General features: G+C 42.6%; 4 protein-coding genes and 2 long non-coding RNA genes across 6 annotated transcripts; 5 read left to right on the forward strand and 1 right to left on the reverse strand.

Annotated features, from left to right (window-relative positions):
- Positions 1-14,476: 14,476 nt before the first annotated feature.
- LOC146754318 (zinc finger CCCH domain-containing protein 11A-like) lies at positions 14,477-16,010 on the reverse strand (the record flags this gene model as incomplete). The annotated part of the gene is made up of 3 exons (XM_085527519.1): positions 14,477-14,952; positions 15,266-15,544; positions 15,842-16,010. Coding segments are annotated over 3 exons (534 nt in total), but the record flags the coding sequence as incomplete, so codon positions are not given.
- Positions 16,011-21,128: 5,118 nt separating this feature from the next.
- LOC146754319 (uncharacterized) lies at positions 21,129-23,120 on the forward strand. The gene is made up of 3 exons (XR_014939059.1): positions 21,129-21,144; positions 22,728-22,814; positions 22,937-23,120. It is a non-coding gene; the product is annotated as an uncharacterized LOC146754319 (long non-coding RNA).
- A 3,830-nt stretch (positions 23,121-26,950) lies between these two features.
- Positions 26,951-31,008, forward strand: LOC146754320 (uncharacterized). The gene is made up of 5 exons (XR_014938894.1): positions 26,951-27,144; positions 27,797-27,908; positions 28,361-28,432; positions 28,894-29,040; positions 30,846-31,008. It is a non-coding gene; the product is annotated as an uncharacterized LOC146754320 (long non-coding RNA).
- A 517-nt stretch (positions 31,009-31,525) lies between these two features.
- On the forward strand, positions 31,526-39,934 carry LOC146754321 (kinesin-like protein KIF20B). Its single transcript, XM_085527520.1, has 8 exons — positions 31,526-31,618; positions 32,165-32,432; positions 32,927-32,988; positions 33,215-33,286; positions 34,506-34,701; positions 37,139-38,342; positions 38,783-38,921; positions 39,651-39,934. Exons 1-8 carry the CDS (start codon positions 31,526-31,528, stop codon positions 39,804-39,806), a joined length of 2,190 nt encoding a protein of 729 aa, XP_085383646.1. The 3' UTR covers positions 39,807-39,934.
- Positions 39,935-40,160: 226 nt separating this feature from the next.
- LOC146754322 (kinesin-like protein KIF20B) lies at positions 40,161-47,146 on the forward strand. The gene is made up of 8 exons (XM_085527521.1): positions 40,161-40,331; positions 41,282-41,446; positions 42,081-42,200; positions 43,709-43,909; positions 44,348-44,428; positions 45,157-45,283; positions 45,829-45,971; positions 46,986-47,146. The coding sequence occupies exons 1-8, from the start codon at positions 40,161-40,163 to the stop codon at positions 47,064-47,066; spliced, it is 1,089 nt and encodes a 362-aa protein (XP_085383647.1). The 3' UTR covers positions 47,067-47,146.
- A 6,042-nt stretch (positions 47,147-53,188) lies between these two features.
- Positions 53,189-55,182, forward strand: LOC146754323 (uncharacterized). The gene is made up of 2 exons (XM_085527714.1): positions 53,189-53,622; positions 54,147-55,182. Exons 1-2 carry the CDS (start codon positions 53,340-53,342, stop codon positions 54,290-54,292), a joined length of 429 nt encoding a protein of 142 aa, XP_085383840.1. The 5' UTR covers positions 53,189-53,339; the 3' UTR covers positions 54,293-55,182.
- The last annotated feature ends 5,766 nt before the right edge of the window (positions 55,183-60,948 follow it).

Raw genomic sequence — 60,948 nt, forward strand, 5'->3', positions numbered from 1 at the left:
GGGTTTGTGTCTATGTTGGGTTTGGGGTAGGGTTGGTTTTTGGTTTGGGGTTTGGGTTTGTGTCTATGTTGGGTTTGGGTTCTTTAGGGTTGTTTTTAGGTTTGGGGTTTGGGTTTAGGTCTCTGTTGGTTTTGGGTTCTTTAAGGTTTTTATGTTTGGGGTTTGGATTTTGTTTTCGTGGGTTTGGGTTTGGGTTCTTGAGGGTTGTTTTTAGGTTTGGGGTTTGGGTTTGTGTCTCTGTTGGGTTTGGGTTCTTGAGCGTTGGTTTAGGTTTGGGGTTTGGGTTTGTGTCTCTGTTGGGTTTGGGTTCTTTAGGGTTGGTTTTAGGTTTGGGGTTTGGATTTGTGTCTATGTTGGGTTTGTTTTAGGCTTAGGCGTTCGATTAGGGTTAGGGTTTGGTCTAGTGTTTGGGATAGCGTTTGGGTCAGGTTTAGGGTTGTGAATCATGAGAGCAGCTGTTTTATGTTTTGCGGATAGCCTCTTGCACAACTTGGGCAGATACAGCCTGAAGGACAAAGGGCTGGCATTAATGTCAGCTCAGGAACAGAACTGGGAGGTGGCCACAGAGTTTGCTGTCAAGGGAAGATTAGAAAGTAGAAATGTGCTGGTGTTGAAGATAAGATGGCAGAACAGATGCCTCAGGTGGATGTAACATCAGCGGGAACCGCCCTGGGCAGCCTCCTTTAAAGGGCTGGGCATTTACAGCAAGAATGGCTATTAGCATTCATCCCACCACCATCAGAAATGTTAATTAATGCTTGGAATTTCTGCCCATGTTCTTGGAATGAATGACCACAGAAAGGCTATGCCTATCAATGGAATGTATGACCACAGATAGGCTATGTCTATCAATGGAATGAATGACCATGGATAGGCTATGCCTACCAGTGGGTAGTCACTGCTTGTCTGGGTGTGTGGGTTGATGCAGCGATCCCCATGCACCCAGCCCCGCAATAAAGGGAATAGAACCCATTGGCGTGTCACATTCCTGTGTTGGTTTTCTCAGCTTCACCATGGCCATGGCTTTAGGGTCATTTATGGGTCATTTGGGGTCATTTGGGGTCTTTTGAGGTCATTTGGGGGGATTTGGGGTCACAGATCAGCTTCCAAAGCCCCTTATTTTAAAGGAGATGCCACGATCCAAAGAGAGGAGTTGTTGAGCTTCTTTTACCTCAACTGGTTAGCTGTATAGGAAGAAACAATAATTAACATGTGTTACATATACACACTCCTATATACGTATATATACATGAAATCACTGACGGCACTCCCCCAGCATCAAATTCCCTTGTGGTACACACTGGACGTCCCTGTGTTTCTCCAGCACCCACCGAGTGTACCCAGCTCCCTGGGGAAAAGCAGTTCCACGGAGAGGTTTGCCCTTTCCAGAGGCTGGAAAGACCCAGACTGCTTCTCCCAACATGTTCTTTACATGCACTACAGGGACCTCATCTCCCTCTGCAGTATGCAAGGGGATGGATTGGCTAGGACCATCACGATTGACAGATCCTCTAGTATTGACCAACCAAGTGGCTTCTGCCCAATGCTTCTCCCAGTGCTGAAATGTTCCACCACCCATTGGTTTCAACATAGCTTTCAACAACCCATGGTATCATTCAATCTTACCAGAGGCTGGTGCATGGTAGGGGATACGATAAACCCACTCAATGCCATGATCTTTGGCCCAAGTATTTATAAGGGAATATTTAAAAGGAGACCCATTATGAGATTCAATTATTTCTGGGGTGCCATGTCAACACAGGACTTGTTTCTCAAGACCCAGTATGGTGTTTTGGGCGGTAGCATGGGGTACTGCGTATGTTTCAAGCCACCCAGTGGTTGCCTCCACCATGGCAAGCACATAACACCATTGTGAGATTGTGGCAAGGTGATATAACCAACCTGCCACGCCTCCCCATATTTGTCCTTCTGCCATCACCCTTCCCCCCAGAGAGGTTTCATCCTTTTGCTTAAACATGGCACACATGTGTCACTCACGAATAACCTGTGCAATAGCGTCCATAATTAAGTCCACCCCTCGGTCTCCACCACACTTATATGTCATGTCGCTTCCTTGATGGCCTGAGGTCTCATTGGCCCATCAGGAAAGAAACAATTCAACCTTGTTCTGCCAGTCCAAATCTATTTGAATCCTCAAATCTTGCTGCTTGATCTACCTGATGTGAAGGATGAGAGAAGGGCCCCACAGTGAGGGAGAGAAAGAAACTCACAGAAACTGGGACGGGGGGCGGGAGGGAAGAGTAGTCTGGTAAAAGAAGAATGGGGAGTGCAGACACTGGGTGTGGAATAACAAGGGGGATGAAGGCCATAAAGATAAGGATGAAACAGCCTGAGCACAGTGAGGTGACTGGATGTCCACAGGGCAAAGTGGAACCAGTTTGGGGGGGGGGCCCTCCTGCAGGGTTGAATGTGTGCTAATGGGGTCTGAGGAATGTCATGAATATGTATCCCAATTCCTGCCAACTACTGATGATGTATTAGTTCAGCCTACATCTGTAGCACGCTTTCTCCTGATGGTGTGCAAGTGAGGTGGAACTATCCCCCTTGCACCAGGGTGTGTGCGCATCACTCATGAAACACACCTGCTTTATAACTACTTGGTGGTTATGGAGTTTGATTCCGCAAGTCAGCTGCACTGTCAGGTGAGTTGTCAGTTCTCAGCTCAGGTGAGCCCAGTGAACTGAGAGCATTGATGTAGGTGAGAACTGCTGAGCTGCAGGCTGAGGTCACTCTGTGAGCTCTGCACTGAACCAGCATCTGCTGGGAAGGGAAACTGATGAGCTGTGCATGTGCCTTTTCACTGTCCTGCTTGGCTGGTGACACTCGGTTTTGTGCAAGCCAGTGAGGGCTCCACAGGGTGATTCAAGCCAAATACATTTACAGTTGAGTGACAAACAATGTGCATTTGGACTTCCAGAATTCTGCCTTAACAACACTTTCAAACCAAGGCATCTAGCATTTCAAGATGACTACTGCTCAATGCACCGGGCATGGAATTCTTCTTCCAAGCTGTGCCCGATACCATCAGTCCTGCTGAGGTTTCCTGTGCAGAGTTGTCTGTTTCCTAATTACTGTGCCTACTCTGCAAGGAGTAAAACCATGCTAACCGTATGGTCAGAAAAAGAAGCTGGAAGGAAGAAAAGAACTCCAAGTAACTGTTTCTGCCATTCACCTCTTGTAACTCAGTGCTGGGGTTGCTGACACAATACAAATGAATGCTGGTGACAGATTAGGGCATTCCTAGAGAAGAATCACACTGCCTTGTGTTTGGTATTTCTGTTTGCCTCACTAGTTTTCAGCACAACTTGATATCTCTGTTTAAAATAAAACTGTATCCCAACATACCAGATTCTGTGCTCATCTGATAGAATCCATCAGGAGCACCAGAAAACAGGCCCTTACTGGATATATTTAGGTGACTAAACAAGAGGGACACACACTGGCATCCCAAAAGGAAGGTCTTCCACACCAAAGAAAATACAAAACCTTTCTGGTATCTTCCTTCAGAAAGTAAAGAAGTTACGAACTGGGTCGTTTCAGACCATGCAGGCTTCAGCATCTGGGAAGCCTCTGTTATTAGAGGAGGAAAGGGCTCATGCACCTGAATAAGAGCCATGACTTTCAGGACAGCAGACACTCCCGTTCTTCTCCATCCAAAGCTGTCATTTAGCTTTCACTGCGTCTATTTCATGCAGCCATTCATTAGTTCTGCACTGCAAAGAATGTAGATCAAGGGAACCAATCTAATGTCCTTAATTTCCTGATGAGAAATCTCTCTCAGTCTCTTGCAATAGCACTGATCACCTGGAGCAGAGGAAATTAAAGCGCACAGGAAAAAGTTCCTCCAATGGCAAAAGTTGAATCACAGCGTCACCTGCTGGAGACCGACATCTCGAGGGAAGCAGGATGGATGTTGCAGCCAAATGTGCTCCTCCACCACTGGTTTGCTGAGACGTACCCATGAGCACCACACATCTGTGCGGTCTGTCTGTCCATAGAGCTACAAAGGCAGAAGAAGTACATCTAAATGGTTTGTTGTGGTTGTGGGTTGTGACTGATATCAGTCCTTGGATCTGTTAGACTTCACAGTTGGGTTCAGAGTTTTCACAGCTCATCCTGGCTTTCTGGTGCTCCCTGCACAGTGACACCATCCCTCTGACCCCTTCTGTCACCCCTTTTAGTCCAACTGATTGTGATTTGCATGTAACTCCTCCACGGTGCTTCCAAATTCCTTACCAAGTGGGAAATGAGCCATGGGACCCATCTAATATCTGTAAACATGAAAACACGTGGAACTCCAGTCAACTCTGTTCCCCTAAGGATTAAATGTGAAGCAGCAAATGGTTTGACCTCGTATCACAGCAGACTCTGTACAGAGGATACTACTTGTGTTACAAAAGAGACTGAACAACATCAGCACAGGGCCTTATCAACACTGACTGCACAAAGAGACTGGGAAGTGAGGGCCCATGATACTCTGACAGTATATGGAGCTGTCTCTGGTTCCAGAGGAAACCCCGTTTCAGTCAGTGCTGCCTACGCTGTCCTGTGCAGATGCCCGAAGTCACGTGCAGCAAAAGCATTTACAGATCTCAACTTGAACCTTCAGATCTCCATTCAGGTGAGGTCCAGCAATGCTCATTTTCATCATAAACTGTACAGAAATATTACTTCAGAACCCAACTTTACAGCGTGATCATTTCAAATAGCTCCTCATTGGCAAGAGGAACAGCAATTGAGTCTGTGAGACATTTGGCAGAGCACAAAGCCAAAATCCCCGTGCTGCTTTGTCACACTTTGCCATCAATCTCAGCTCACCTCACACATACAGTGAACAAAAACCCGTTTCCTTCCCTACCTCAAAGTCTGCTAAACACGCTGATGAAAACATATTTCCTGAGATGCTCAGACACTGCTGCAACAGTGATCGCATGTGTGTGTAAAAGTGTGTTTTGATACACAGTGCAAAAACATCAAACATGATCTTGGGAAAGTTCAGCTCATGAGAAGTGGTTTCTTCTTGCTGTATTTCTCCATCTCTGCATTATGAATTTATCCTTTGCAAAGACAGCCAAGCTTCCATCCTTCGTACACCCTGAAAATATCCCCTTTGTATTTGTACTTCACATACAAAACACGCAACTTTGTCAGACTGTATTTGCAAACACTCACTCATCAGGTCCTGTAGAGGTCAAAGAATTATCACACCCTAGGCAGATTTTTAAGCTTTACACAGGTTTTCATGCAAAGCGGAGATTCATCGTGTGAGCTCAACCACCAAGACCAACACCAGTGCCTACAAACCCTTCAGAGAATGAAGGAAAGCAGTACAAGTAGAACTCCTGAACACCGCATTGATTTCCATGCCTTGGTGCCCCTGGAGAGATGGAAGGAAAGGCTTTCAGTCTCACATAGTATGATCTGTCATAAGTCATTCACTGAAACTTCAAGATCCAACAGAGACATTAAAGTATTTTCAATTGGGTTTGAGCATCTCTGTAGAAAAAAAAATAATAAAATAATCAGTTATGTACAGTGTTACACATAAAATACAACAGTGTTACACATACAGGTAATAAAAGGCTGAAACTTGCAAGCTGAGACTGGACATGACACTTTCCCTTCAAAATGATGGCTCTATTTTACAAGTGGCAAATCAGCCATTGCATTTGACTGCTGGGATTAGTACTGCATTAGTAACTGTTGTTTGGCTTTCATTGCTCTATCCAAAGTCTACACTAAACAGGCTGACTTTTCCCATTCTCAAAATCAATCAATACATACGTGAATCTGAAAACACATGAAGCAGAGCAAATTCCAGTCCCTCTACCTTCTCCTGGATGTGGGTTCTTCCAGCAGACTGAGGCTTCTGACCGTCCTTGCTTCCTTCTCCTCTTTGGAGTTTGCTCAGGTGCTCATCTGAGATCCAATCCTTAAGGGCAGTCAGGAGCCCATCAACTTCAGAATTCGGTGGTAGTTGTAATATAGTCGCATCATCAGCTATTTCAGCTTTCAACTTGATGATCTTCCAAGCCAAAACCTGAGCAGATGGGCATGCACCAGAGCACATCAGTTCTGCTCATTATCCACTGAATGATGCATGATATGTCAAACAAATAAGAAGTAGATACAGACACCCCATAAAATTCAAAAGATGGTCCTAGCAGCAAGCTTTATTTTCTCTGCCCACTTCCCCCTCATAGAATCTATTCTTTCTCCAACTAATTAACTCATGAAACAAATGAAATTAGAAAAGTTTCCTTATTTCAACAGGTATGCAGAGAATGTTCCATTGCTGAATGGCTTTTGAGTGAATTTCCCACCTTGCCCAACTCTTACTTGATCCCTTCCTGATGCTGCCCTCACTTCCTCCTGCATGAAAGGTGTCATCTGTTGTGCCACTTCACCAGTATCCTTACGCATCTCTGCCACTATAAACTGATATTTACACTACAACAAAACAGAACAAGGAATTCTGTTTTTCTTCTGACCTACAAAGGAATCTTGTCCAGATAAGAAAACACCTTACCTTCAGGATAGATGAAACAAGCCTCTGCTGTCCTTATCTATTGATTTGAGTACTTCTTCCCTAGAATCCCGTCATTTACCTGAAATAAAAGAAAAATACTCAAATATCTGTGTACAGAAAACTCGATTTTTTTGGTAAACAACACTCCGAAATCCTTTGACGGAGTTCCTGAGCAGCAGAGTGATTAAACCAACAACTGCTTTACCCTTTCTCTTCTTGTAAACAAGTGACAGAACAGTAGAGACCATGCTGCAAAAATGCCTCAAGAACTCAGGAACAGAGAGGGGGAAAGTAATTGACTGCATTCACACCCTTCCTGTCACAGAAAAACCAAGTCATCAGCTTTGCAGACATCCCGTTCAGACAACCAGCAGTGTTAACTCAGACTTGGAGAGTTACTGATCATAGGAAATAATTCCTCTCGACGGATTTCTTATGGATTCATTTGCTTCCTCAAGGTCATCCTGACATTCGGCAATTTCCTTCAGCAGCATTTCAAGCCTTTTCACTTCTGCATCCTTCTGCTGTAGAAATATCACATTCCAAACAGGATGAACCAGATCATTTTAGAAACAATTACAAGCCAAGTTGCATTTTAGTGTTAAAAGGATCTGATAAGCTTCAATTTCCGTGTTTCAAGTACATTAAAGAAATAAGCATTAAACCTGGTAAACACAGCATTGCTTCAGATAAGGACCACCAAGTGAAAGGGCAAGTAAAGCAATAAGCGTCCTTACATTACCGCACCTCTTTCAGATTATCCAGAGAGGCTTCTTGCTCCATCAGAGCTTCTTCTCTTCCATGGAGCTGCAAAAATCAAGGGGAAAATGTTGAAATAGCTCCAAAACCTGTTCAATTTTCACTTAATGCCAATTTGGCACTATAAAAAAAAAAAAAAAAAAAAAAAGGTTGTTGACTGCTATACCTTTGAAGTAGTATCACTCCATAAAATGATGTACTGTTTTCCTCTGAAATCTCTCTCTGAAATCAATTAATTCAAACACGGTTGGAGTTTTAGTAGCTGAAGCTGGATCCAGGTTTGGAAACAGCTGTGACTCCTTTCTCTCCCTGAGAAATGTAAGATCTGTGTCTCCCTTCCAGTGTTTGAAAAGACCTGAGGTGCAGTGAAAGGAGCCAGAGAGTGTTTCTTCTGCTGCGTTTTATTCCTCACAGAGTGAAAATAGTCACGTCTCAGAGGTGTGAGAATAATCCTATGAATTTTGTGACCAAAGCTTTTGTAAAGGCTTCTTTTTTACTCAGTGATGTTCCAAACACAGAGAAGTCTAAGTCTGTTACGCCCTTCAGACTTACAAGCCCAGCAAGCATACAAAAAACTTCTGCATAAGCGTTAAGAGCTTTATGTGTCAGCAAGCAAGCTTCCCATTCCTATTTGTGTACAGGTGCCTTATTACACTATTGACAGCTTTTCAGCCTAGAGGTCTGGCGTAGGTTTTGTGTTTCCAGAGAAAATAGTGTGTTGGTAATTTTATTAAGAGAGCCACGAGACAGATTTGGGAAGGGAGACGCATGATCCTCTCCCAAAAGGAAGGAGGCAGCAGTATTGCTGCCCATCAGTCCATACGGTATCAGCATCTGTTGGTTCCAAATGTCCTTTCCCCACAAAAAAGGCAACACAAAAATCAACTTGGTCTCTCCTTACCATCACCCTCTTCAGGTACGTATCCAGGCTTATTCTTATAACAGAAGAACATCGAAGGCAGCTTGAGAAAGCCAGCAAGAGCTCTCTGCTCTGGGATAGGTGCTGGTTCATCAGCAATTATAGCACCATCAGATGGAGGATTGTCTGATGGCACAGTCATCAACTCAGCTTTGGACAGAAATTGAGCCAAACGTGAAGACTAAATTACTTCAGAACAACAGCAACAGTAACCCCACAGTGCCCTTATTTCTGAGCTGAGCTGTCTGCAGCAATGTGTACTACTGAATCACTGAGTAACTGTGAGGGTTTGACATCCCAGAAAACATTAACCAGCAACTGAAGAGGACTGGTTTCAAATTATTTGGGGGAAGTCTGTGCTTCTTACCAACTAACCTCAGTCTATTACCATGGTAGCTGTTACTGAAACTTTTACTGTTCAAGAAGTCATCCTTTAGTTGCCATCCTTTAGTTGCATGCTCCTGAGACAACCAGAACACTGCTCTCAGTCTCTGAAATGTAACAGACAGGTGCATAACAAATATTATAGGTATTAGATATTTGAAACGCATGTAATTACACACCTGAACAACAGATACTAGCAGACTAGGTTGACATTGTGAGTTAGGATTCTGACAGGATCAACAGTTTTCATCACTTGCTTCATTTTGGACTAGGCATACAGAACAGCTAAAGAAAAAGACATTTTCGAGTAATTCTGAGCAGTCTTTGGAGCATCTACTTGCTCAAGTTTAAAGGAGAATCGCTGAAGAGAAGCTCTGGTATTAGTTTTGCTTGGATTCCGGCAGGCAGTGCATTAGGAGGCAGCATGATTGTTTCTCACCAAACAGATTATACAGTCCCATTGACCTTCCTGCCTTTTTAGCAAAGACAGATCCACATTTCTCTTGTGCAGTATTACGGCTGGCTTTGAAACTTGCAGCACATTCAGTAAGAGAGGGCCATTACTGTGTTTCCCACATAGCTGGATTTGGGCTTTGGCATGAAACAGTGCCACAGTGTAGCTGTAAGCAACACCACGGCATCTCTCCAAACAAGCTGTAGAGCAAGAATGACATTGTCAGCTATTGACAGATCTGAGGAGCATTCATCAATGATCTTCATTAGGCAGTGCTTTCTTTGAAGACAGGGTTTGTGCACTTCTTGTGCTTCTGCCAACACACCATCATTCACAAACTCATCTGCCTTTCTTTGCCAAAGCTAAGCGACAGTATTTAGATTAATGAGAATCAGCTGGAATGCAAGTAACAAAAAGCATTTGGGGTAATGCAAGCTAGGAACCAACCTCGGCAAGATTCCAGTGTGAACCACATTCTTCATAGCTTCAAATGCTAGGAAAGCATCATCAGTTTTGCCTTCAACTGCATCCAGCACTGCAAGTGCTATACGTGCCTCTTCTTCATAGGCTGCAACCTGAAAGACCTACAAGCAAAGTGAAAAACAAGTGATACCTAACGTACACACTGATACTTGGAACAGCAGGTGCATGCCAACAGCCAGGAAGGAATCAGGTAGGAGAAAGTTAACAACATCGCTCATTTTCCTCTAAGACAAGAAAATACTTCTGGAAGAAAGTCGGTGCTCAGGGAGGTCAGTGTCATCCAAGCAGATACAGTTCTACAACTAAGAGAAGTTCTCAACAAATACTGTTTCCCCCTTCACCAGATACATTCTGATACTACCAAATCTCATCGTTAGCACAACCCAAAAGAAACCCAACAACAACAACTACAAAATAAATAAACAAACACAACAAAAAGCCCAAGCAATGTAAATGTGGCTCATTTCCAGCTGGGACAGACCTGCTTTCTTCAGCTTGTCAGGTATGATGCAATGTGTTGGTTCTAGGAGAAAAGCAATGCTGATAACACACCAATGTTTATAGCTCCTGCTAAGCATGTTGTGAACAGACAAAGCTGTTCTCAGGAAAGGATCCAAGGAGCTGGGAAAGAACAGAATTAGGACAGCTGGTTTACGCTGGCCAAAGGGGTGTTCTGTACAGTATGGCATGGTGCTTAGCCATCTTCTGGGTCTAACCACAGCCAAAAGCTTGTATATTGTCATATAACACCCTCTACTCTACTCTTAGATCAATCCATCTGCACCTGAATGTCCACATGATGGAAATGCTTGTAGAGAGGATCAGTCAGTTCAGGAACATTTTTGTTCTCCCTGATGGTTTCCAAGCTAATCAGAAGTTTCTTTGCCCAATGTATTCCTTCTGGTCACAGAACAATTCAGACTAGCACCCTGTTGAAGAAAAGAAATAGAAGCTATCTCAACAAATCCAAATCAAGTGTTACCTTGTTTGGTTCTTACTGGTTTTTCCCCATGTGCCGGACTGTGTGCTCTGCTGATTCCCATTCCTGCCTGTTCATGCAGCAGGAACCAGTGTGCAGCAGTCTGGTATTTATAAGGCAGACTCTTCTAATGCAGTCTTCAAACAAGAATTTGCCAGCAGTTACTGTTAATTGTTTATTGCCTTCACCCAGGACTTGGAAAACCAAATCTAGAAGGAATTGCATTAGAAGACCATTAGTGGTCTAATGGAATAATCCATTAGTGGATTATTCCAGCTTGCAGTGCCCACATATTTGGGAAGCTTGCTTCATCACTTCATTCCTACCTTGGCAGTGAGTAGTTACAATTGCTTTATCTTTCTTGTGTAATCATAAATGTTTTAGAGCAAACAGCTGTGTCTTGTGTGCTTTCACAGTGCCAGTACGTGTGCTGGTGACCCACTTTGGAAGTCTGAAAGCAACTTTTAACTACAGCATAAGCTCTTAAAACTCAGAGGATCGAGGTGTACCAGCAATTTAATCTGGTGATATTATCCTCAGGATGATAGGAAAAAGACTGGACTAATGTGACACTGCCTGCTGTAAAACCAAGTTTCTGTAGAACTTCAAATACATTTATTAAAATCCCCTCTCCAAACCAGAAGCACATGATGTCTGTTCAGCCTTTTAATTTCACGTCTTGAAACAATCAAACCCAGCATGCCCCATAGTACCTCTGAGCATGTATTTCTGTGCTTCATGCTAATATGTTCCCAATGCAGCGTTTGCCCCCACACACCGTGTGCACACAGCCTCACCTGGCATAAACAGCTGTATGCGCACAGTGCTGCTGACTTCCCAGCACAGAATGCCCTACCACAAGGTCTAGCCTGGTTCCTTCCAAGCTGCTAAGAGCAGACATAAAACACGTGTTGTTTTAGTTTTGACCCTGTGTGTATAGTTATACAACTGAACACTTAGACAGCCAATAGGTAATGTAATGTAAATGTAAACACAGGGTATACAGATGCTTCATAGAAATGATTAATATGATAGAAGGATAAAGGGAAAATGCTCACCAACATTGAAGGTCCACAGTAAAGTCAAAAAAAAAAATAAAATCACCAGAGAAAGAAATCCTGCCTTAGAGCTGGTCAGCCCTTACATGAGATCTGGGAGAGTTGGAGCCAAGCTCCGCCCCTTCCAGTAGCACAGCTGAATTACCTTCACCTGTGCTCCTGCAGCTGACTCATTGCTTGCCTCAGGTGGTCAATCAGAAGTTCAGGCTGTGATCAGTAGTTTCCTATACACTTTGTTAAGGTCAAAATACACTTCAGAAAAGCTGGTAAATCAATTGCTCTGCCAGTTGTCCTCCAACTTTGCTGTCACTCTAATTTGGCTGTTAAGATCTGCAAGCTCCACCACAAATTACACACCAACTTTGCTTTCTTTCAGAGCTGGTTTTTGAGCACCTGCCATGTGTTCAAGGGATGGACTTGTGCAGGGACTCTCCAGAACTGGTTGGGAACGCAGCTGTCTCAAGCAAACACAAAACAGTCCAAAACTTACCTGAGAACATCTGGCACAACTCCAAACTTGAGTTTCTCACAATGGTGATGTGTTGGTGCGTCTGGGAGGAGGTGACCCAAATTTACAAGGTGGGCATCTCTGTCCTTTTTCCCAGCTGAAATGCGTTTGAGGATCCAGACTCAGCAAATATCTTCTCGTCTTGTTTGCATTATCACTTCTGTCTTCAGATTCGTTGTGCTGATTCCCTTAGTTGTCAGAGGGAGCGGGGTGTGACCAGGACTCAGCTGGGCTGTGATCAAACTGCATGTACAGCCTCAGAAACTGCTCAGGAAATGGTTAAAAGAGCCGCTTCTTCTTCCTTGAAACTTCTGGCCTGCTGCAGCTTTGATTCTTTAGGGAAGAACAGACATAGCTGTGATTGTCAGGGTCTGTGTGGTTTGATTCTGGTTCCTGGGACACGATGAAGTGCGTGGAGTGCAGGGTGATGGCACTCTAAGGACATTTCCATTTGGGTTGGATTTCCAGGTTGCTGTGTTCAGTTAGGGGAGTCGTGGCACTGAGGTCTGTGTGCAAGGTCTTGCAGGCAGGCTCAGACTATGCTGATGGCTGCAGTTGCTGTCACTGTGTGCTTGCAGCCAGCACCCTGCTGCCCAACTCATGCCACCCACGTGTTTCCCTGGCGTGTTGAAACAAGCAGGAAATCCTGAAACTTGGGAGTTTCAAAAGCAGCGTGATTTGTCTCCTCGGGCAAAGTCCTCAGCCAGAACTGCAGTAGAGACACCCCCTGGAGCCAGCAACTTGGGGTCGAAAGTACTGGATTGGAAGGGGTCAGTGCCAGGCACCCAGCTAACCTGTGGAGGTAACAATGTGCCTAGAACTAATTTGGCCCTGGACTTCCAGAGAGCCTACTTTGATTTTTTGCTGTTGCCTACTTGGAGGAATCTCACAGGCTAGAGTGCTCAAAGGTAAGGGGGCCATGAGAGCTGGGCAGCATTTAAATAGCGCTTCTTCGGAGCTCAGGATTGGTGCATCCCTAAGAGAAGGAAATAGGGAAGGGGGGTGTCCTGGAAATGGGTGATGCTGAGATGGTGAAGATGTTGAACACCTTCTTTACTTTGTTTTTCACTTCAGTGACTGCCCCTTGGGACTCCTGGGCCCTGGAGGGAAGAGAGAGAGCTTGAGAAATGGAGAGCTTCCCTCTGGGTGAGGAGGGGGTGATCTGAGAGCATCTGGTTGGGATCAGCGTGCACAATCCATAGACTCTGATGGGATGCATCCACATGTGTGGAGGGAGCTGGCAGAGGTGATTGTCAAACTCTTTATCATCTTTGACAGGTCTTGGAGAAGTGCCTGAAAGCTGGAGGAGAGCCTGTGACACTGCAGTCTTCAGAAAGGGCAAGGAGGAGGATCCGGTAAACTGCAGGGCAGTCAGTCTCACCTCTCCCTGGAAAGGTGGTGGAACAGCTTGGTCTGGATGCCATCTCCAGGCAACTGGAAGGGAAGAAGTTTACCAGCAGTAGACAGCTTGGATTCACCGGGGAAATGTCATGCTCAGCCAACCCTGCAGCCTTCTGTGATGGCATCACCAGCTGGGTAGATGTGGGGAGAGCAGTGGATGTCATCTACCTTGACTTCAGCAAGGCTTTTGATACTGTCTCACATGACATCCTGGTAACAAAGCTGAGAAAGTGTGGGATAGATGAGTGGATGGTAAGCTGGGCTGAGAACTGTCTGACTGGCCAAGCTCAGAGGGTTTTGATCACCAGCACAGCGTCCAGTTATAGACCTGTGTTCCCCAGGGTTTGTTGATGTGTCTGGTCTTGTTCAGTATCTTCACTGATGACCTTTATGAGGGGATAGTGTCCACGCTCAGTAAGTACACCTATGATACAAAGCTGGGAGGAATGGCTGACACACCTGAAGTCTGTGCTGCCATTCAGCAAGACCTGGACAGACTGGAGAGCTGGGCACTAATAAACAAGAAGTGGTTTAACAAAAGCAAGTGCAGAGTCTTGAATCTGGGAAGGAATAGCAGCAATTATCAGTACAAGGGCATGCAATGTTGTGTGGGCACATGGGTGTGCAAAGGAAGAACAGTGCTGGGATGGGCTGTGGTGGGCCAAAGATGCATAGTGGACCGAAGATGGTAGATGCTACTCTGGACCAAAAGTCATGCAGCAGCTCATGGAGTGTCACTGGACAAATCAGGCTGTGCGCTCTTTGTGAATCTCTAATTGTGATGGTTTATTGATTGACTGCAATCAAACTACAAGTACTGAGTTGGGCATCAACTGAAACACCGCGCACTGCAGCCGCTGCCTTGTGATGTTTCTCCTCTCAGTCTTTCAGCTGCAGCTTCTGCATCATCTCTGCAAGGCTGTTCATCGCTGCAGAGAACTGGAAAGAAACAAAGCAAGCGTAGAAGTAGGACAGAAACAATCTAGGGAGATCTCATGAAGAAACTCTGACCAGTAAACATCCAGAATGGCCCCGTGTGGCACAGCATGTTCCTTTCATTCAGGTCACTGACACTACTTCCCAGGACACACTGCCTATGCTCTGTCGTGGAAAGGCTGTTTCAAAGGTTGCAGTGCCCGACATGGCAAGCTTCTTTATCACAGCAAAACCTTCTGGCTGTTACCAACCACATCCTTCTCAAGCCAGAGGAAGGCGTCCAAGCTCCCCATGGCAGCTCTCACTGACAGTGTCATTTCCTCAAACATACAGCTGGCTGCTTTTCTATTCCATTGCTTCCCTCAGGATTTTACCATCTCTTTCATATCTGACAGATGGAGGCACTGAGACCAACAAGAGAATGTGTGTCTGTGTTCACCAAGGACTCACCTCTATATGTGCAGCTCTCTGAGAAGCCTTTTTCAATTCCCTTCTCCTTTCTTTTTGTCGTTGTCTTCTTTCTATAAAGCAAGAATACCAATGAATTCATTTTGTTAACAGCAAAACTGCAGAAACATGGGTGCTGTGAAAACAAATGGCAGTCCAATGACAAAGCAAATGGGACTAGGAAGCCTCTCAGACATTTCCAGGGGGACATACAGAAGACCACTGTGAAATTAACAGAAAGAGATGCATTTAGGTATTCTGGCACCTCACTGCCTTTGGACTTTGTAGCCTTCAACTCTTATCCCCTCTACAGAGCAGGAAAAAGCAAGCCCTAAGCAAACTCAATGTGTTGCACTTCACCAGGACGGTACCGCAGCACCTTCTTACCTCTTTGCTTGGAGCTCAGTGCTGGGGCAGGCCCAGGGTGGGCTGCGGGGTCCGGCACACTGTCTCTGTTCTGGCCTCTGGCTCTTTTGGTAGCAGGCAACTGCGCTGCAGTCTGTTTCTCTTTGTCCAAACCCTTGCGTTTACACCCAGCCAGGGTCTTGGAGACAGAGCTGGGACCTGCTGTTACAGGAAGCCCTCCAGCCTGAAGATGAGCTTTCTCTGAAAGCACTTCCTGCACCACTTTCGCATAGATGTTTCCATTTGGCTCCAGGCATACATCTGTTATAATCAAGAAAGGAGAAGCAGTAAGATTTAAAGAGTGACCAAGGCTAATTTCTGTAGCAAAATGGGCCACAATACTAGGAAATCTCATCTTGCGTGTTCACAGTAGCGGATCTTAGGATCTGAGCTGAAGGGTGGGTTTGCATTTCAAATCTGGACAGGGAAGGTAATTGTAAATCCCAGGGATGAAGACCTCAAGCAACACGCAGCAAAAGGAGTATGAAGAAAGAATGGACAGAAAGCCTAACTAGAAAGACATTGAATCAAACCCTGATGCCTGTTGTGCATCTGTACCTCTCCTGGGTGCCACGTCACAGGCTGCAGTCCTCCCCAGACTTTCCGCAAGGCTGCGCTTGGCTGGAAGACCACTTGTGTCAGCTTCTGGCAGAAAGGAACAAGAAATACTTGAAGAGCATCTCCTGGGAGGAAGATTTGAGCGCAGCCAACCACCAACTTCCACTCTTCAAGTGTAGTTCCTACCACTTGCCTTTTTGCTGCTACAGCATGGTGCCATTTCTGCAGTAAGCACAGATCTGCAGTGGACTTCCTTCACTCTTCCATCACACACGCACCCCTTCATGCAGCCCTATTTAGAAATACCCACATTCTGGAAAATACAGACAAAAAAGAAACAGGCAGAAAAGCGGCACTAATACTTTGTCACTGGTGGGAATCTCCACAGAAAGTGCTGTGCTAAAGGTGTGAGGTTAAGGGATCATCACTATCAAGATAAAAGTCACAGCATGGAAGATTTAGTGATGGCGTGCTGACTAGAAGGAAAAAACAACACTTACCTTGGAGCTTGTTCATTTTCCCTCCTATCATCGGATATCTTATCATCATCTACGTAGCTCTGAGGTTGGCCAAAGCCTGTTGCCAGGAGCTTTGCTAAACGCAACAGTGCTGTGGCTCAGAGGTATTACACCGGCACATAGCATAGGAGAACTCCATAACCCAAGTGTCATGGGAAGAAGAAAGGGGAACTGTTACAATTAATTACGTTCACTAAATTGATAATTGTAGGCTTCTTGTCACACACTACTGCCTACAGCAAAACAGCACAGATGTTGACAACTGTGATTTCTGCATACAAGCAACCACTCGAGGCTGAGCACTCTCTCCTGTCTCTTTGCCATTCCTAGAAAGACCCAGAAGAGCTCAGTGTTCTCTTGCTGTTAGTTTACATCCTCCAAGCACTTCCAAAGGCACGCTGCTCTGTAGAAAAAGCTGAGCTGCCCAGAAAGTTTGTGCAGGAAGAAGGCAGCAGTGACAGTGCACGTCATCCTGGGGGATCTGAATGCATTTGTGAAGAGAACAGGGAAAGAAGAGGGAAGAGAGCAAAACCAACAGGCACTAGCACTGCTGCCCACAGGGGGCGGGGCTTGAGGCAGGGCCTGTGCCAGAGGGGGGCCTGGCACAGTTAGGGCCAGCTCAGGGCCCAGAGCAGAGGGGGAGCAGGCAGAGGCAGGGCCTTGGGGCCCAGGATGGAGGAGGACCAGGCACAGCTGGGGCCAGCTCAGGGCCCAGAGCAGAGGGGGACCAGGCACAGCTGAGGCCACTGCAGGGCCCAGGTGAGAGGGGAACCCAGCACAGTCGGGGCTGCTTTGGGGCCCGGCACAGCCAGGGCCTATCCCCCTTTTTTGCACATATGAAATGCTCCCAGCTGTGCTGCACAGCAGAACATCTTTCAATGGAGATGAAAGCCTGTGAAATGAAAGAATCCTTTCTTATTTCTTTCACATTTGTGTTTGTTGACTGCAGTTCCAACCAGGTGGACTCGCAGTGTCTTGCAAGTGACACCTGGAAGCAGGTACAGACTGGAGACCCAGCACCCTCTGTTGTATTAGGCGAAATCGGACCCTCGGGATGTAACGTGATAGGCCCTCCCCTGCTGGGTCATGCATATGTATAAAAGATAAGGATGAAACTGGATACCTATATAAGGGACCCTCACATTCCAATAAACGCCATTTTACAGCTCACCATAATGGTGTAACAAACAGCTGTGACTTGGTCGGGGCCGTCGATACACATTCACAAAGGGACTTGACTTTCCAGGTTACCAGATCGAGGTAACAAATGGTGCCCCGTGTGAGGAAAAGTCCTGGAGGTGAGTGTGCGACGGCTAAAACCGCGCTGACGGACGCGGTATCCACGGTTCGAGCCCGTGGAAGCACTCTCGGTGGGGTGCAAAGGGGAATGCAGCGCTGCGCCTATCCTACGGCCGATAGTTCGTAGAAGACCAGGAAGACTTCAGGTCTCTGGGTAAATGTATTCCGTCATTAGAGTAGTATTGCAACTTTGTAAAACCTACTATGGTAGGAAAGCTACGCCTTCTAAGAAGGACATTGCAGTCGTCATTAATTGTCTTGAAAAGGAGAGGGAGCTTTCCTCTCCTCGGGTGATTTTGGATCACAATAAGTGGGACTCTTTAACTTTTTCGCTCTGTGAGCGCGCAATGAATGAGCAAAAAGATGCTGAGCTCAAAACGTGGGGGTTGGTGCTTGGGGCGCTGAAAGCGGCTCGGAAAGGGAAGACTCGGCTTGGGGCTGCTTTGGGAATTGGGTCGGGAGGCTTTTTCTCTTGCAGATGTGAGGATTTGAAAGACAAAGACAAGGTGGCGCGAGCCATCCCGACCGCACCCATCACTCCGGCTGAACAACGAGCAGATGGCCCCGTCCAGCAGCATTCCACACATTCCACATCCTTATCTCTTGACCCGGAGAAGCCTTCCTCTGAGGCCCCATATCGGTATCCAAAGCAACCGGTATCTTCTGCACTCCTTCGCCCATCCTTGGGGGTGGGGAAGGGGAGTGAGCAGGGGCGGGAGGATGGGTCCCTTCCTCGAGATGGGATGGGTTGTGGGTGTGGTTCCGCCCCGTGGGGCGGGGTGGATAGGACTAACCAAGATGGAAGCCAATCCTCATCAGCGGGGGCGGAGGCAGAGGCGTTCCTAATCATAATAACCCTTCCCCAAGAGGGTGGGCTACTGGTCCAGCTCTACCTGGGGGGAGGGAGAGGGGAGAACAAGAGCGACCAAGTCTCGGATTGGTCAAAGATAAGGGAGGCATTCCTTTTTATCGTTAATTGGGGGCCCGGTCAGGGGGCCCCGGGCTCGAGTGGAGCCTCTGAAGCAGAAACAAGTCCAGCTGACGAGCGAGCCACTGCAGCCCGAGTTGGAGTCGGTTAAACTCCTGCTGACAACTTGGAGGAGAGGAAGAATGCTTAGGATAAACTGTATTGATTATTGTCACTGTCTTTGTGATTGTTAAAGGTTTATGGTATATGAAAGTATAAATGCAAATGGTGTATGGAACTGTTAATGTTATAGGGATGTGTAAACATGAATGCTATATGGAAGTGGAATTATTAATGTTACATGGAAGTGTAATTGAGGGTTCGAGTAGTGGAATTGTGAAAAAAAAAAAAAAAAAAAAAAAAAACAAACAAAAAAAAAAAAAAAAAAAAAAAAAAAACAAAAACGGGAAAAAGGTTACAGAAGAACAGTGAGTTAAAATATTGAATGTGACCTGCTCTAGCCAGAGAAGTTTAAGTGCCAGCAAGAGAATGCAAACCCCCGCGCTGCCCCCCCCCCTCACTGCTTACCCCCCGCCCCTCGGCTCCGCCGCTTGTGAAAGTAAACAAATCGTTACTTCCGAATGGGGACAAAAGCAAGACATTAGAAGTATCTCTTGCTAGTCGGAGCAAGAATGCCTTCATTTTCTCCCAATAATATACATATTGAGGGAACTAGGGTAGGGTTCTTGGACAAATTTGTTGATGGAGCTTGAAATTGTATGGAGGGGGAATTGTGGTGGTGGAGTTGGATGGAACGGTGGCAGCTTTACTAGAGCAGGTCCTGAAGATCCCAGGATGAGTTTTGCCCGTAGTGGGCTGAATGCAATGTGCTCACAGCAGTGCAAAGATATTTGTTTTCTGACAGTTTCAGGTGCATCTCACTCTGTACTGCATCAAGAATTATTACCCATTGATGATTTTTGTAACTATAGTAGGAGTAGGTCAACAAGAAAAAGCTTACCAATTAAAAGAAAAAAGAAGAGAGCTAAGGGTGAAGCAAGTAACATTAGAAATAAGCTGTAAATAACTTTTCTGAGTAGTTTGTATTGTAGAGAGATCTAATATAGTGGTTTGTTATCTTTTAAGAGCAGGTGTTCCACCTGGGCTCTGTATCATGCACTGGCCATGCATGTGTGGAGCACATGTGAAAAAAGCCTGCACAGGAGAGAATCTGTGATGGGTGAGAAAGGCAAAGTGCACTTTGAAGCAGGGGACGCCCTGCAGGCACTGCCTATCGCATCCATCACTATTGTGTTCCTTCTCTCTCATTTTGGTGGTTTGCCACCTCATAGTTATCGATAAGTAATAATACATTAGCTTAGAAATTTTCATTTATAGAATTGTCTAAAATGAATGCTGGAATGAGTGTGTATATGTCAACTCAAAAAATTATGACGTTACATGTAATCTTCTGTTTAGTGTATTACCAGTGAAGGTTTTGATTGAGTGATGGTTATGTTAACATTTAAGTCCTCTGCAGCTCAGCGACACTGGGCCACTGCCATCATGGTCCTTGGTGTGCTGCAACACATCAAGACAGACAATGGCTCGTGCTTCATCTCGAGATCTACTCAAGGAGCATTGGGGAATATCTCACTCGACAGGCATCCCTGGGAATTCCCAGGGACAAGCATTGTGGAAAGGGCCAACCGTCTCCTGAAGGACAAGATACGTGTCCTTGGGGAGGGGGAGGGTCACAGAGGTAGGATCCTGGTAGCCCAACAGGCAGAAGTATTGGCACAGCACATTATGCAATCAATCATTTTGAACGAAGAGGTTATGCCACAGTAAAGGACAGAGAATCGGGAAAAATTTTATGGATCCCATCGAGAAAAGTAAAATCTGATGCAGTGATCACCCAAAAGGGCGGTCTGGGAGAAACAGAAAACTAATCGAAATCTGAGTACTTTTCTTTCAGGCATGCTGTTTTACAGAAAAGAGCTGCAATAGATTTCCTGCTGCTGGCTCAAGAGGCACAGGTGCAAGGACTTTGAATGAGAAAATGGAGTTCCAGCAGATATATGAGAAGCTTTGAGCAGAAGGATGAACTGTATAATATAGCCCAAGATGCCTTGAAAATACTAACTAAAGAAGCACTAACATTATTACACACTGCACCACATACCTCTGCATGTTTACGTCACTTTTTAAATAACTCACCACAAAAATTTATATAAGTACTAACACTTTTATATATTAGGATTAGGATCGGCGCTTGCGTTGTAACGGGGCATGGTTTTGTTAAGCATGGGGAGAGGGAGATGTTGTATTAGGCGAAATCGGACCCTCGGGATGTAACGTGATAGGCCCTCCCCTGCTGGGTCATGCATATGTATAAAAGATAAGGATGAAACTGGATACCTATATAAGGGACCCTCACATTCCAATAAACGCCATTTTACAGCTCACCATAATGGTGTAACAAACAGCTGTGACTTGGTCGGGGCCGTCGATACACATTCACAAAGGGACTTGACTTTCCAGGTTACCAGATCGAGGTAACAACCCTCAATGTCCAGGTGAGTAACAGCAGCCAAGGAGGCCTTTGGGCTCTGCAGGGTCCAAGTGTGGAGCATTACACACAGGAACAGCTGAGTATAAAGACAGTGGCAGAGCTGCAGAGCTTGCCATAGTAGGGAGGCACAGTGGCTCAGCTCATTTCCAACAGTAACACAGGAAATAAGAGCCATGAGGGAAATGCAGATGCCTTCTGCCCCCATCAGAGGGGAGGAATGAGCTGCACTTCCACAGAGACATTCCTCTCACAGCCACTCACACCTCAGGTGTGGAGGGACGAGCTGGGGCTGCTGGTGGCAGCTGTGGAACACTGCCATCTGTGGTGCTCCATCCTGCCCTGGAGGGGCATGTAGAGCTGAGGACCTTTGTCACTGCACAAATGACTGCAAGCAAGATGTAGCAGAGGGAACATAAAGCATTTAATAACTTATCATACAAAGCAATGAGTAATAGAAATGACAGTATTTCCAACCAAATATCCCCCATCCTAGCAGGCATGCCTGATCTCTACAGTCCCACCCAAACAATTTCCCAGCCCCCTCCAATTCATCCTCACTATCTCACCCCTGAATTTCCCTCCCCCAATTCCCACACAGTAATTGCCCACACTAATTACCAGCATGCAGGGCATAGGGAACACCTGTTCCTTGTGTGCAGGCACCTGGAAAAAAAAGAAGTGTCAGGGAACTGGGGGTCTGTAGCAGGTTGTGGAGGCTCTGCATAGAACATAACCCCAGACCACAACCCCATCAGCTGCTGGGGCAGCATCATCCCTGTCATTGGGGGATGTTGCCAGTGGTGGATAGGGACACAGGGAGAAGCCACACCTTGGTGTAGCTCTGATCTGCTCATGTCCAGTCCAATCCTCTATAGCACTTTCCATCTTCTGTCCTTTGTTCTTAACCGTATCCTTCCTTCTCTTCTGCTCTTTTTCTTTCTTTTAGGTGTCTTACCTGTATCTGCTTTTCCCCTCTTCTGTTCTTTTACTGCTCTGGTCAGCATCCAGTGTCTGCACCACAACTCTAGGTTTTGGGATCGAGAAAGGTACACAGGGCATAGATTTGTACAAGAAAAGCTCTCTTGCTGTGCCCAACAGGTGACAAAAAGGAGTCCTCAGGACCACAAAGGCAGCTTGTTTCTCCAAAAAAAAAAAACTTAATTCTTTTCTTTATAAGAAGCATTAGAATCTTACAGAGAAGATGAAAATCATCTTCACTATGCTTTTAGACTGCGCATAGACTAGACCAAGATGTGTGGTGTTGCTTTGATACCTTATGAGGAGCACCGGTATCAGTGGATGAAGCTAACATTGTCTCAGAAGCACAATAATGGAGTACTTTTGTTTATAGTTGGCCTGAATGCAGTACAGGAGTGTGTTGCAGTAGTACTTGTTCTGAAATTCTAGGCTCTGACTAAGAAGTTTAGCAGGGTCCAAAGCACTTGTGAAAACAGTAAAATATTATTACTTCCTGTGTTAACAAATGAGTCTGTTACAATAGGATGATGAAAATAATGCTGCTTTAATGTGCTAATCATCAAACAGAGGATCTAGTCAGATTTCTAACTTCCAGCTCTTTAATTTTAGAGGTCTAGTTTGGAGCCTAGGGGACACATACAAGTTTGCCTGCGTATTAAACCCTTTACGGCACGGGAGAGAGCAAATGGGTCACAGGTAAGGCATTTATTTAATCATAAACAAAAAAACAACCCTTAAAGTATATATGTTTTCTTTCCTGTAAGATGACCTTTTAAAACTTTTTTCATGCCTGCATTACTTGTGCTTCCTTGTAATAGGGATGTGTTTCACTTGAGGACTCAACAGGCATTATACTGAAGTCCCCTAAGAGCTCATTGGGAAGAATGAGCGATAAAACTTTAGGACAGGCAACACAGAAGTTCACCTTTTCACAGGTAAATTAATTGTCTTTAAATGATTTTAAGTTATTTATGGAAAAAGTTGCTTGTCTTCTGTTACTTCATATAAAGCAAACAAGTTTTTCTTAACTGTCTTTAGAATTATCAACGTGTATCTGACTCCTTACGAGTACCTAAATATTGCTTAAACAAAATAAAGAGATTAACCAGCTTCTTGGTAACATTCGGGTGTTTGGACCTGAAGCAACTCAAGAAGAATTCTTTGAAGGTACTGTGAAGCAACCAGTGAAAGAGTTCTTAGAAGGATGTAATTGCCTTGTTTTTACGTATGGCGTTACAAATGCTGGGAAAACTTACACATTCCAAGGTATGAGCAGAAATGCTTTTTCCTTGAATTAATTTCTTAAAGTGAGAACTACTTCTAGAAGAGAGAGATGTTATGACTTCTTACCTAGTTACTCAACAGGCCTTGTACGTTGCCTTCTTTTGAATACTAGTAGCCTTGAAAAGTCGTCTTCTTCCATAACAAATATTACTAAATTTACAAGTGTGTAAGACAGCATACACTACAATAACTTTGGTTTTTGTTCCTACTATAAATGCGTGCATCTTAAATGCTGTTCTTTATTTGAAGGCAAAGTATGTCTGAGTTTGTTTGATTTATTGTAGGCAGAAATTAAACATTCTGAAACATTTGATCAAGGTATTTCAATCTTTTTTCAAATTTCTGATTTTAGTAATAACAGCAGCATAGAAGATTGTGTTCCCTGAGCTTTAGTAGTACAGAAATAATACATCAATCTCCTTTCTGGCTGGGAGCAGTTGTTTTTTATGTTTAATATTGTCATAACAAATGAAACGATTGGGTTCACAGGAAACAAGTTCCCCTTATTTCTGTTATTTAGTGTTCTGTTACTATGTATTTCCAATAGTTTTATATGCGTGGAGCTGAAGACTTTCCCATAGTAATACCTTTTTAGGACTTAAATATTAAGAATCAACAGGGTAGTATGTTCAAAAATTATCTTTCTATGCACCTTCCATACAGCACTATAGAAATTCTTCTGCGTATTGTCCTCTCTTGTGTTCATGACTGACTTTAAAACACTGAAGCTTGCTTGGTATTTAGTGACAGTGGAAAAACTAAGGCGTGAAGTAGGCAAGATGTGGAGGTAGTTGTGTGCTCCAAGAAAAGGCAATGGCAAAGGAGCTGAGTTACTCTAACAGTTTTTATGAGACTTGTAGATATTTCTAAATAGGGTTTGTGGGACGAAGGGAATGTTGTAGCAGAGACATCACTCTGGTTGTTATTTCAGGGTTGTTTCAGAGCGGGAAGGGAGCCTGGTAAACAGTTGAAAATCTGCACGTCTGTTAAATGTGGGAGTTTGCTGTGGGTTATTTTTTCTTCTTAAGGCTAAGCTTATGCAGAATATTCTGGCTGTTTTAAAGTGATGCCCTGTAATGTCTAAGGAATGGGATGTGAGCTGTTGCTTAAAGCCAGTATTTTTCAGGGAACAGTCTAGTAACACTGCAAACATTGCTTCAGACTGTAACTGGCCTCTAAATTCTTTGTGTATACTTTGAGATTAGAATCAGTTATCTTTGTCTTCATTTATGTTTATATGTTGCTTACAATAGTAACCTGGCCCTTCTTTTGTGTATTGCTTACAGGGACAGAAGATGATGTTGGTATTTTGCCAAGGACGATGGATATGTTGTTTAAAACTGTTGGAGGAAGGCTATACACAAAAATGGATCTGAAACCTATTCGGTGGAGAGATTACGTAAAACTGACTAATGACAAAGTGAGAGAAGAAATTGCTCTTAAAAATTCGTTGCTTCGTCTGACAAAAGAGGTAGGAAACTACTTTATAAAGAAATGATGAGTACATGCATCTTGTGATAGTTCAGTGTTATCCTTTCCATTCTGTAATGAAAGAGGGTTCTGTATTTACACACAGTTTTCTATTTGTCTTTCTGTTCCTGCTGAAAAAGAATGAAGCATCTTATTAGTGGTGTGCTACACCACACTGGGGTATTTTAGTTGTGGAGTATGTTAACTTGATCTTACTGATGAGGTGGTTAAGTGTGGACTTCACAGTGTGAAAGGCAGGTGGCAGTAAAATTCCTTCTGAATTATTTCAAGAGCACAGCTGAGTATGAAGTCTGGCTCCAATGATATTTAAGTATTTCAGGGAAAAACAACACCTGTCTTCTACATGAACCAAAGATGTGTAAAACTGTTCTAGGTTTAGTGAGTATGTGGAAAGAAAATGCAGTGAACAGCTATATGCTGATCTCATCCTACTCCATTAGAGAGTTAAGATGTGATCGTGCGATATAGGTGCCTCCTCTAGTTTCAAGACCCGTGTTCCTAGGTAAAATACTTGACCTTATAAGCTAAGTAGGTACAAGCTTTGCTGACTATACAAAGCCAGATCTGGGTGAGTGTCATGTAGATGAAAACTTCTATGTTAAAAGTTTTACTTCTAAGCATACTGTATCTGGTAGGTGAGATTCCTCCTCTTCAGTAGATGAGAATTTCTTTCTACTTTTGTGCTCTATAAAAAAGCAACACAACCTGAAGCCTGGGAACTGAGTATACATCTATGAACATCATGAGATCTACATGTTGGGAGCTATTCTGTATTTTCTATGACCAAACTACTTAAAAATATTATATTTACAAAATTTAGTCATAACTTCATTTGTGTAACACTTTGATAGCCTGAGTTAAGAAATAATAAGCTGCTTATCTACATTAAGTGATCAAGTATTCTACCTTAACTTCCTTTTCTGAGAGTTGACCTAATAAGCCATAGGATATGGAAGTCCTGAATTAAGAAAATCCCAATAAGAAAAATATTTCAGGAGTCCAAGATTCGTGAAGGGTAAAATGCAGATTATAAATGGGCTATTGAAAATCATCTTATTAAATAACTCCTTTTCCTGTTGGGGATTCTCTCCCTATTTGTTCTTTTTCTTTCTGAATCAGGAAGCTGAAATGCATCAGATCTTATAGTAAAGGAATTGTCAGAAATGAGTAGTAAGGTGAAACTTGTCAAAATGTGTAGCCAGGATTTTTGTGTTGGCACCTTGGAACTATACTGTATTGTTTTCTGGTAGAGCAATACAGCTGCTTTTAAAATAAATAAATAAATAAATAAATAAATAAATGAATAAAAGCAACCAGTGGTGTATTGGTGCTGTACATCAATAATAAATCCTAAAGTCTCTGTTTTCTTTCGTAGGTAGACCATCACAACAGCACTAATGACAAATCCCCAGCTGATTCTAAGGGTATGTTTTATATTAAACAGTAGCAATTAGAAAAGCTTCTGTAAGGTCAACGACTGGCTTTTTTGGCTAATGCTGATAATAAAAGGATTATTTAGCTTTTATTTGTAACAGAACGGAATAATGGGCAGGACATCTGGGCAGAAAACAGAAGGAATAAAATGGCTAGGAGACTACTGGGACATCTATCATTACCTGGTTTTATGAGGTGAAAGTAAAACAAAGAAAAAGAGTATGATTTGTGATAAGATCCCTAGTGGTTTTCCGACAGGCCTTTAGGGCACTTAAGAACTCACTAAATACTTTTTTTTCCCTAAAAAGTCAGAACGAAGTGTCCTTACTAGTTCAGTTCTCTATATTGTAAAGACTGAAGAGTTCTGAATATTTCTAACCCAACTATAGATGTTAGATTGGGTTTTGGAAGTGAAAAAGCAAGCTTTATAGCAGGCGTGTCTTTGCAAATGTGTAGGGCAAGCGTCTTGACTTCCAGATACTTGGTGTTTGTATGAGAGGTGGGGATTCTCTGTGTTTATGTTCTGGGAAAAGTTTTAAGCTGTAAGCTTAACTATTACTTATTTTTAAATGCAGCTAGTTTTACTGTCTCTACATTGACTTGTAATATTTTCTACTTTGCAGGTGCAGAAAATCTCTCAGAAGGATCAGACCAACTTAGCAGATTATCTATAGATGATTTTGTGAAGTTCTCTGGGTTTCATTTTTTGAGATTTACAATGAATGTTTTTATGATTTACTGGCTCCTTTATCAAATGACAGAAAAAAAAGGACACTTTGCCTTGCTCAAGACATCAAGGGATATTCTTACGTAAAAGGTAACTAGAATACTTTGCAAACTGCCAAGCTTGTCATGGAATAGTGTGACATGTTTCTTCTGAGATAGAAAACTCTTAAATGTGTTCAGTGTAGCTCTAGAAGTGTCTGCTTGAATGTGAAGGCAACAAGCTACATGTACGTATCTGCATCTTCAACAGTATTCTCCTTATTCCTGTACTTTGCCCATAAAGCCTGTGTGAACTCCACTGCCTTCATCATCCTTGAAAATGAGAGCCATACAGTCGTTATAATGCAGACAAAATCCAGATAACCCATCCCCAATAAAAACTACAAGCTAAAACAAAAAACTTCTCAGATTGACTTCTGCACCAATGAATACAAACTTTCGGCTTCTGTAGTTTAAGAACTTAGCTTTTGTACTTTCAGTACTAAGGCTGCTTGCTTAATTTGGATGGAACATACTTTAGTATACTGGTAGGATAAACTGTTGTGCTATACTATACCTTGCCCTTTTCTGTGGGAGGAAGAATCTTAGTCTTATCTGCCATCAGCTTGTCGTATGTTTGAGGCAGAGTTAATGAAGTATTTTATTGTCTTAACTAAATGTTCTTAGTTTGTATACCTTATTTCTTGTTCACTTTCTCTTTTGCTAGCGAAGCTTGCAAAAATCACTTTTCCTTCTTTTGAAAGGTTTGCAGTGGGTTCAGATTTCTAATTCTAAAGAAGCTTTCAGACTTTTTAAACTGGGACAGAAACACCGGAGTTTTGCAAGCACAAAGCTAAATACTTGCTCCAGCTGAAGGTGGGAAACTTTCACTAACATTGGGTGTAACATAGTGTGGGGAAGAGGGATGAATGAAAATATTGTTTATGGCTTTTTTTCGGGGAAGAGGCTTTAAAAAGGCTTGATATCTAGTGTTCCATGTGATATTTTGTGACAGTTTGTGATTCTAGTGCTTTGAACTAGAAGGATTAGTCCTTCAAGCAGATAAGTGCATACAAAAGCTAAGTGTTTTATCAAAAACTCTCAACAAAACAACTAAGCCTTCTTCCATGTAAGTAATGGTGGTTCATGAGGGGGAAGAAAAGCAAAATAAACCAAGACGGAATGTCTCTTTAAAAGGTTTAATGCATCTAGTAGAATTATTGTTAATTGAATCTGGAATAAATCCAGCAGTGTTTTGAACAGATGTTACAGATTTTAGAAAATGTGTGTATTTCTGGCTATTGACCTTGCTTCATTTCTCCTTTTAGCCACAGTATATTTACAATTAAGGTACTAAGAATTGAAGACCTTGAAATGCCACGAGTGACACGAGTCAATGAGTAAGTTCAGAGCAGAGTTCCCTTCTTCTTTTAGGATGAAATTGTCAGTTACTTTCAGTATTGATGTATTGATATTGGGCTACGGACACTAGGTTCCCTGATACAGCCTCCTGTATGAGTGGTGGTTCCCCATTTCCTGTCATTATGCAGTACTAAACCATCAAGTTGTAATGCTGTTCTATATCTTGTGCCCACTGTTCCACACAGTGTTCCTTTATCCTTCTCACTCAACTTCTGAACTAATGTAAATCCTCAGAAGGAAGAATATGGCAGAAAAATGGAAGCTGTGTTGGAAAAGAGTTTGGCAGGAAGTAGTGTGCAACTTCACTAGGAAAGCAACATTAAAAAGCATGAAAGGGTTCAAGAAATTGTTCCTCTAGGAGGAGTGGTTGTGTTGGAAATGATAATAATCAATGTACATTCAAAGGCAAGAAAACTTAATTTTCCTTATCTGCCTTCAGATTATCACTGTGTGATCTTGCTGGTTCAGAAAGGAATACCAAGACGTGCAATGAAGGTGACAGACTGAAAGAGAGTGGAAATATCAATGCATCTCTCCTAACTCTAAGCAAGTGTATTAGTGCACTCAAGATCAGTCAGCAGTCAAAGTAAGTCCTTGTACAAACTGTAAACTAGTTGTAGATTTCAGATATCATGTACAATGTTTAAACTATTGTTTAAAATGCAGAGTACGAAACTATGTTATGAGTGAAAACTATCTGTAGGCTTCTGCAGATGTGTGAAGACTTAATGATCTAAGAAAGTGATCTATAAACTTCCCTTCTTTTTGTTGTTGTTTTTTGTTTGTTTGTTTGTTTTTTCAAATAAAACCATTCCAGTTCTAAATTTCTGAATGTGTTATCATAGACTTAAGCAAATTAGCGTTGTGGTTTTTTTGGGTTTTTTTTTCTGGCCTTGCCTTCTCAAACAAGTCCTGGGGCAGATTATAAAATTTGTTTTCACTATTTTCACTTTAAATGTGTGAAATGTTAGACCTTTTCCTCCTTTGTTAGTTAGTTGCATTTATCATTTAGTTCTGCTGTAACAGTTTTCCTCAGGGATATTGCTGTGCTTTGTCCTAGCCAAGAGACATGGTCAGAATATATATATTATATATATATAATTTGGAAAAGAAAAATTATATATAGATATATATAATTACATATATACATATAGATATATATAATTACATATATACATATATATTTTTTTTTTCCAAACCTTGATGCAACTTCATCATTCTTTCTGATCTAGCTAACCAAATTCAGAGAGAAGAAAGCCTGCTTGCTACTTCTGTCTGAGGTTGTGCTCTAAATGAGTGCAGACAGAGCTTTCTGTATTTTAAACAATGTAGTATTTATTTACAGTCACAGCTGGATATAATTGCAGAATTCTCTGCTGATTCTCATTTGAAGGTGTCTTTCTGTCCCGAAGATTAGGTGAGCTCTGTGTTCATGAAATGCCACACTGTGCCTGGTAGCCTATTCAAATTCTGTTATGCTTAAAAGTAGATGAAAATAGGCCTTGCTACTGGATTAGTCTCTTATCTGTCTGTCCTTTCTAGGGAAGAAGGATTCCTTAAAATTAGCTGCTGCTTAAAGTGCTTTGATTTATTCAGAACTGTTTTATTTGTTGGTCCTGATCACTTGAAATTTTAACAATATGGGGGAAATGTAGTGATGACTTTGATAGTAATTTTCTTTAAAATAAGAACTCATTTACCACTCCTGCACTAAAGCTACTTATGGGTCACGTGTGTTGTGACAGGAGCGTAGCTATGTGAAGCTTTTAGCTCTGTTGGCAGAATTCAGTAGCTGTAAAGAGTCCAGCAGGTAACCTCACTAGAGAACAGTGTGTTTAGTCACGCTTTAGGAGTTCTCTCCTAATTTTCTGTACATCACCAGCTGTTTGATTCAGTGACTTAACCTTGGTTTAGGAAACACCAGAGATGTTGTGATAAGTATATGCTTCTTTATTTCCAAAGTATTTACTATTGTCCTTTCCTAGAGACAATATACTGAGAGAGTGGTTATCTCTGATTTTGTTGGGTACTGTTTTTTTTTAAGTAGATAGGTCAGTTTGCCAGATGTGGTAAGGGAAAGAGAAAGGTGAGAGAGAATTTAAGCTAACGTGAGGCTGTATGACCTATCTTAGGCTGGATGTTGAATGTACTTTTTGTTTTAAATGTTCTCGTGGGTTGTCTAAGAAGATAATGGCTGCATAGTAGCTGGAACAATCATACAACCTGTCTGCAAACTAGCAAAAAGATTAAATTCTAAACAACCCACAACTCAAAATGATTTAAAGACTAGTGCAGTTATTAATGTGTTGTCTTCCACTTGGATAGCTCTCACATTGAAATGAAGCTGTTCACTTCTGCTAATGGGATTTGTTGTGGTTTTTGTCTTCAAAGGGTGCAGCAGCACATACCGTTTCGTGAAAGTAAGTTAACACACTTTCTTCAGGGATTCTTCAGTGGAAAAGGGAAGATACACATGTTAGCAAACATCAGCCAGTGTGCTTCAACCTATGAAGAAACACTCAATGTGCTAAGATTCTCAGCTATTGCACAAAAAGTGAGTATGTTGTAGTCTATTTTGTTGATCAGTACTTATGATTTGCATTTAAAGAAGAAAATCTGTTCTTCTAAGAATATGAATCTATTTGTGTAGTATCTGTAGTGAATCTGGGTGTTTGTCTCCATACAGCAGTCAGGATTTTTAATTTAGTGTTTTAGTTGAGCTTAATTTTCCTACAGAGTTTTCTAAAAATCTCTACTGGGGTCTTTGTGTTTCTTTGGGGTGTGAGGGCAGAAGCATCTTCTGAGAATCTCATTCCTAAAAAGTATTCAACCTAACAAGAAGCAACTTGTTACATCTGGAGGAGATTTTATGCTATTTACTTAATTTTTCTCTCTTCTCAAAATATGATCCCATGTAGGAAAGCAAATCCAGCTACCCCATATGTTGCTGCTGTTGTAATTTTGAATATTGTCCAGTTCAAGTGTTGACAAAAGAAGTGGAGCAGTAAAGAGTTTGAAAAGCTGTGTTATGGCCATCAGATGCTTCAGTGGGAAAATGGGGGTTAAGCGGAATGGGTAGGAGTGAGTGCTATGATATAACACTGAAGAAGTTAAGCTGTCAGATCAGTGCTACAGTCTTGATGGAAAACTTTGAAGTGCTGAGAGTTTGTGTTTGAAGCACAATTGATGGATGTGTGCCCTTGGATTGTGGCCTTATCTGAAAGAGGTTAAGTGTGAAAGTAGAGGGAGCAGCCTATGAGGGTGATGTGGCGCTGCAAGACAAAGAACTGAAAAGATGATGATCAGTTGCATTGAATGCAACTGGAAACTCAAAACATAAAAAAAGCAGAAATCTATGGCTGCATGAAGTGGCAGTTCTTGTACATTGTTGGCCTAGTGAAACTCTTGAGGTTAAAAGCAGGATTGGAGTCTGCAATAACTCTTTTGTAATTTCTTGAAAACTGGTTTAAGTAGTGACCAAACATCAAATACTATAAAATATATTAGCTGTTACTAGAATGCCACTTATCTTCCCCCCATATGAATCACTGTCATGTTGTATGTGAATTTGTGAGGTGGGTTTTGAAGCTGAAATTAAAAACTTCTTGTATGGCTGTGTTCATAGTGGCTATCCAGACTATGTGTAGAAATAACAGCTATTATGTAGTCAGCTATTCACCAGTTTTAACTGATTATAAATTACGTTTCAGGGTGGAGAACATAGCATAGTGCCTGACACCTGTGTTGATCCTGAGGGCATTCTTGATTCTGTGCATTATGATGTCATGGATATTAAAGAGCAAGCTGAGGCAGCACATAGTTCCATTGTATCCCTGGAGGACCCGAAGGAAGATACTGGCTGGTTTGAAAAGCAGCTGGAGAAAACTAACTTTGAACTGATGGAGACCAAAGAAGAGCTAACAGAGAAAAACACCAAACTACTTAAAACTGAAGAAGAGCTGATGCAGAAGAACAAAGGTGAGTTATGCGATGTGAAAGGTAGAAGACAGAAATAGTTCATTAATCTAAAATAGAAATAACCAGTTTGAGTAGGAATTAGAGGAGATGTTCTACCTTTGGAACCATAGCCTGTAGATAAATGATAGTTTGTTCCTTGTGTATATTCAGGTTCAGCAATTCCACGGTTTTTGGTTATTTCTTTTTTTTTTTTCCCCTCTCCTTTAAACTGCAACTAGCAGCTTTACGCTTTTGTAAGTATGGGGTTAAATGTCTATATCTTGATTTTTACTTTTATATAGTAATCTCTACTCTTCTTTATGTCTTGTTGATGCAATGTTTTCGTTCCAAGAAATATAGAAAACTTTTAAATCACTCCAAATAAGTGAAGACCACATGCAAATTAATTAATCTGTTCAAAAGCTACCTAAACATTAGAATATCTGGAAAAATTGATTACTTAATAAACTATCTATTGGTTACTTATGTAATACAACCTTTTCTGTGTGTTACAGACTTTGAAATGCAGATGATTAAATTGGATGAGTCTGTTGAGCAACTTAAAGAATCAACTGAGGTAACTTTATCAAGATGTTGTGTAAAATTGTTTTAATTAATTAATTAATTAATACCAACTTGTGGTAGCTTAAAATGCTATTCCAGTAGGCTCAATTAATAGATTTCTTACCGAGCTTAGCTTAACTGAATTTGCCTTTAATGCATTGTGTAATTCAGCTACTTAACACTACATTAGAAACTGATGACTGAATTTTTTTTATTTTTTATTTCCAATCTCAATCAAGGTGCAGAAAGATGACATTATTACAGAGCTACAAGACTTAAAATCTCATTTAGAAGAAAAAGTAAAAGATTATGTGAGTTTTACACATCTCCGTAGCCATATACAAAAAAAGAAAAACACTAATTCTATGCTTGTAATCAACACATTTTTGGAAAACTGATTTTCTGTATGTAGCTGGTACTCGCTTGAAATTGTAAACAATTCAAATTTATCTGAAGGTAGTTGTTGTTAACACAAACAACAAAAATATCAGCGTGTTCCACTAACTCCTGCCTCACACTCCTACATCAGAGGAAGAGCAACAGTAAAAGTATGTTGAGTAGAGCTGGAAGTACGAGTATGAATGGTCAGGATATCTCCACGTTCTATGCAGTCCATAAAACTTTATCCTGACTAATGTACTGCAAGCTACTGAATATGTGAAGACTAGCTTGATTAAGTATGTGTGCATACCACTTCTGGTGGTTTTTGTTCATTTTTTGATGTTTGGTAGCCTGAAGTAGCTCTGAAAACATTTATAGTTAATTCTGTCACTCAGATCTCTAACCTTGTAAGCTTAGCAACTTGACCCTTCTTAGTCTTTGACTGTCTGCATCACTGCAACTTAGTATTTCCATGGTATTAAAGCTGACTGTGATGAGTAGTCATGTTCTCACCTATTACTTCTTCCAAGAACAAGGCTCCAACTCTATCTGTAAGATTGTGTGGCCTGAACACTTCTGAAGCTTTTCTTTTCATAAGCTACTAAAGATGAATAATCAGTCCTTGGCAGTGCCAGCATGGCTTAACAATCGTCATCTTGTAAGTAAGGAAGCTTCACTTGTGGTCAAGGACACAATCTAAAATATGCGTGACAGAGCTGACTAAGCTTTAAGGTTGGATTATATCTGTCACGATGAAAGTGATTTTAGCAGCTTAGCAGAAGTGTGATGTGATGAACTTGTATGAGAGCTGACCATTTGCTTTTTGACCATGTTTGTAATTTTGTTGACTTCTTGGAAACAGGAAATTCTTTGATAAACTGGTAAACTCTTGATTGTGTGCAAGTCTTTTACTTTGTAACCTGCTAGGCTCTTGCTTTCCCTTGTATACTCTATCGACTATTGCACTTGTCATTATCTGAAGGTGTACTTGTTCTGTCTGCTATTGAGATTTGTAACTGATGTCTATAGAGTCACCAGGTAAATATTTTAGCTGTATGGTTTTGTGTAAATATTTGCCTACAGAAGATTACTGAGACTTAAGTGCTCCTTTTCTTAAGCTTCAATGTAACTGATCTTATATCAATACAGGAAAAGACTACCTACCATTTAACTACCATTAAAGCAGAACCGGCAGAAGAGAACACTAATAAAGGAACTGAAAGCAGCCAATTTTCAGTGCTTTCAGTTAAAGCACTGAAACAAGAGAAAACTGAGTTGGAAGTGGGAAGAAAGCACAGTTCTGATGAAGATAAGCCTACTGTGGAAGAGCCACCTCCAAAGAAAGGTACAGTTTCTTCCATCGTTGAACAGGGTGTCTTCCAAAACTATAAATTGCTTCCTATTCCGGATAGGAAGCAAAAGGCTGTGAAGCGCGTACCTTATGGTATAAGGAGAAAAGCCACTGTGTTAAACTGTAAATAGAAGTAACTGTTATGTAAATATCCCTTTTTCAGAAGGTCCTATGCTGTTCATTTTTGAATGCTTAATAATAAAAGTTTTTTGCACTATTTTTTTCCTTTTTGCTGCTTTTTCCTCATCTGTTGATGCACTTGCAGATTTGGTAATAGTTTTAAAGCAGTTTCTTTAGGATTGTTTCAACTGCTGTTGCTGATCTTCTGAGTAGCATCAGCTGCTCAAGTACTTTTTTTTGTTTGTTTGTTTGTTTCCTGAAGCAACTATCAAAATTGTTGACGACCTGCTAATTGCTCGCTCATGGGCAATATTTGAGCAAAATGGTTTGGATAAGCTCTGATGCATTTAACTTCACTTCTGGGCACAGCTGAGCATCAGTGTTCCTAGAATTACGGAAGGCATATACAATGTAGAAGGGAAAATCTAAACCTTAGCTGTAGTCCCTTCCTTTCTTGTATTCCTCTTGCAAAATATGTGCAAGGGAGAAAGTCAAGGCCTTCTTTGGATGAGATGCTGTTCTTGGATGATTTGTCCCTGCTGCCTTTATTTGGCATAAATATTGAATCCTATTGTGACCACTGAATGGCATCACATATAAGCATCTTACCAGAGACTGAGGGAGGGATGTGGACTCCTCCATACTCCAAATAGTAGTGGGTTTGTTCTAATCATATGACCAAAGCTCTCATTTAAAAATTAATGACAGCAATGCTCCACATAGGAATTAAAATGGGTAGCTGGTAGTCACAATGTCAGCATGAAGTTTTCGGTTAAGAAGTACTGAGTATTCAATCATGTTAAAATTTTCTTCTATTTGTGTGTATTAATAGCGTCCAATTTCAAAAACTGCTTAATATATATTCTTTAGCTGTGTTAAATATACACAGTAGAACAATGAGCACAGGTATGTTGTGCTGGTTCTTTTGTAGAATTAGTTATATAAGTAGCACGAGCAAAAGTGTTTTAGGAGATGCTAGGTTATCTCAGCTTCAAGTTCAGGGTATTTACACCATTCTCTGAGCTTTTAGGTCTTGTTTCCTATGCTCTGTAATAATGCTTTTTCCCTACTTCCTGTGTAAGGAGCTTCTAGACTGAACATTACACATCTTCTCCCTAGTCTTATTTATCTTGCTTTAGTACTTGCTTGTTGTTTTCAGCATAAAGTGTTTAGATTACTTATAAATCATATTCCCCTCACTAGTGTTGCTGGGTGAGCAGTCAAAACCCAAAACCTGGTTTGGGGTGGAATATGCCACTGCTGTTTCTTCAGTATGACTTTTAAATCAGTTGAGGGCTGTATATAAAACTCCTTAGATGAGTTAAGAGGCTGTTTCCATGCAGTATATGTGAATCTGTATGTAATGCAGGCTGCACGTGGGCACTATAAAATTCTGCATTGTAGTAATAAAAGGACTGTACAAGAATCACCATTGAATATATTGTTGTGGTGACCCAATCCCTAGTAAGTCTTGACTTATATTTATTTTTTTTAATACTTAAAGTATGCATATTATGGAATGGACATAACTGGATTCTAAAGCAATGATGAAATACAGCAGAAGTCGCTTTTGATAGAAAGAAAATGCATGTGATTTTAGCTAATTGCTCACCAGTTAAAGAAAAAAACAGCCCCAAGCTAATGGAATATTTATGGAAACTTGAATCTGCAAATTTGTACAACTTTATGAGTGAACTTTATATGCAAAAGAGTAAGTGTGGACAGAAGTAGGAATCCTCATATTTTGTTTAGAGATCAACTGAATAAGAGAGACAGATATCAACACTTAAGTGATCAACTTGTCCAGGGTTTTATCTTTCTTTTGAAAGTAAGAGGACTGTGAGTTTGAATGAAATTTCTTAGAGAACTGTTTATCTACCATTTAGATGTAGATGGAGTGATTCCTGGCTGCCTTATAGGGATTGCTGAAGCACGGAAGATAGAAAAAATATAGCTGTGAATTATCTATCTCGTTCCCATGTTTCTTAAATCTAATTAGATTTTCTACTGGTGTGGAGTGGAAGGTTTGAGTAGTGCCATGGTAAAAGTGTTCTTCCAGACTGAAAACCTTTTGCTGTTAATTCTGTATAGAAATCTGAGGCACCTGATTACGTGTTCAGAGGACTTTAATTCCTTCACTAGTATCAAATACTATGTGATGTGAGGGCATGGCTTGCATATTACGACAGTGTTTCACTTAGAAGTTGCTACTTGGTGTTGTGAACTGCTATGTAATAATTATTTTAATCAATCTGAGCTACATTCCTTTTCCCCTTTTTTTTTTTGGTTTGTTTGTTTGTTTGTTTTACAGTAGTTGTAAATGAGAGAATGAAAAAGAACACTGTAGAGCAAAAGACAATTGAACACATGAAACAAAAGTGCTCCGCGTACCGAAAGGAAGTACTAGCACTGAGGGAAAGAACTGAAATCTTGGAACGTCATTTAACTGTGCTTGAAGAACAATGCAGAAGAGAAAAAAATAAAAAAGAAGATTTCAGTAAGCAGGTAACAAGCCTGCGTATTGAGCTTTCTTTTTCTGAAGAAACAGCTGATGCCCTCCGTGAACAAATTCTGCAGGGTCAAGCTGACTATCGGGAAATTGCTTCTGAACTGGATGAACAGAAATCTATAAATATGACACTAGAAAACAAAAATGCCCAACTAACTAACAACATAGAATTTGCCAAAGAATATATAATTGGTAAAGTGTCACAAGTAAAAGAAATGCGGACCAAATTAGATGAATTATACAAATGTCACTTAGAGTTTCATGCCATCGGTACTGACTTTGTCAGTGTAAAGGATTCCTCAGACTCTGAAAAAGATGAGCCAGGGACATCTCAAATTAGTTCTGCATGCATTCAGTCACAGACTTCTTCCATCTCAGATCTTGTGCAGGACCTCTCCTTTAACTATAGTCTTGAAAGGATTTGGGAAGTATGCAGAAATATTGTTGATGTTTCCTCACAAAAAAGTCAGCACATCAAAGCACTGCTTCAAGACAATGAAAACCTAAAGGCAGGACTGAATAATGCTGAAAATCATAATCGTCAACTTGTAATGAAGCTATGTGAGATTACAACTCAGACTAGTCAGGAAGATGATCTTGTGAATCAGTTACATGAGCAAATAGAAAAGAAAACTCAGGAGTTTGAAGAAAAGACTGCAGAAGATCAGAGAGTGATTGCACAATTTCAGGAGGAAGTTGCCAACTGTGAGGTAAAAATAAAAGAGCTTGAGTATCTCCTGGAGGCTTCCAAGGCAATGGAAGACAGTGTGTCAAAACTCAATGAATTACTTAAAGAAAAAGGATCTATTATTGTTAATCTAGAGACAGTTACAGCAACTCTGCAGGAGAAGTCTGCAAATGCAGACAAAAAGTTTGAAGACTTAAGTAGCAAAGAAGCAAATCTGATTCAAGAAGTTTTGCAGCTGAAAAACAGCTTGGAGCAGATGAAACATTCTCTTCGGGAAAAGGAAAAGAGTGAAATGGAGAAAGTGCAACGTATAGAATCGTAAGTAACCACTGAGTTAACTTAGAGCCCTTTGAGAATGAACTAGAGTTAAAAATAGTTAATGGGAACATCCCTTCGACTTAATGCATTTGCATGCTTATCAATGGCCAAACTACTACTTTAGGATGCTTTGGTATGCTACTTGAGTTCCAAGGGAAAACAGGAGTGTGCAAGGAAATAAAGAATAATATGGGGATTGCTGGTGGTTTTGTTGTACATCCCTCAGAATAGCATCTGAATAATTTATTGCTTCAGAATCTGATTATGAGAAGCAAGCTGAAATTCAAAAGTAATTGTTTAAATCTTGTCACTGGTCTAGATAGATTTAAGAGTCTATTTACAAATAGAAACCAACAGGCAGGGCATGGATGAAGCTGTAATTGCTGTTTCCATGAGATGTGTAACAGTAATGTTCTTTGTGTCTTTATTTTTAACATAAGGCTAGAAAATATTCTTTCTGAGAGTTCTGCCCTTGTACTGAATTTGAAAAAAGATTTGCAGAGGAAAGAAGAAGAGTATGCAGATCTAAAAGACAAACATTCTGATGCCGAGAAACAAATTCAGCAAGTACAAAGCGAGGTTTGTAGTCAACTGAGATATTTTTTTCTGTAAGATTATGCTTGGCTTTCTGCTGTTAAAACTTCTCAAACTTTAACTATGAAGCTGGAAATTTCACACTAGTGTGGGTAGCAGCAAATCTTAGGTAAAGTTGCCATTGAAGCTCTAGAGGGGACCAGAAGTTAAAACATGGTTTCGCATAGATAATGAACAGAGGAAAGTAAAGTTGGTTGGTAGTCTGGAATAAGGTTTGTGAAGAGAATAGCTAATCTGCCTCTGGAGGGGACTTGTTATTATCTCTACGTTACTGGTGACTTGCCATTGGTATCCGTGGTAACTCCGAAGCTTAAAACCTAAGTCTTGTGAAAAAACGCTGATAACTGGGAAGAAGAATGCTATTTACTTGAAGAGAAATAGACTAATTTCCAGAGGCTCTTTAATATAAGCATGTATATTTTTTTTCTTCAATTTCAGCTTCAGTGATGTTAATAGTTAAAATTTAATTATTAAACAAGTAGATATTTTAAAACCCATTTTGCAGGATCTTAGTCTGAAAGTTTATTGGGTGTGCTTGGGGTGGAAAATTGAAGCTTAAAAATGAATTCATGTCTTCCTTGGTAACCTTGCACTTGCTGTCATTTTCCTACTCAGCACTTGTTTGTGAATTCCTCTTTATTTAACAAAGAAGTATTTGGCCAGGTTGGATTACAGAAGTCTTTTAATGAACCGTGAGCTGTGCTTACATTACAGGTGTCCACGATGCGTTCTGTGGAGGAATCCCTCAGGAACAGGATGGATGAACTTGAAAGGATTAATAACCAGTTTAAGGATGAGCTGGATTATAAAGACTATACTATCCAACAACATAAACAGGTATTTTTCTTGCTCTTAATTTTTATTAAATGAATGATGCAGGTTTTCCAAGCAACAGGAAAAAGGTCAAAAAAAAAAAAAAAATTGGAGCAAAATGAAAGTGGCCAACTGAAATTAGTGGTAGACCATGAAAGATATTCAAATAATTAGTCACTACAGAGCACTGGCAGATTGCTTTAAATACAATAATCTGCATAGTAAATACATATGTAATACATGCATGTAACCTGATCTTGTTGAGTGACATCACGATATGTTAATTGAAATGTCTTACCATAAACTCTTTTTATCAGCTTGAGTCCTTATTTATGCTATATGAAAAACTTATTAATTCTAGGCTGTCTTAAAGATTCTGCTTGTTTCTACTGTGTATGCTTTTCTTTCAACATGAAATATGAGCTGGAGGAAAGGGACCATAATATTCAAAAGTGGCGTGAGGAGAGAGATCAGTTAGTAGAAGCTTTGGAAGAACAGCTCAAAACTTTGGCTTCTATTGCCATACAAAAAGAGACAGAAATAGCAGAACTGAGACAATCTGCCTTAAAGGATTCAAGCAAGGTCAGCTCTCCTTTCCTCCTACCTGATTAGCTACCCATAAATTCTGTAAAACTCCTGTACCTGCTCTTTGTATTCTGGGTGTGGTTCTGTTCTTGAACACTGTCGTATTGACATCATGTGCAACTAACCAAAAAAAGCACCAGCTTTTATTTTTGTTCTTCAGAAACAGAATTTCTGTTAATTACTAAAATTTCAATTTTTTCAGTAGTTCAGATAAGCAGATGTCAGTTTGATGCTTATGATCCTACAATCATACTGGACATCTGTAGCTTCTTCTGATACTTCACAGCATTTCCGGATCCCAAGCTAGGCTCAATACTCAGACAGTAGTTCTGTCTCAGGTTTCTTACTTTCTTTGCTTTCTCTGAGGTAGTATCTACAATGGCATGAAAAGACAGAAGGGGACGTGGAGAGAGATTAAGGGAAGCATCAAAAAGCAGAGGGGGGATGATCTCTGGAAGTTGCATTTCTTATTTCAACATCCAGCTTTTAATCAGGATAGCCAATCTAAGCCGTAGCATAGAATTTCAGAAGCTAAACAGAAGACTAAATGAGTTGTGCTCTTTTGAGAATGTTTGGATTCACTTTCTCTGAGAAGAAAGATGTTCTCATAGCAAAACTTCCCCTACAACTGCCAACTTTCTCACTGTACCGAGGATTTGGGAACAAATAAAAGCTCGGGTTATTATATCTTAAGAGAGATGAAGGCTGAAGCACATAAGTAAAATAGAAGAATCAAAATATATTGTATTACAACTTCCCAGGCAATTCTGTGACTACTGCACTTGTAACAGTGACCGTACAAATCCGTGAAATGTTACTGTTCTTGAATAGTTAAGTGTTCTAGCCTGCAATTCTAAAACTGATGCTACTAAGTAATTGCAATACTGCTTGTGTGTGTTAATTCCTTTTGCCAATCCCACAACTCAGCAGTTTTTACTGTTTATTAGGATAATGCAACTGTGATAGAAGAGTTAAGAAAAGAACTGGCTGACAAAGATGACTTTATAAAGGAATTAAAACAACGCATTAACCACAGTAGCCCTCAGTGTTTGCCAGAAATACCTTTACTTGAAGAAAGACAAAGTAGAAGGAATGACTCTGTAAAAGAAAAGGTATGATTATATTTATAGAAAGTCAGTACTTAACATCTTGTTAACCCCTTTTTGTTCTTCTGTTTTCCTAGGAGATACTGGAGCTGGAATCATTTTTCTTAGCATACAGTCCTTTAACTACATATTCAGTGATGAGTACTTGTTGGTTCTTTTTGTCTTCCACTCAAGCATGAGCTCTCATCTTCTCAAAAATATTTTATTTACTAGAACACCATCTCTCTGTGTACATTATGGAACTTTTCCATGCAGTTTTCCATGTATTCGTATGTGGATGCTGAAGATTAGGCAGAGGTTTAGCCTTTGGTGTTCTAACATAGCAGCTGTGAGCGTGCAGAGTATGGGGGGAATGGATGACAAAACGACCAGCGTTACAGATTTTGTCCCTAACTAATGTCTCGCTTTCTCTCTTTTGGAGGCAGAATCCTGCCTGAGACTGTTAGTGAGACCCAGTAGGGTGTATCTGAAGATCACACAATGAATAGATGTTACTACCTTCCCACACTTGTGCTGTGTTTCAGCTTACGTGTTCATGTGGCATCTGAGCTTGAGGTTTTACACTGTAACTTTAGAAAACTCGAGATATTTTGGAGGTCTAATGCATAGCCTAATCTTTACTCCTTTTAAATATTTACAGCCTAGGAAACAACAAAGCAAAACTAAAACTAGAGAAAGTATTCCATTAAGATGCAAAGCTGAAGACAATTATTTGTCACGTCGATGTACTAGGAGCCTCACTTCATTAAATGAATCTGAGGTTAGTATGAAACTTCAGATCTGAAAATGTTGTGATTGTATTGCTTTTGATAAGGAATGAATAGGAAAAGATCTCATGTTCTCTAAACAATTCCCAAGTTTTAATTTATTTATCCCTTTCAAGGTGATCAGATCACCTGTTTTTATAGCCTTTGATAGGAATAAAAGCTGTTGAAACAATTGTGTGATGAATTTTTGTCAGGTGCTGTTGAAAACTCTCCTCATGTTAATGCTTATGAAGTGGCTCATGATCAGATAAGTTACTTGGAAAAAATTCATGGAGCCACTGAAACGGGCACAGCAAATTGAACTTATTTTCTTCCTCTGCAGGATTTCTGGATATTGTTTTGTTAGCAGATGATGTTAATCATTCCTATATAAGTTTTTAATTGCTAACTTTCATAAAATAGCAGTTACATATATTTTAAAAACAAAGTATTTATTAACCAGCTTAATTCTTGGAAATACAGTGGGTGGTGATACTCCATTCAGATTCTTAGCAGAGCCTGATAATGTGGCTCTGACTACTTTTTGTCTTTCTACAATCTTTGGTAACTTTTTGAGAGGAAGAAGACTCCCCTCAGGGGGTTGGAACAGTGTAAGTAGTAAAAGCTGCTAGTCTGTGTTTGGGACACTGGAGTTTGCTAGTTACTAGCAGCAATAGAAGCAGCCATCTACCATTTTGTGATGTCCCCAGCAGCCTGTCTTCCATGTGTTCAACCAGCATCTGAACTCATTTTTGATATGCTAGCTGAATTCCTGCCATAGAGAAGGAGGAGTCCAGGTGATCTCAGTTCTGACTTTGTTGTTCCTGTTGAGAAAAACAGGATTGGGTGGATTGTGGACAGGAAGTGCTGATGGGGAAATGCATACTGACATTTCCCTGTCACTTAGCTGTGCATTTGCTGCCATTTGACCATGAGCAGGTACATGATAGCCTTCAGCTTAAGTACGGTGTCATTGCTTGAATGTCTGTATTCTCTCCAGGGAAAAGATAGCAATGGAGTTCTTTAATGACTTGTACTGGGCTTGCACCTTGCCAGCTGGACCTTACTTATGTAAATAACATCTCTAGTGTAGAAGAGGAAGGGCAAATTCCCTAAGATTAAGCTGGAAGTTAATCGAACACTTGAATCAAATGCTCCTGTTCCTGCCCAGTTCTGACACAGCAGAGTTGAGATGAAGAAAATCGTGTCAGTTCTACCACCATTCTCTATTAAAAAAAAGTGTAGTTGTCTGTGCCCTTGAGAAAAAATGACTTGTAAAGTATCAGGCTCAGTTTAACATGGAGAACTTTTTTTGTGATCATAGATTGGAAATAATTTTAAATGTAACAAGTTCTAGGAAAGAAGGGTAAATCTCTGCTGTAACTGAAATAGACTCCTTCTATTACAAGTGTTCTTACAGCAGGAAAATCGAATGCTTACATATCCTTTTCCAGATGCTTTATAGCTTTTTAATCTCATGGCTACCTTAACACTTGCACTTAAAATTCTTCTGTGCTATCAGGAGCATTTGGAAACTGTCCTCGACTCTTCTGGAGTGTCCGCAGAAAATGGCAAAACTAGTCGGTTCCCAAAACCGGAGCTGGAAATCCCACTGACACCTCTGCAACCTGATAAGATGGAGATAAAGCAGCACGGCAGCATGATACCTTTAGGAGTGAAAATGCCTAAGGCAAAAAAGAAAAGAAGTGATGACATGGATGAGGTATGACCTAGACCCAACAGAAAACAAAATATCTGATGCCTTTTTACCATTCTCATTTAAGCATTAAAAAAATGCTATTTCTACCTCAGTAAAGTAGTTGAAGAATTTAACCAATGAACTGCTTTAATGAACAAAACTAATAGCCAAGCTCAGTGATAATGGTTTAAGAGAAGGGAATTTCTCTTAACTCCATTGTGTATTTTCTTTGAAACCTGTAGACATAAATCAGCTTTTTAGACATCACGAGATGTCTAATACTGATATCTTAATGTCCTGTTTTTATAATTGAATGCTTATTTATTATTTGATTTACAGTGGAATAGTTACCACTAGTAAATACTTCCCTACTATTAGCAAAAGTGTTTAAAGTGTTCACTTTTGTGACATCAATTGTTCTTTCCAAAAGAATCATGGCTGAAACTTGTCTTATTTTCCCAGGATTTTGTGAAAAGTGAGAACACGGAAAATACAAAATCTGTCATGGCTTTTAATTCACCCTCTGCAAGTGACGAGAAAATGGTTGGTTTTTGTTCTAGTTTTGAAGCTAGCTTGGGACTTCCTGTAATTGTGTGGTCACACGGAAGAAGCAGTGTCTTATCCTTATGTGTATACCTGAATGGGAATCTTACATGCTTATGAGCTCTTCCTATTAAATTCCATAAGCTAACCAAAGGGCAAGTCAGTCTGTCCCCAGAGCGTGTAATGGCTGTACTGTGTAATGATTTGGAGGGAAGGATATTGCACACTGAATAGTTGGGAAGAGAAGCTTTAGTGTATTATCGTGTGCTTTTGTAAGTGAAGCCCTTGTATTAAACTAAGGTTCATATCATTAATATGCATGGCAGTTATTAAAAACAGATGTTCACATGTGATAGCAGTATCCTTGGCATGGTCAGAGTATGAGTAGTAGATTTTTCCTATCTGTTGTCTTCTGTTTTGTATGTTTGTTTGTTTTATGTAATTAGAACAGCTTATGTAAGAAACAACTCCACAGCTTGGGAGCTACTTTTAAAGAAACTACTGCCTTATTAAGAAACTTTAAGAAACGTATGCCTTGAAATAGCTGAGATTTTGACAACTCCCTAAAGGGTATAAAATTGTCTACATTACTTGCCGTTGTGGTATCATCAGCATAATGAACAGAGGTGTCAGTAGTAAAGCTCAAAATGTCAACTTCAAATAACGTTGAACTAAAATGAAGTTTAAACAATGCTCTTGTTTCACATGTTCACATCTCTGTTGAACAGAAATCCGGAAAAGACTACTTCCTGAGAAAGCGAGTACATGCTTCAAGACTGACTAAAAAGAAGGATGAAACACTGCAAAAAGTTGGAGATTTTATTCAAAGCTCTCCTTCTATTATACACTCTAAAGGTTGGTGTAGAATAAGTTTTATTCCATGTTTTCTAGACATTGTAGAATGGCTTGTTTCTGCTGTAGGCTATTAATGAATGTGTTCTTAGAGAACTTGTCTGCCATGTTAAGTTGTCTTGTCCTTTGATTTATGAAGTAAATGCATTTATTCGTCTCTTCAGAGATTCATTATTACATTTGTGAAAACCTACAAGTATACAGAGAAAGTTGGTTCTGTCTTGTGCTTCTGTCAGCACGAAAGTTAGGCCTGTTGTTTAACTCCTGCTGAAGTTTCTGACTTCCAGCGACTTCTGAGCCATGATTGTCTTTCATAATCCATTTTAATGTGTGCTTTAAGCTGCCGTACCTGAACCTATAAACAGTTTCAGCTATAGAAGCAATAAAGAACCTCAATGAAAAAATACAATTTCTGAGTATTTTCATTTAAATTTTACGTGTCATTTATAAACCAAGTTTGTTACGAAGCTTTTTTTGCATTCAGTGATTTAAAGACTCACAAAACCAGTAAGCTGATTGGTTTATGTATCAAAACAAATTTCTTCTAGCCAAGAAGCTGATGTCAGCAGTAAGTTCTCCTAAATCAAACGAACCTGAAAGTCTCGAAGAAGGAGAGACCAAGCCAAAACGATGCAAAAGGAAGCTGTATTCCACTGTCGTTTCTGGCCCTCTAGATATACCTGCTTCTTCGGTAAGCGATTATACTGTAGTCTTGGCTTAAAATAAACTACTAAGGAGTCCAAACAGACTGGAGGTTTCATCTATTTGCAGGAGGAGGTTGAAAGTACTGAGGTATTTCTTTATTCTACTAAGTCATTCTTGTTGGTCTTCCTGCTGTTCTGTTTTATTTTGTCCTCAAAGATCTCTGTGTTTGGCTGGCTTACAGTTTACTAAGTAGGTGATGTAGCAATCACGGAGATGTCTTCTAATTTGGAATCATAGATAATTTCAATGTGTTGGAGTGGGATTATTCTACTACACGCTTTTCTAGAGCACAACTTACACAGCTTTTTAGGTATGCTTAAACTATGATCTCCTGTCTAAGCCAACTTGCAAAGGATCTGATGTGCCAGTTTCATGACTCTGTCGGCAGCTATTGTGCTAAGAACATTCTTGCTCTGTTGGAACTGCATCTTTTAATTATAGTAGAGTCCTTTTTCTGTTCAACAAAGTGATCATTTGCCCATACTGTAATATCCCTCTGAATTTTTTGATGATTTGACAAATGATAGGGGCAGAAACCAAAATGTTATATTTTTTTTGTTAGAGGATGAAGAAGATGAGACAATTTCTTTTCTCACTGTAGTTCTGAGAACATGGAACTGAACCGAGAACTGAAATTCTGGGCAAGTCATAGCTACAGGGATTGAGGCTAAAAATGTTTTCTGAACGCTTCATGTTTCACAAAACAAGTATTATAATACTCTTTTGAAAACAAGTATTTCAAAATGAAAGCTGCCTTCAGGCTTTCCTCAGATGTGTGTGCTTTTTTAAGATAAACAGGATTTTGTACATTCTCCATATTTGTTCCTTGTGATTAAGCTGCATTAAAATGATCTCGGTATCCCATAGTTTTCTGAATAAAATATAATAAGCAAATTCCATTCTGAAATCCATTTAGGGGAAGAAATATGTTTGCGTGGGTCAAGAAGAGCTTGTCAGTCTTGTGTGAAAAGATGAGTAACTTTTGAAATGTTTTCTTCAGGAATCTGAGGAACAAAAGAAGGAAAGTGATCATCTGATCACCAAGCGACGGCTGAGATCCAGAACAGCTAAAAAACCTTGAAGAAGCATGTTTGTTCCCCTTTCTCAGGACGTACTTTTATCGTATTATTAAAACTGGTTGTTAATAAACAGTAACAGTTACTGCGTTGTGTTCTTAAATTTGTATATAGGTGTTTGTTGCAGAACGGCGGGAGAAAAGCAGACGACCACACCTGTCATTGACATATGATCAGCGAATCTCATTTATTCCTTGGCTGCGTGTACCTTTATAATACGGATAATTAGCTCATACATATTGCAAAAGTGGAGCTCATCATTGGTTCCCAATTACATACCATCCCCGAGTTTCTTAACAGCTTGTTGTTATCAACTGAAAGCTACTCCCTTGCTGAGTTCCCAGAACCATGGCTAGTTTCTCACCATCCCAGAGCATCTTGTTATTCTCACTGCCCTTGCAGGTGGCATGACTGTTAGATTAACTGCACCGTGTTTACGACCCTTCTCAGCTAACTAACTGTAAAAAAACACTCTCTACACATGATAAGCATCATTTCTGTCCATGATTAGAAATTAGGTCCTAGTAATTGATTTAATTGCTCTGCTATTCTTACGGGATCCCCAGTTAAGGAATCAATTTCCTCCTTGAATCTCCTGACTTCTCTGCTAGTAAAAATGGCAGCTTAGCATTCCCTATTTTCCTTTGACCTAAGGAGACTTCTCTCTCCAGGTCCTGTTTACGCTGTTCCAGTTCCCTCAGTAATTGAGAGTGCATCCTCCCTCTAGGGCCCTGCATGGGATCAGCAGCTCAGCCAGTCCCCTTCTCTGGAGGGGTTGCTGCTGCTTGCATTGATCTAGAAATTGTGGGGGTTGAGGGGGGGGAGAGGGAATGTATCTAAGGGATCCCATTTATGATCTTTCTGCTTTTTTTTTCTTTTGAACTTTGACTCCTTGTGAGGAACTGTTACTTCTTGCACCCATTCAATGTCATAAGCCAATTCTTTTTCAGAGAAAGGAGTATTACTGTTTACATATAAATTCAAAGTCTGACAAACCCAATCTTTGTCAGACCCCTATTTTGGTCAAAATAATGATTTTCCCTATAGTGGCTCTCTAGGCTTTTTGTATACAGTATTTAAACATCTTTTTCGTTATCCCCAGTTTTGGGATTATTTTTCCAATTCTGAAGCTTCTCCCCAAGGGGCTTATCTTCAGGCACAATTCTGGGGATGCTTTTCCCTTGTACTTGGCAGCTCCTATTCCCCTTATCTCCAGAATGCTGCTGCGAACTACTCAGCTCACACGATTCTTGGATTTAGGGCCCATTCCCTCTGGAGTACCTCACTCTGATTCTCAGATTATTAGGGGTGTGCTGCTGGCACTTCATCAAGTGCACAGGGTACCATACAGCAACAGCGCGCTCCCAGACTCACCTGAGTCCCAAGACTCACCTGAGACTCAAGAGACCCCCCAAGGCAAGAATTAAATTCCCTTGCCTCTGTCTGTGCACGAAATTACCGGGACTGCAGGAGTCAACACCTGTGCCTTAGCTTTCATAGAGCCCATCCTTTATGTAACAGTTTCCTATCAGCCATCCCAAGAAGTCACCTCACCACCCAGGCAGGACCGCTGAAATCAATTGGGTGCACCTCTCCTGTCCAGGAACCCCAAAGAGGCGATAATAATCCCAGGCCAGCAATTGTAGTATTGATATGATGATTTTATTCAAAGTCTTTGTTAAACAAAGAGGGAAGATTATGGTATGCCCTATAATCTTGAAATACCTCTTGGTCACCCCCATTTACAAGATGATCAATTAAAATCTTATACAATTAATGAATGGGTGCAAGGAACTACAAGAAGGATCTGATTGCACAGCAGTCCCCATTGGAGATAGCAATCCATAGGATACAGGCAGGGGATGGGGTCCTAATAAAAACTTGGAAAGAAGCTACACTAACACCACAAGGGGAAGGTCCCTATGTTGTTCTATTTACTGCAGAAACAGCTATTCGAACCGCAGAGAGAGGATGGACTCATGCCAGCCGTGTTAAAGGACCCATCGGTGACGAGAAGTGGGAGGTAGCTCCCGGGAGTGACGACTTGAAACTCACACTGCGACAAGCCCAATGGGTATTCCAGGTAAAGGCTTCCCCTGAAGAACACTACTGCTGCTGAGAAGAACTAAAAAAACCCCTCGTAGCTGGTTGCAACCCAGTTGACGAGTGAGGCAGAGGAGTGAACTGTGGGGAAAGATGGGCCTTAGGGGTATCCATTGGTACTTGGGGATTCTCACAGTGATCACATTTTGTATAGCAGCACAACGCCACCCACACCAAGCTTCCTTACATCCCTGTGTGACCTGGTACCTATACAGCCCAGTCTAAACCAAAAGGGTTACTATTTTTGCCTAAGCTCAAACCCAGGGAGGGGATACTGTAACCACCCAGGCTCATATTACTGTGCCTATTAGGGATGTGAAACTATTGCCTCAGATTGGGCACCTGGGGCTGGGCAGGATAAATATCTACAAGCAGGGCATGGACCCTATGGGTGCATACCTCCTAACCGAAACCCACAGTTGGGAAGATGGGCTGTGTGGGGATTAAAGACAGAGAGAGAGAGAGAAACATCTGCCAGCAACTATGGATAAATGTAACGAATCCAGATAACCCAGTGTGGCTGTTAGGGAAAATATGGGGTGTAAGTGACTTGCGGAATCAAACTCTATAACACATAGATGGGTTATAAAGCAGGTATGTTTATTCCAGCGCTGGGTGCAAGGGGGATAGCTCCACCAGACTTGCACATGGACTTGTAAAATCGTGACACAGATATAGGTACATCTCATACATAGTCAATGATTTCTCAGAATTCTGATACATATTCAATAGTTGTTTAGCATGCAGACCCCTCTTGTTCTTATCAGGGGGATGCAACTCCTCTTCTGGTATTTACAACATCTATTCTCCTCCTTGCCTGATGGCTTCCGTGAGGTCTCACTCCTTATCTGCATCCTTCCTGCTCTCCCAGGCCCCTTGTTTCCTTTAAACAAAGAGGGAAGGAAGGGAGGGGTGCTCTGGGGGGGGAATGGGAGGGGTGGAGGAGGGTTGATGTCAGACTGTGAAATCAATTTTTTTAATCTTAATTCTGCTTCAGAAACAACATCTGATTCCCATGCTCTCTGCTTGGTATTTTGTCTTTTGATGCAAACACGTAAGCCCCATTGGTGCCTGGTTCAGCAGTTCAGCTTCCTTTGCGCCCTTTGCCTGGTTGTAGGGAAGGTGGCAGGCTCTGATTCAATGAGGGTGTTGTATGGACACAGTATTTATCGCCATGTATCCAAAGGTGCAACAGTTTCTGGAGACCCAGGTGGGATCCTATAGGTGATGGTTCTCTTGCCACCAAGCATCCAGTTGTCAGCAGTGGGTGAGTTCACTGGGACTTTGGGGATGGGAGGTGCCAACTAGCAAGCCTTCAATATCTGCTACTAAAATCAGACTTGGAAGCACGTTACACGTGGGAAATACACTTGGTGCAGGAAAGGGGATTTCCTTAGCCATCAAAAAAAGATGAAACTGCAGATCTATCAACAAAAATGTAAGCACGTGACACTTGACTTGGCGGGTCTGTGGGAAGGTCAGCTTCTCCGTGTTTGTATTTCAGCCATCATCCTCCACACTGGAGAGGATTTATCCGCTTGGCTTGCTTAATTGCAGCACGTTTCACACGCGTGGATAACCTGTGCATATTGCGTCACTACCCCTGTGGCCTGAGGTGTTGCACCAGGCTGGAAATAAATAATGCCTTCTTGGGGTTGTTGAAGCTCTGCAAAAGTTTGCCAAGCAAAGTTGTGGATGCTCCATCCCTGGAGGTGTTCAAGGCCAGGCTGGATGGAGCTCTGGGCAGCAAGACTCTGTGGGTGGCATCTCTGCCCGAGGCAGTGGGGCTGGGGTTCTGAGTTCTTCACTGTCCCTTGCAAGCCAAGCCATTCTATGATTCTGCATTTCTATGATGTAAGCACCAGCCCCACAGCCCTGGTGCAGTGCATCACAAGAGCAGCAGCCTGCGGGGAGCCACCACCCGGAATCACAGAGATGTGAGGTCACAATGCCCCATCCTATGACTGTGCTGAGCTGCGTCATGAGTTCACGAGGCCTGGCCGCAGTCTTGGCTCAGTGCGACACTCACTGTGGCTGCAGCGGTGGTGTTGGAAGCGTGGTGCAAGTGTGGGGGCAGCCATGGACCCTGCCCGCCTTGTCCTCTTCCTCCTGTTGGTGGCCATGAGTTTCCAGGAGAGCTGTGCTGCTCCGTGGCGAGCACGGGGAGCAGGTGAGTGGGTAGAGATGGGACCCAAACTGAGCAGCTCTGGGAGCAAGAAGTCAGGCTGTGTCCCCACGGCCCTGTAGTACACTTGCCTGGGGCCCGCCTTCCATGGGGGTGTTGCTGGGTAGGGGGTGATGGGCAGCACTGCAGGAGCCGGGCAAGAGCCCGTGGCTGCGCTGCTCCCCAGGGCTGGCTCCAGCCATGCCAGGCTGTAGCTCTGCTAATTGCTGGCTGCAGCACAGCCTTCGTCCTGGGAGATGCCCGGGGAAAGTTCAGAAGAGGCGTGCTGGGCGTGCATGAGCATTTCTGCTTCAGGCTCATGGCACTCCCCAGTTTCCAAGCCAGAGCCCCAGTCCACAGCCCAGGGGAAGAGACAGGTGTGCTTTCCTCCAGTGCCTCAGTGTGACCTTGCTGTCCATCAGAGGCCTCCCAGTAAGAAAGCCCTGGGGGGCTGCATCTTCTTCCACGTAATCTGTGAGAGATGTGGCACGTGGCCCGGAGAGAGCACTGCATACGCTGCCAAGTGCCAGCCTACGGGTCATCCTGTCCACCCTGCAACTTTGGAAATCATGACCTGAGTTATTCTCCCATGCCCCACATCCAGTTACTGAGGGAGAAGGAGATCACACCATATAGTGTATATAAGTGGGAACTTATCTCATCTGTTCTTGATTCTAGATGATGAGCTTCGTGCTCCCTTTCCGGATGCTCCTTTGGATCCGGACTTCATGCCTGTGCCTGGGGGACAACCCAGGGGTAAGTTGTGAGTGTCTGTTTCCTTGGAGGTTGAAACGTTCATGCTCTCATGGTTTACCTGGGTGCAATTTTACTGGAGATCCTCTCCAGGTCTTCCAAGCCTGTTTGTGCCCGGAAGGGTTTGCACAGATGAGCCATGAGTATTTTTTCTCTCAGAGAGCTGCCACGTTTCAGTGGGAAGGTTACCGCTGCCCCTCTGCAGCTGAGGGAGCCCAGACCTTTGTATTTGGGCTGTGGCATTCCCCAACCACCGCCAGACCCTACAGGTCACTCAGGGAAAAGGAGGCCCCCACATGTGCCGGAAGCTCTCCTCACCTGTGTCTGATCACACTTGTGTCTGCAGGCCCTCCCTTGTATGCTCTGCTACTCAGTTGATGCTGTAGTGTGTGACTAAAACTTTTCATGGGTCTTTGGTTGCAGAAGTGCCCCCAGTGTGGGCCTTGCCCGGTCATCGGTTTCCTCCTGTGCTGGAGCCCAGCTGGAATCCCAGCAGTGAGTACTCTGTCTTCACTGACTTGGCTGACTCGCCACTGATCTTCAGATCTTCATGCACATGATATTTAACTTCATACATTCTGTTAAGGTCCGGAAAGAGAAGAGGATGAATCCAAAGAAGAAAAATACTCTCAGGGCTCATCCCGTCTCCTGAAGCGACTGCTGAAGGAAATGGAGAAGGCAGAGCGTGGTGGGTATACTTCAGTCTGTTCACTGTGGGACCTGGGAAGCTGAGGTGTGATATACAGGTGTGGGCAGGCTGTAGCCTGCACAGCAGGAAGGGATGGGTCAGAGCCGTGCTGCAGCCGTGTTCCGTGTATCACCTTGCAGGTGCTGTCAAGCACCAGAGCTGGTCTGCTGCCAGATGGTCTGCATCCAGCCAAGACCCAGAGGCAGCTGCTCCCCCAGCACAACCATTACTTGTCAGAGCTGCTTTGTGCAGTCGTTGGCACCCAGATGGCAGCAAGTGGCAAAGTGGCAAGCGCTGTGCTTCTGTTCATCCAAAGCCCTCCGTGCAGCTGAGCAAGTTCAAGGCAGGAGGAGCATCCCGAGCAGGGTTGGCTGCCTTTGCTAATGCTGGAAATGAGGTGGAGATGCTAAATCTGAAGGCTTGGACTGTGTGTTAGATCTTGGATTTCAGCCTGCAGCTACCTGGCTGTGATGGGCTGGTGACAGCACAGTATGTGAGGGCCTTGCACAGGAGCTGATTCCTCAAGAGGTGTGAGGGAGTCAGCATTGTCCAATAGCTGGGAGGGCCCAAATGCCCTTGGGTAACAGAGGGGCTCACAGTGTACTTGGGGGGGGGGCCTGGACTTTACCTGAGCTCGGGATTGGAGAAGCTCAGTTTTTGATGAGGGCACGTGACATCCCAATCCTACTGCCCTGCTTTCTTTCTAAAGGAACGGACCAACAAAGTGAGAGGGATGCACTCCAGGAAGGTGGATATCCCACACTGCCGGTCCCGGATGCGCTGCAGGAAGGCGGTTATCCCACACTGCCCGTCCCGGACAGAGGAATGCAGGCAGCACCAACCGGCATGCCAGGTAATTTCTGTCCCATGATCATACGGTGTCACGAACCAGAGTCACTGCGTGCCTGCAGGCTCTTGCTGCCAGCTCTTGCACACCAGGTCAGCAGCCAGACCTGAGCGTGTGAGCATAGAGCACATGTAAAAGAAGCAGGAGTGTTTCTCCCCTGGGCTGGCTCTGGCTGTGCCCTGTGCTGGCTGAAGCCTGACCTTCAGCCTGGGGGGCGTCCCACAGGAGAGCTCAGGACACGCATGCCGGGAAAAGCGTGAGGGATTCTGCTCTGTAGCTCTCCCCACAGACCAAGCCCAGACCCCAGGGTACAGCCCCAGCTCTCGGCCCAGAGGAGGACACGGGTAGTGCCTGTGCAGCCTCTCCGTACCCAACGAGAGGTGGAAGCAATCCTTCTTGTCCTCCGGTGCTTCGGCACCAGAGACGGAGGCACCCACTGACAAAATGACCTCTTGGGTCCATGAAGCACACTGAGAGATTATCTGTAGCACAGCTGAAGGTAACGTGGGACATTGTCTCATTTCTTCCAGGGATGAACACAGGCAAAAGCACAGAGGCTGCTGCTCACACATCTGTGCGGAAGCGCCGCATTCCGGTGACGGTCTCAGCGATGCTGCTACCTGCACTGGTGCTGGCCGTTGGTGTTGTGATATGGGTGCTCAAAGACTACCTGTGAGTTGGCCTTTCCCCAGAACACCTTATTGCTGCATTTGGCAATGAAGCATTTGTGGTGCCAGGATCCTGGACGGCCAAATCAGCCGCTGGCAGTACACTGCCAGGACTTAGGTTGCAAAGTCTTTCAAGTTTCCCCTTATTTCCTGTCACTGAGTAGTGCTTTCTGAAACTCATTCTCACAGAGCACGCAAGAGGGAAAAGAGAGCAGCAGAAGCAGCAGATGGAGCTGGGGAAGGCAACGAGACAGACTCTGACCCAGTCAAACAAGAATCTCCGTAATAGCTCCAGTCCGTTCCATTCTGCCATTGAAGAGGCCCGAAGTCTTCAAGGTCATCTGGAAGACCAGGAGCTTGAACTGAAAGCCATGAAAAAGATCCTTGGGAACAGTCCTGAGTGCTGCCTTCTGTCAGAGGATGGCCCTGAATGTGAGAGCAGAGCTTTTGTCCTTCATCCTGCATACTCTAGGACAGGTATCACCAGCAGTTTGAAGATTCTTAGCTCGACACAGCTACATTCCTGTTGAGGGTCCTAATGAGGACCCAGAAAACGAGCTTCTTCTGACTGCCGGACAAAACGTAATGTCTTTGGAGATGTGGGTGAGAATGGCTGGTTTCAGGGAGAGCTGACAGATGGCACAAGAGGACTGGTCCCTTCCAATTTGGTTGCGGAGCTTTCAGTTGATGAACTGGATACACCTGGAGATCCTGTCAGAATTCCTGCATTGCTCCATCTGCAAGACTACCATTGCTCCACTCAATGGAACAACTCGATGTTGAGCAGAATGTGGTTGAGCTCCTTCGGGAACTCTCTGAGGCGACTGACAGCGGAACTGCATAGCTTTATTGTATATTAAAAACAACCAAACAACTGTCCCCTCCCTCTCCCTTCCCCTCGCACCCCTCCACCCCTTCCCCCCCGCCCCCCCTCAAAAAAAAAAAAAAGACAAAAAAACCCAAAAAAACCCCTAAAAAACCAACAAAAAACAACCCACCCTCAATAAAACAAAAAACCAAAAACAATTAAAATCTCAACGCTGTTCTTTTTCTGGGATACAATAAGGTGACGCTTCTTCTAGCTTAGACTTTGCAATGAGTTTGTGTCACGGAGTTCTCTCTAGAGCTCACTCGGTGACAGTGGGAACAAACCTGGGAAGAGAAGGAACAAAGAACCTCCCCTCTCTAACAGCGCGGTGCGGCGCGGCCGAGAGGGGAAGGGAAGGGAGATTGTGAATGGGTCTAGGAGGGAAATAATGAAAAAAAACCAACGATCTGAGAATAAACAGCAGTTTAACGAACCCAGTGACACTAAACAACAACGATGTTGCAGAACGGCGGGAGAAAAGCAGACGACCACACCTGTCATTGACATGATCAGCGAATCTCGTTTATTCCTTGGCTGTGTGTACCTTTATAATACGGATAATTAGCTCATACATATTGCAAAAGTGGAGCTCATCATTGGTTCCCAATTACATACTATCCCCGAGTATCTTAACAGCTTGTTGTTATCATCCTGAAAGATACTCCCTTGCTGAGTTCCCAGAACCATGGCTAGTTTCTCACCATCACAGGGCATCCTGATGTTCTCACTGTCCTTGCAGGTGTTATGGCTGCTTGATTAACCGCACCGTGTTTACGACCCTTCTCAGCTAACTAGCTGGAAAAAGCACTCTCTACAGGACCCCACAGATTACCTTCAGAATTCAACAGTTAGTTCTGTTTCCTTTCTGAGTGCATAACAACCTGAGCAAATGAATTGAATGACGTGGCTTGTTAGTCTGGTACAAACTCTGCTGTACACTGGAACTTGGTCCATTTGTAAGCAGGACTTTGTCCATTTCTGCAGGACAGCAGAAAACCCTTTGTGCTAATCATGATGCCAAGAAGCAGAATGCGGCAAATGGCAGATGATCCAACTGCTTCAGGTGTTCATTTCCTTAAAACTGCGAATAATTTTGGACTGAGAGTTTGTAAGCAGAACGGAGCTCTTAAAGCTGTCAGAGATTATTTCTGCACTGTTCAATTCTATCTGCATAACATACATAGGATCTCAGAACTGCATTGCTTGAACTGGTGGAACTTGTTGAAGTGAACTGGGATGAGCAAGTTTTAGAACTTAGTCAGAATGCTGTAAAAAATGGATAATCTCATGAGTATTAAGGTACAGGATTGCTATTTCTGCACTGAATTTGTTTTTATTTTACATGGCTGTGATCTGAAAGTTGCTTGAAACGCAGGCACCTAGGCACTGTTGTGTAACTGAATTTCACACATGATAGGTCCTGAAATATCCTGGAATCTAAAACTCTGACTTGTTTTAAGTCTGCTGCTTGAGTATAATCAGGGTCATAGTGTCTGTGTGCAGTGTTTCTTTCCCTGTAATGCTCCACATCATTTCATTTTGGGAATATTGAAGGAAATGGACTATGTGCCATAACTGTTGTTAGAACAAAGTATGTCTGGTGTGATCTTATGCATAGGTTCTGTAACTGCTCTTCACAGCTCAGGTGTTTGACCTTCCTTTTGGTGAAGTGATGAAATACTGCTGGTTTCTATTTGTGCTTCTAGGCACCTTGAAGCTCTTAGGAATAGAACAATTGTCTCCAGTTCTTTTCAATGATATCAGTAACAGCTCGAGTGCTGCTGCCCACTAGGTAGACCCAAAGAAGCGGATTACAGTGAAACAACACACAAGCTGGACCTGCATGAGGATCACTTTCAAGACAGTGGCTCTGTTGCTTGAAGCCTATTTGCTTCTTCCTGACGCCACTCTATTACCAAGTATCAACAACCTTTCATGATTCAACTTGCAAACGTTTGACACTAACCCTTGTGTTTCTATGCCTTCCTAGGTGATTCGAGCCCTTGTCAACCCCAAAGATCCAAACCAAGTAGTGATGTGCAGTGTGTTTCCATCAATGGAGAGTTCTTATTAAGCATGAATCGCTGCAATTCGGATGACAGCCTTCCACATGGTATCAGTGATGGACACAAGGGGCTCATCCACGTTCATGCTCTCATATCTCCTGGCTCTGCTGAAGATGCTGACCTGAGCCTGCCAGACACAGCAGTCACCTGCCTGGATTGTGACCCAGCGCCTTTGCAGTGCTGCCCATCCCAAGCACAGCCCGAGTGCCCCAGCAGCAGCACCACCATGCAGGAGCAGGGCAGCATCAGTGAGGTGAAGCTGAGCATCTTAGATGGGGACTTAGAGTCAGGCTGCCAGTCCCAGGCACCAGGCAGCAGCACCAGCTCTGAGCCACTCTCATCTTGACAAGAGGAGTCCCATCTTCACCCTTGACCTCTCAAGCCCTCCTGTCTTTTATTGAATTAAGTCACTTACATGCTCAGTCATCGCCTTCATTTCTGAAAATGAAATGAAGGTGAGTTAGCGGAAAGCGGAAGGCCATATTATATTAGGCTCTAGCAAATTTACAGGCAGTCACTGCACGAAGAGGTAGATCTGAGTTGCACATTATATGATTCCCACAAAGATTAAGGAAATCTGAAGCTTTCAATATATTTTTTTTTATTCTTTTTTCATTTCATTTTTAAACACCTGACCCAGACCCCAACCCTCACAGGAGCTGTAAAGATAACAGCATTAACCCGCAATGTAACTCTAATCCTAACCCTTACCCTGATTCTAAAATCGTCCCTAACTCCAAATGTAACAACAAAAATGATGCTAGAAGTTTGTAGCAAAAGGAACCTTAACCCTGATCATAATCCAAAAAAAAAATCATTATGGTAATAATAATCTTTACCTTAAGAGTAATATTAATCAGAGCCCAGATGATGCCTGCATCCAATCAGAAGCATGTTTTGTATTATTTAAGAGTCGTATTTTTTCCAATGAACTCTCTCTATTATCACGTTTATATAGTAAAAGAGTCTGTTCTTTTTCTCCTGACACTGTGCCTTACTCCTGACATCCCCTGGAAATGACCCAGATAGGGCACCATCAAAGTAATGCTAATAGTAATGTGAATCCTAAGGGTATCTCTAGCCTCAGTGTTAATGGGACGCTAACAACAATCCCAACAGCCTTAAACATTCTGGTGGTGTGAAAGAGGTGCTGCCTTGCACATGCTGGGCAGTCCCATTGCCTGTTCAATGCAGGCGGCAGCGTAGAAACATGATGCCCGTGGTCAGAATGCCCTGTGGCAGATCCTGGCACCGGAGAACTGACCGGAGAACCATGAGAGAACTGACAACAAATCACTCGACATCAGAACCGACCCAGTGGTTATTTACAAGCCTTGGGTGACCCAGACAGGATCTCAGAGTGGTGAATGTAGGTACAGAAGTTGTTACTACTCTGTTTTCTTCTAAAAGCTGCTCAGCTGCTTTGCGTTTCAGACCATCCCTGGCTTCACTGTGTGCATCTGTCCAATTGATAACAGGTGTTTTTTTTCATCTCAGACGTTACGGGGGAGGGGGGGGGGGAGGAAGGAAAATCAATTCAATTACTCATTTATTTATTGACAGAGATTCACGTTTGCTACGTTTGGAGAAGTTTTTATTTGTTTGCTGTGGTTTGATTTTTTCTTTTTTTCTTTTTTTTTTTCCCCCTTCCCTCCTCTTCCATCTTTGTGATCTTCCCCTATAATCAAAAGAGAACGGATCCCCAGGGTCTGTCCCGCAGACGTTCTTTCCGTGGTCTCTGCTGCCACCTGCTGGCCAATACACGGAACTGCCACTGTTGGGCGTTTGGTGCCGCAGGAAGCACAACGCAGATCTGAGTTCTGACCGGTCTACGCAGCAAATCCGCCAATCTTTATTGCGATAAGCCCTCCACATGGCATTCCATTTGGAATGCCACATTCTTCCATAGGAGAATGAATGAATTAATTTTTTTTCCCCATCAAAACTGCCACCTGTCTTTCCAGTTTTTCAACACTGTCATTCAATAGCTGATTTGCATCAGCCTGAGCCTCTTCAGTTATGTTCAGACAGTTCAAGGCCATCAGCAGTGGCCATGCCACCATGAACGCAGCTAACTGTCATTCTCAAGTTGTAAGTATGTCTTTGCTAAGGCCATGGAAATACTCAGTCAGGTGGGCCAGGGACTCATGGACCCTCCCTCCATCCCACACAGAGCCCCAATTTTCAGTGACAGAAGCAATGCTGCATTTTGAGGATCCTAGGAATCCCAGGACATGCCCTGACAAAAGGTCATTCAAAGGGGTAGTCTTTCCCCATCCAAACCACCCCATGATATTCACAGAATCACAGAATTGTAGGGGTTGGAAGGGACCTCCAGAGACCACTGAGTCCAACCCCCCTGCCAAAGCAGGTTCCCTACACCACGTCGCACAGCTCGGCATCCAGGCAGGTCTTGAATATCTCCAGAGAAGGAGATTCCACAACCACCCTGGGCAGCCTGTTCCAGTGCTCTGTCACTCTCACCATAAAGAAGTTATTGCACACATTAGTGCAGAACTTCCTATGCTGTACTTTCATCCCATTACCCCTAATCCTGTCCCCACGCATTACTGAAAAGACACCAGCCTCACCACTATGACCCCCACACCTCAGGTATTTATTAACCTGGATCCTGTCCCCTCTCAGCCTTCTTTTCTCAAGGCTAAACAGACCGAGTTCCCTAAGTCTCTCCTCATAGGGAAGATGCTCCAGGCCCTTCACCATCTTTGTGACCCTCCGCTGGACTCTTTCCAAGAGATCCCTGTCTTTTTTGTACTGGGGAGCCATGAATTGGACACAATATTCCAGATGAGGCCTCACCAGGGCAGAGTAGAGGGGGAGGATCACCTCCTTCGACCTGCTGGACACGCTCTTTTTAATACACCCCAGTATGCCATTGGCTTTTTTGGCTACAAGGGCACACTGATGGCTCATGGCCAATGTGTCGTCCTCCAGGACGCCCAGGTACCTCTCGACCCACTTCACTGTCCACTCACCTATCCCATACTTCCTCAACTTTGGTATAAGTATGTCATGGGAGACTGTATCAGTTATAGAGGTTATAGAGTTCAATTCCTGTAGTCAGTTTGGAGGCCCAGGTGGGACCAGCTCTGTTCGCTGCAGGACCAGCTGAGAGGGAGACACTTTTGGCGCACCCTGAGATTTCTCTGAAGGACTCCCTTCTTCACCTGATCACTGCAGGGACAGACAAGGACCACCCATAGGTGGACCAGGTATGTGTATGGTAAGTGGAGCCCATATGTCTTGAGGAGACATCCTACACAGTTTACAGCCATACGTGCTGCTCCCAGGGAGGTGAGCTCATGGCTTTGGTTGCCAGCTGGGGTAGGAAGACTCCTTGGGTGAGTTCCTATGAAAGGGAACTGTATGTCATATGAATGGAAACAAGAACAAATACTCTCTCCCAGGTAGTTGACAATAGGAGGGACCTAGGTTGGTCTCTCCTACAGGTATGGGATATAGTGGATAGCCTGTCAAATGGTAGCCTGGCTTCTCCAAGTTGTAATCATGGGGCTTATAGGTTGTATGTTCAATATTATCATCTGCTTTAAGTGTTTGGTACCGTGTGTCAAGCCGACTCTGGGAAAAACATTAACGTTTGCAACTGGTCGACCAGAGTATGAGTGTTATTAAGATTCCAGCTAGAAAACGTTGTCAGCATTGTGTAGTATGAATAAACCATGGTTTTTGATCTAAATGTCAGAGTGAG

The sequence above is a fragment of the Coturnix japonica genome, chromosome W (assembly GCF_054131305.1).
Source record: "Coturnix japonica strain WE chromosome W, WE-NBRP24, whole genome shotgun sequence".
Classification (NCBI taxonomy): Eukaryota; Metazoa; Chordata; class Aves; order Galliformes; family Phasianidae; genus Coturnix; species Coturnix japonica.

Bases quoted from the DNA above. Each gene is read 5' to 3' on its own strand.
- LOC146754321 (XM_085527520.1), top strand. From the start codon at position 31,526: ATGGGTAGGAGTGAGTGCTATGATATAACACTGAAGAAGTTAAGCTGT. The intron at 33,287-34,505 runs GTGAGTTTTACA...ATATCAATACAG, and splicing joins AAGAAAAAGTAAAAGATTAT to GAAAAGACTACCTACCATTT. The intron at 38,922-39,650 runs GTTTGTAGTCAA...CTTACATTACAG, and splicing joins TTCAGCAAGTACAAAGCGAG to GTGTCCACGATGCGTTCTGT.
- LOC146754322 (XM_085527521.1), top strand. From the start codon at position 40,161: ATGAAATATGAGCTGGAGGAAAGGGACCATAATATTCAAAAGTGGCGT. The intron at 40,332-41,281 runs GTCAGCTCTCCT...ACTGTTTATTAG, and splicing joins CCTTAAAGGATTCAAGCAAG to GATAATGCAACTGTGATAGA. The intron at 44,429-45,156 runs GTTGGTTTTTGT...TCTGTTGAACAG, and splicing joins CTGCAAGTGACGAGAAAATG to AAATCCGGAAAAGACTACTT.
- LOC146754323 (XM_085527714.1), top strand. From the start codon at position 53,340: ATGCCCTTGGGTAACAGAGGGGCTCACAGTGTACTTGGGGGGGGGGCC. The intron at 53,623-54,146 runs GTAATTTCTGTC...CATTTCTTCCAG, and splicing joins AGCACCAACCGGCATGCCAG to GGATGAACACAGGCAAAAGC.